General features: G+C 39.8%; 2 protein-coding genes and 1 pseudogene across 2 annotated transcripts; all 3 read right to left on the bottom strand.

Annotated features, from left to right (window-relative positions):
* Positions 1-11,288: 11,288 nt before the first annotated feature.
* Positions 11,289-12,233, bottom strand: LOC119538674 (olfactory receptor 10W1). Its single transcript, XM_037841815.1, has one exon. It carries the CDS (start codon positions 12,231-12,233, stop codon positions 11,289-11,291), a length of 945 nt encoding a protein of 314 aa, XP_037697743.1.
* An 18,188-nt stretch (positions 12,234-30,421) lies between these two features.
* Positions 30,422-38,404, bottom strand: LOC119536647 (annotated as a pseudogene).
* A 146-nt stretch (positions 38,405-38,550) lies between these two features.
* LOC119536646 (olfactory receptor 476-like) lies at positions 38,551-60,232 on the bottom strand. The gene is made up of 3 exons (XM_037839484.1): positions 59,665-60,232; positions 59,324-59,592; positions 38,551-38,574 (listed from the first exon to the last, which is right to left on the bottom strand). The coding sequence occupies exons 1-3, from the start codon at positions 60,230-60,232 to the stop codon at positions 38,551-38,553; spliced, it is 861 nt and encodes a 286-aa protein (XP_037695412.1).
* Positions 60,233-72,089: the final 11,857 nt, after the last annotated feature.

The raw sequence follows: 72,089 nt of genomic DNA, 5'->3' as shown, positions 1-72,089 counted from the left end.
TAAAAGAATGTACAAAAGACTAGAACTAATAAGTGAATTTATCAAAGTCCTGGGACAATATGAATATACTCATAGTATTTCTGTGTACTAATAGGAAACAGAAAATAAAATGAGAAGAAACATTTACAATAGCATAAAACTGCAGCAATGCAGGTATGAATTTAGTTAGAACTATGAAATAAATCTACAGAGAAAATGAAAAAGCATTAATGAGAAAAATTAAGGAGACCAGTAAATAAATACCAAGTTTATGATTAGAAGGCTCAATATTGTTAAGATATCAATTATACCCAAGTTGATATCTATAGAGTCAATGCAATCCAAAATAAAATGTCAGCACTTCTTTTTAGAAATTTTTGAAAGAAATGCAAATAACGTACAATAGCTAAGATAATCTAATGAATGAAGAACTATTTTGCTCTCATATTTTGAGACATACTAAAAAGCTACAGGAAGCATAACTCTTGGTGCTACCATAAAAATAGACAAATTTATCAGTGGACAAGGACAGAGGGTTCAGAATTAAACTCACAGAAATATACATTTCATTGGTTTTTCACAAAGGCACCAGAGCAATTCAATAAGAAAACAAAAAAAATCTTTTCAATAAATGTCACTGAAACAACTATATATACAATTAGAAAAAATTAGCATTGACCCTTACCTTATAAAATACATTAAAAAATTAATTTGAGACATATCATACACCTAAACATGTAAACTAAAACTATAAAACTCTATTTATGTCTTTGTAAACTTGAGGTAGGCAAGAATTTCTTAAACAGGATCCAAAAGCCACCATCATAAGGAAAAAGGTGAGAAACTAGACTTGATAAAAATTTAAAAATAAACAACTTCTGCCCATCAAATTACATCAGAGTGTTAAAGGTAAATCACACATGGGAAGAAAATTTTAGCAATAAATATATCTGACAAAGGAATTTTGTCCATAATACATAGTAAACTCATCAAAAGATAAATAGCACAATTAAAATTTGGCAAAATCTTAAACAGATACTTCACAAAAGAAGTTATTCAAATGGCCAGTATGTCTATGGAAAGGTGCCCATTATCATTTTATAGGGGAATGCAAATAAACCTATATCCATTGCAATGGCTAAAAAACAAAACAAAACAAACAAATAGAAAACAAAACAAAAAACCACCCCTGACAATATTAGGTAATAACAAGAATGTGAAGCAACTTGAATTCTTATACATTGCTGGTAGTTGTGCAAACTGGTTTATTCTCTTTTGAAAACTGTTTGACAGTTATTAATAAAGTTAAATAGACATTTATCCTATGGCCCAGTAATTCCACTTCTAGGTATTTATCCAGAGAAATTGGAGCATATATCTACAAAGATATTTCTTTAGAAAAATCTTTAATTTTTGTGAAGTTTAATTTATGATTTGGCTGTTTTACGTTTAGTACGTTTGAGTTCTGTCCTGTTTAAGCTTTGTTCCTTAATAGTCACAATTTGGGCCATCAACAGGAGAATGCATATATAAACTTTTATACATTTGTACAATGAAACACTAGCCAGCAATGAAACAGAATGAACTATTGATCCATGTAATATGTATGAATTTCTAAAACTTTATGTTGAACAAAACAAACCAGACACAGAGAAAGAAGATGGCAGCATAGAGAGGAGTGGAAGTTAGTTAGTCCTCCTGGAACAACTAATAAACAACAAGGAACAACTAGTAAATAATCTGGAATAACTGCTGTGGGACAAACGTGACTGTCCACACATCATACACCAACCTGGATTGGGAGGAATGCTTGAGACTGCAGCATAAAATCTGTAAGAAAGGACTGCAGACCTGCACCAAGAGCCCCTCCCTCATGTCAGCCCAAACTGCAAAACTTCACTGTGATAGAGAGCAACACTTTCTGAACAAACAAATATACCTCAGTCCATCTCCAACTGGGGTTTTGATTAACAAACATGGACTGCTCAATACAAGCTACATATCCCCCAAAAGGAGACAGAGTCTTTTAGTGAAGACTGATCTTAAAGAGCCAGCAGACTTCTCTGTGCCAGGAGGGGGAGCCCAGAGGACCAGGTGCTATCTCTGGCTGACAGATGAAGCTGGGGGGACTATGGACTGGCCTTGAAGGGGGATTTCTGCCCTTTTTTCTCTCTCTCAACCTAAGCAGCTCAGTGGAGAAAGCCACAGCCATTTTCAGTTCACAGCTTTCTAACCCAGACAAGGGTGGAGATAGCAGAGTCAGAGAGACAAAGAGCCTATTTAAATGCAAATGAAAACTCCCTATAGGGTGTATCTTCCCTAAGAGGAAGGAGGTGATGCCCAGCCCTACTGCCAGCCTCCCACTCAGAACCAGACCCCAGAGCCTGGGGGAAAACAGCCAAAACAGAAACTAAGGACTAAGGGGGCCATATGTCCTTACACCAATCGTGAGCTACAGGCTTACAGGTGCCACCTGCTGGGCAGGTTAGGCTTGAGGCCTCACAGGGTGTGCCAATCTTCTAAAACACACCCTCAGGGAGACCTGATACTGAATACTGCCTCCTTCTGAGATCTGAGCCTGTTCTGGTCTGGGAATACCTGCTTGGGGTAACAAAGGAAACCAGATGCCTAGACATCAGAAAACTACAACCTACACTAAGAAAAACAAAGTTATAGCCCAGCCAAAGGAACAAACTTACACTTCAACTGAGATACAGGAATTGAAATAATAAATGCTAAATCAATTAAAAAAGTTTAGGGATGATATGGCAAAATAGATGAAGTGTATAATGAAAACACTGGGTGAATATAAGGTAGAAATTGAAAGTTTGAAAAAACAACTGGAAGAATCTATGAAAATGAAAGGCACAACACAAGAGATGAAAGACACAGTGGAGACACACAAAAGCAGATCTCAAGAGGCAAAAGAAAACACTCAGGAACTGGAGAACAAGACACCTGAAATCATACACACAAAAGAACAGATAGGGAAAAGAATGGAAAAATATGAGCAACATCTCAGGGAATTGAATGACAACATGAAATGCATGAATGTACATGTCATGGGTGTCCCAGAAGAAGAAGAGAAGGGAAAAGGGTCAGAAGCATTAATAGAGGAAATAATCAATGAAAATTTCACATCTCTTGTGAAAGACATAAAATTACAGATCCAAGAAATGCAGTGTACCCCAAACAGAATAGATCTGAATAGACCTTCTCCAAGATGCTTAATAATCTGATTATCAAATGTAAAAGACAAAAAGAGAATTCTGAAAACAGCAAGAGGAAAGTGATCCATCACATACAAAGGAAGCTTAATAAGACTATTTTCGGATTTCTCAGAAGAAACCATTGAGACAAAAAGGAAGTGGGGTGATATATTTAAGATACTGAAAGAGAAAAACTGCCAACCAAGAATCCTATATGCAGCAAAACTGTCCTTCAAATATGAGGGTGAATTTCAAATATTTTCTGACAAACAGGCAATGACAGAGTTTGTGAACAAGATACCTGCTCTACAGGAAATACTAAAGGGAGCATTACAGACAGACAGAAAGGTAGAAGTGAGAGGTTTGGAACACAGTCTTGGGTGATGGTAGCACAGCAATGTAAGTACACTGAACAAAGGTGCCTGTGAGTGTGGTTGAAAGAGGAAGGTTAGGAGCATGTGGGACACCAGAAGGAAAGAGGAAAGATAGAGACTGGGACTGTATAACTCAGTGAAACCTAGAATACTCAACAATTGTGATAAAATGTACAAATATTTTTTTACATGAGGTAGAAAAAATGAATGTAAACACTGCAAGATGTTAAAAATACGGTGGGACTGGGGGAAAAATACACTTCAACTGAGATACAGGAATTGGAATAATAAATGCTAAATCAATTAAAAAATTTAGGGAAGATATGGCAAAATAGATGAAGTGTATAATGAAAACACTGGGTGAATATAAGGTAGAAATCGAAAGTTTGAAAAAACAACTGGCAGAATCTATGGAAATGAAAGGCACAACACAAGAGATGAAAGACACAGTAGAGACACATAAAAGCAGATCTCAAGAGGCAGAAGAAAACACTAAGGAACTGGAGAACAAGAAACCTGAGACTATAATTCACAGAAACATTGTATTATGCTTCCTTCAATGTAACAAAGGCAATATACCAAAGCTAAATGCATTTAAGAGGGGAATATAAGGCAGGGGTATGGTACTCGTGGCATTGGTGATGTCATCTGACTCTCCTACTTTAGTTTAATGCTATCTTTACTTTTGTTGCTTCCTAGCTGTCATGTTTTTTTTTTTCTTTTTTCTTTTTCTTTTGTTTCTCTACCTTTTTTGACTCTTCCTCCTTTTTTTTGTGGAAGAATTGGAGATGTCCTTATATAGATAGTGGTGAGGGTTTTGAATACATAAATACATGGCTATACAGGGAACCATCGATTGTTTACTTAGGATGGAATGTATGGGGTATGAACAAAACTGTCAAAAAACTGGGTTGATGAAGAAACCTTGAGGACTCTATATTGAGTGAAATAAGTCAGACACATAAGGACAAATATTGCAGGGTCTTACTGATATGAACTGATTATAATATGTGAACTAATTATAATATATAAACTCATAGACATGAAACGTAAGTTACCAGGATATAGAACGAGGCTAAAGAATGCCGAATTGTTGCTTATTATGAGCAGAATGCTCAACTAGGTTGAACTTCAGTGTTTGAAAATGGACAGAGGTGACAGTAGCACTTTGTGAGAATAACTGAAAGTGCTGAATGGTGTGTGAATGTGGAGGAAAGGGGAAACTCAGAGTCACATATATCACCAGAAGGAAAGTTAGAGGTTAAAAGATGGGAATGTATGCAACAGTGAATCCTGTGGTGGGCAATGTCCGTGATTAACTATACAAATATTAGAAATCTCTTTCATGAACCAGAACAAATGTATGACACTATAACTAGAAGTTAATTATAGAGGGGCATATAGGGAGAAAAGTATACCTATTGTAAACTATATACTACAGTCAGTAGTATCTTAACATTCTTTCATCAACAGCAACAAATGTACTATACCAAAAATATGAATCAATAATGTGGTTGGGGTATGGGAGGATTTAAGTTTCCTTTTTTTTTTTTTTTTGTCTTTATTTCTTTTCTGGAGTAATGAAAATGTTCTAAAAATTACAAAAAAGTTCTAAAAATTAAAAAAATATGTAGAGCTATATTATGGTACTGTGGGCAATTGATTGTACACTTTGGATCTTTGGGTAATTGTATGGAATGTGAACAATCTCAATAAAAACAAACAAACAAACAAACAGACACAGAAAATTATGTACCACGTGTATCAGTCAAGATTTGGTCTAGAGATAGAAACCATCACAGTTATTTGAACAGGGAAAATTTAATATAAAGAATTATTAATCTAGTAACAGGAAGTTAATTAATAAAAAGCATATAGAGAACTCTAAATACAGGAATAGAGGACATAGGGAGCACCTATTTCCTCTAGGGCTGAGGCTGACGACTTAAGGAAGAAACAAACTTGGAAAAGCAGCCCCATATCCCCAAGGCTGAGATTCAGACCTCAGTGGAGAGACTGTGGCTATACCCCACTAGAAATATCCAGAAATTTGCTGAGGTCACAGAGGCATGTCTGGTATCTGGGTGCAGTTGAAACTCTGAGAAGCTGCCTGCTGGGATGCTGGTGAGACTTTCTGGGAATCTGGCAGGGGGGCTGGGAAAGCTCACTGGGAAGCTGCCTGCTGGCATGACAGTGAACCTCGCCGGGAAGACGACTTCTGAGTTGCTGGCAAGAGGTGCTGGAAGGTGTCTCTTTGGGTCTCCCGCATACCACTGGAAATTGCACCTTTAGGAATAAGAAGGAAATAGCCCACTACAGTCAGAAAGGACAATTTCTTCCTCTTAAAGAGTGAAATGAAACCTAGAGGGTAGAAGTTTAGTATTTTGGCAGTTTGCAAAGCAAAACTTTCTGGCTCCAGTGTCAAGAAGCAAGCCAAAAAAGAATGGATTTGTAACTGAGAGATGAGAAATTGATAACCATCACACTGTATCATCCAATTCATATTTAAAAGCTCTAGAATTGGCAAAGCTAATCTAAAATGAGAATACTCTAAATAGCGGTCACCTGTGGAGGGAGAGATAGACTGGAAAGGGGCACGAGGGAGTGTTCCGCATTGTGGAAACGGTCTTTATGTTGGTCTGAGTCAAGTTTACACAGTTGTGTATACTTGTCACCATTCATTAAGCTGTGCAGTTTTGGATTTGTGCATTTTATGGTATGTATGTTATATTTCAATGAAGTACTATTCACACTAAATAATAGAAGTGCAAGTTCAAGACTTCTATGTGGAAAAATATATTACTTTACTGAAAGACATTAGTTAAAATCTAAATAAATGGAAAATATACCATAGTCATGGATTGTAGACACAATACTTTACACTTCTCTTCAAACTGATTTACAGATTCATTACAATCTCAATCAAAATTTTAACAGGTATGGTGTGTGTGTGTATGTGTATCACTTGAGGAGGTGATTTTAAAATCTTAAGACTTTTCAAAGGGCCAAGTTAGCTAAGATATTCTTGAAGAAAAAACATGAGGAGATGAATCATTCTACCTTGTGTCAAAAGTTATTATGAGTCCATAGTGATAAAGATAGTGTTGTATTGCTTCAAGGATAGATGAGGAGTTATATCAAAGACCTAGGCTATACTTCTTGCTTGTAAGGTAGGACTTGGGTGATAAAACTGCTGGGATTCTGGGAATTGAAGCTAGACACAGGAGAGGAGAGAGGGTCTGAACCACAGATTTTATGATGAAGAGCCCAGAAGAATCACAAAAAGAGAGAATCAAGGCATCTATCTTTAACAATTTTATGAAGGCTGTTGAGAGTGTGGTCTGTGTTCCCTGGGGAAGACTATTTCATGTAAAAGCATGCTGCATATCCTTTCTTCCCAGTACTTATGTTTCTGCCCATCAGAGTGGGATTGAAGTGGTAATAGGTAAGTAGCAAAGTTCACATGTTGGAGCTAGAGGATAAAGAGAGGACCAGGGAGTAATCACCGCCACATTCAAAGCTTCTACTGAACTTTGATGACCCTGAAAATTTTGCAGTGTGATTGTGTCTCACTGCATGAGAAAAAAAGAAGAAAAGTTTTTCAGAATCCTCATAAAAATGTGATAAGCATTATTGATTATTTGAAAAGTAATATGTCAAATATCTACTTTATAATCCTGATTGCTCCAGAATGGTTTATTCCATAATTCCTCTCACCGAATCACATCCACCAGCTGCCTCTCCAATTAAATCAAACAGACAAGCACAAATACAGACTCCTTACTGCTGTAACAGCCCCACCGCTTAAACCTTGTGTAAATTGTGGTGGACATCCAGGCAGCCTCAACCTGCAGGTGATGTCTTTGTCATGAATGCTATGGGAAAATGGGTGATTTTATTTTAGGGATGTGGGGCAGGAAACTTTGTTGGTGAAGCACTTAAGGACTAAACTTTGTTCAGGAAAAAGGAAGCTGTGGCAAAAATCTGATTTATTTCACTTTCAGGGTATGCCAGTTTGGATATATTATCCCCTGCCCCCCAAAGCCATATTCTTCAATGCAGTCTTGTGGGAGCAGAGTTATAATTTTTTGATTAGGGTGTGACCTCTTGACTGAATGTTTCCATGGAGATTTGACTCCACACATTCAAGGTAGGTCTTGATTAGTTTACTGGAGTCCTTTAAAGGGAGCTCACACAGAGAGCAGAGGATGGAAAAATGCCCCAGATGCTGGCAGATGCTTTGAGATGCTAGCCCAGAATTTGCTCCGGAGAAGCTAAGAGAGGACAAAATGCCCCAAGAACAGCTGAGAGAGACTTTTGGAGAGATGCTTGGGAGCTGACAGAGATGCTTGGAGTTGCGGACAGAAGGACGTTTGGAGATGCTAAGCTAAGGATGCACAGGAGCTGAGAGGGGAGCCGAAACACAACCCAGGACCAGCAGACACCAGTCACGTGCCTTCCTAGCTGACAGGAGTGTTCTGGACACCATCGGCGGTTCTTCAGTGAAGGCATCCTCTTGTTGATGCTTTAGTTTGGACAGTTTATGTCCTTAGGACTGTAAATTTGTAACCAAATAAACCCCCTTTATAAAAGCCAATCCATCTCTGGTATTTTGCATAATGGCAGCATTAGGGAACCAGAAAACAGGGATTAATGCTTATTCACAGCCAGCACCTTCCTCTGATGCTTAAACAGGGCACTGTAGATGTGATCAGATGCAGTTTGCAATATTGCCAGAGAAAGTAGACCCACCTGTGCTATGGAATGGGAGTGAAATAGGAGGTGCCTAGGAGGAGAAAGCTGAAATTCATTTCTCTTACCTAAAGGTAGATAAAATTATAGAAAACATGAGATACTGAAAAAAGAAGAAATCATTCCACAATCTCTCCCACCCATCAGTTACTATTCTCAGTTTAGTATATTTACTTCCAGTATTTTTCTCTTTAATCTTACTTTTTCGAACAATTGTAATAAAACTTCACATAGATTTTCATATCCTACTATTGTCTCTTAATCCTCACAATTATTTTCCAATTATTTTTCTAGTCTTCATAAAGATAATTTTTCATAGTTGTGTTATTGATTAGCTGTAATTCACTTTGCACAGTTCCAATGTTGTTAGATATTTAGGTTGTTCCCACGTTTCTGTGATGATAACACTGCATTGCACATCTTTTTAACTAAGTACAGTTCTTTTTATATTTAGATTAGGATACATTGCTTTAGGATAGATTGTCAGATGAAAGAATAGTATGCTAAAAACAAACATTTTCATGACTTTTGATTTGAGTTACCAAGTAACTTTTAAAAAATAGCTTAAAGAATTTACATTGCTTCCAGCAATGGATGACGGTGCCAAATCTCTACACTCTCACCAACATCCAAGATTATTAATTCATAATAATGTTTTATTGTCATTAACATTGAATTTATGTGTAATGAGTGAATTAATCTGAATGGTTTACTGGTTATATTTCCGATTTTGTGAATTTTTATTCAAGCCTCTGAGGAATTAATTTTTAATCTCAACAACACAAATGAAGGCGACGTGTATAAATTCCTATCAAAATGTTTTTTTCCAGTTTCTCATTGAAGTTGTACAGAAATTTTGTACTTTTCATGGCTAATGATTCTATAGAAAGACTCTTATTAAACTGCTAGACCTGTATGCATGTGGAGAATTTTTTCATTAGGAAGTGAAGCTCATCCTTTATAGTTGAGAGGTCTAAATGAAAGAGTTCTGGGTGAATAGTAATTTGGAATCAGTCCTTCAGTTATTTCTCTCCAGTAGCCATATAATTCAACCTTTTCTTTCTTGTGTTTTCTTTCCTTTTTGAATTTTAAGTAAATCTGAAGTATGATTCCTGACACAAATGCAGAAAGAAAGATAGCATTAAAATTCAGATGAAAATCTTTGCCTCCCATCCTCCCTCCTCTCCTTCCTCCCTATCTTTCTTCTTTCCCTTTTTTCCTCCTTCTACTCTTCTTTCTTTCTGCATTCCCCTTTCTGCATGTGCAACTGATGCATGTCTTGAGATTCTTCCTGGCATATTGAAAAGCAACCCTCTAACCAAAGAATTCCCTCCTCCTCTCCATCACTTAGTTTGAGGCAGAGGTATTCTCCTTTCATGTTATAACCATAGCTATTTCCAGGGAGGAAGGAATAGGATAAGAATGAGTCAACTTTGTAGTTCTTCTCACAATTACTATGTAAAAATTAAGTTAAAATGATAAATTATTTCATCCCATTAGAAAAAATCCTTGCTAGGAAGAAGGGAGATTTATGGGCTAAATAAACACATTAGGCTGAAACCTGATATTGCTGCTTTGTAGATCCAAAGTGGTCAAATAGCAGTAATTTCATATTCCTCAAGCCAATACATGAGCATAAGATCTGCTATGGAAATATTTTTGAAAATTATTTCTCTGAGTTTAAAAATATTACCTTTGTATTATAGAAAATGTGGGAAAAGCTAAAAATGGAAAGTGAAGAAAAAGAAAGATTATTAATTATCCCTCTAATCATAGCTGACCATAAACTATATTTTAGTGCATTTTCACCCATCCTCTTTCCTACATATGTGTACATATGTATATTCTTCAAATATTTGAATCATGTTGTAAATGCAGTTTTATATCTTGCTTTTGTGACTCATCATTATAAATATTAACAATGTCTCTGGAGCCAGAATCTCTAGGTTCAAATCCTCACTCCAGCACTATTAGCTGTGTGACCATACAGTTCCATCATTGGAAAATAGGGATAATAAGAACAGTCTTCCCTCAGGATTTTTTGAAGACTAAATGAATATCCATGTGTGCTATGTTCTAGCACAGTTCCTAGAACATAGTGAGAACTTAGTGTTAGCTATTACTTACAACTGTTGTTCGAGAAAACATAAATCTAAGACTGCATAATATTCCTTCATACAATAATTGTTTGATCAATACTTTATTAAGGGAAAATTGGATTGTTAATATATTTTCATTTTTACATATAATACTACAACAATATTTGTTTGTGTTCTACTATGTTGCCCTGAATATTCAAAATCCATTCTCTGCCCTTCTCTACTATACACTGTGCCCCAAAAGGCTGACTTTTATGGATTGAATCCCCAGTGTCTCCTTCCCTCTTGCTTCCAGTTGGGTTTGGCCAGTAGAAGACAGGGCAAGGGATGGGAGCATGGGAGTAGAGAGAGGTAAGGATATTTACCTCCCTGCTGTCTCTTTGCCTGGCCATAGTTAGGTCCAAAGATACTTTTTCTCTAAAGCAACAGTTTCTATCAAGTGGCCTCTCTCCATAGCTCTGACTCTCCCTGGTCTCTAATAACATCATACCTTCCTTTTGCTCTTTAGGTCTAGGAATGAGAATGGCTTCCTGCTGATTCTAGCATTTTAGTGTCTGTCCACTCTTGTTGGTTCCCTTACTTTTCTCAGTTAAAAATCTTTTGAAAGGACCATCTGTTTACAGCTGACACCTGGATACAGACTTATACTTTCATCTTTATATTGTTTTATGCTGATTTGCTTATACATTTCTTGACTAAAAGAAAAATGACTGAGTCAAATAGTAGAAACATTTTGCTTAGGTCCCCAATACACATAGCTAAACAGTTTTCAGGTTATATATACACATTTTTTAGATCAGTTTTAACATCAGCTGAGAGAAATCCTAGTTCCATGGACTGGCACCAAACCCTGGCCAGATATGTTATATACTACCCTAGCTTTTGTGGGAGAGGTAATTCCTGGTAAGCACTCTCCCCAGGGCCCCCTTCACCTCACTGTTCCTCAGGGTGTAGATGAGTGGGTTGAGAAGTGGGGTTCCCAGTGTGTACACCAGTGAGAGGAGCTGGCCTTGCTTGGCAGAGTAGCTGGAGTTGGGGCACAGGTACGTGAAGGCACAACAGCCGTACTGCAATAGGACAACAGTGAGGTGGGAGGAGCAGGTGGAGAAGGCCCGGCAGCGGCCAACTGCTGACTGTATCCTGAGCACAGCAGCCACTATGAAGGCATAAGAGGTGGTGATGAGGAAGAAGGGCACAGCAATGGCCAGGGTGGCTGCCACCAGCACGGACTGTTCATGGGTGTGGCTATTGGCACACATGAGCCGCATCACTGGTGGCACGTCACAAAAGAAGTGCTCAATACCTCGAGCATGGCAGAATGGCAGAGAGAAGATGAAGGCCACCAGTTGTAAAGACAGGAAGAATCCAATGACCACAGAGGCCATGGCCAAGCAGACACAAAGAGTCAATGTCATGATGAGAGGGTACTGTAAGGGACGACAAACGGCAACATACCGGTCATAGGCCATGGCGGCCAAGATGAAGCAATCAATGCTGCCAAGTCCAATGAAGAACGCCATCTGAGTGGCACAGCCCAGAAGCGTGATGGTCTTCTGTGTCTGTAGGGTGTTGGCCAGGATATGGGGCACAACCACAGCAGTGTAACATATTTCTACCCCAGAGAGGCTGCCCAGGAAATAGTACATCGGTGTGTGTAGGTGGGCTTCTGAACGGATGGCTACCATAATGAGGACGTTCCCAGTGATGATTAATGCATAGACCAGGGTAACGCCAAGAAATGACAGGGCACGCAACTCTGGGCAGGAAGGATAGGCCAAGAATGTGAATTCCATCATTACTGAGTGATTTTCCCATTTCATTGAGCCAACAGATTTTCCTGGGGATGGTTACAGGCATAGAAGGAAGAGTCAGACCGACAATACATTAGTTTATACTTGGAGCCATGAATCTAATACAATTAGGAGTTGAATTAGAAACTAGAAGGATTAGGACTAGTGTTCTTTTTTACTCCCTTTTCCAAGTTCTCTCCACATAAATGTCTACAGCTTAATTTCTAGCTGCTGAGATTGGGGCCAAGTTATACAGGAGGTTTTTGAGGAAAAGAGGCAGATGATGTGGGTGGAATTCAGGAGACATTTTTAAGAGTGAAGTGAAAATTGAATTCTTTCACTAAATTCTTCAGAAAATGCCAAGGAAATGTTTGGAGGCAGGGTCATGAATGTGAGAACAGGAAGACTTTCATTCATTTATTCATGTTCAGTACCTCCTGTGGTATTGAGTAGGGGATATATGGTTGTAACACACAAAATTTCATGATATGGTGGAAAAGATATGTAACATGATTATAAAAGAAGTCAGATGTAGTCAGGGTAAAGGTATAAATAAGACAACTGAATTTCAAAGAAGGAATGTATTGTGGGTTGAATTGTATATGCCTCCCCCCACCACCAGAAAAGACATATTCAAGTCCCCACCCCAGTCACTGAATGAAGGCTGATTTGGAAATAGGGTCTTTGAAGACATTATTAGTTAAGACGAGGTCAAACTGGATTAAAGAGGGCCATAATCTTTATGAGAAGAGGGAAATCTGTACACAAAGACAGACAATGGGGAGAAGGCCATGTGAAGATATTGGAATAATACATCTAGAAGTCAAGGAATGGCAAGAACTGCCAGAAAATACCAGAAGCTAAAAGAGGGAAGGATGGTTTCCATCCTACAGGTTCCAGATGGAACATGGCCCTGCCAACAACTTGATTTTGGACTTCTAACCTCCAGAAATGTTAGACACTAAATTTTTGTTGTTTTAAGCCTCCTAATTGGTGGTACATTTTTACAACAACTCTAAGAAACTAAAACAGTGCTTGGTACTTGCTATAACTAAAACCTAAAAATGAGGAAATGGCTCTGGAATTGGGTAATGGGGAAAGGCTGGGAGAATTTTGAGGTGCTTAGTAGAAGCCTAGATTGCCTTGTAGAGAATGCCACTAGAAATATCAATGATACAGGTGCTTCTGGTGAGACTTCAGATGGAAATGAGGAGCATGTTTTCAGACACTGGAGGAAAGATGATCTTTACTATAAAGTGGGAGATATCTTGTTTCACCTGTGTTTTGTTGGGTGGAAGGCATAACTTTTAAACAATGAATTTGGATATTTAGCAGAGGAGATTTCCAAGCGAATGTGGAAGGCATGGCCTGATTTCTCCTTGCTGCTATGGTAAAATGCAAGAGGAAAGAAATAAATTAAGGGATTAACTGCTAAGCAGAAAGTTACCAGTACTTGACGATTTGGGAAATTCTCAGCCTATCCAGATAGCAGGCTCTGAAGACAGGACCAAGGGTGTGACTGGAAAACCATTTGCTAAGATTAGGTGTGTGACTCATGGATCCAATCAATCATTACAGCAGAAACCAGGAATAGAGATGTGGTTATTCAGGGAATATCTATGGAGAAGCCTCTTGTGTGATGGTTGCATTGGATACTAACAAAGTTTTTGAGGATTTCATATCAGCAGAAACATTGCCAGCTTGGCCTGAAAGGGACAGAGATGGGTTGAAATGAAGGAAGACTTGCTCTGAAGGGAGAGCCATGGATGCGGAGGTCTGGGCTGTCAAGACCTTCTTGGGCAGAGAGGGCAGGGCTACTCACCCCAAGGACAGGGCATTGAGCCACAGAGGATTATTCTCAGACTTTGAAATCTAAAGGAATTTGCCCTGCTGTCTTCCAGACTTGCTCAGGTCCAATGAGCCTCTTTTTCCTTCTAATATTTCCTTTTGAGCATGGGAATGTCTATTCTATGCTGGTCCCACCCTTGTATTTGGAAGCAGACATCCAGTTTTCTGGTTTCACAGGTCCACAGATGGAGAGGAATTTTTCTACAGGCTGCAACCATACCCTGTCTCAACATAACTAAAGTAGATGACATTTTCAACTTATGGTTGATGTTAGAATTTTTAAGAATCTGGGGGATGTTGGGATGGAATGAATGTATTTTGTAAATGGGAGGAACAGGCCAGAGGGTGGGCCATTATGAGTTTGATTGTGTCCTCTAAAAAGATATGTTCAAATCCTAACTCACGATCTAGTGAATGCAACCTTATTTGGAAATAGGGTCTTTGATGATATCTTTAGTTAAGATGAAGCCAAACTGGATTAAAGTGGGCCATATTAAAGTGGTGTCCTCATAAGAAGAGGAAAATTTGGATGAATAGACACAGGGGAGAAGATCATGTGAAGATGAAAGAGGCTGCGGTTGGAATAATACATGTAGAAGTCAAGGAATGCCAAGGATTGCTGGCAAACAGCAGAAGCTAGAAGAAGTAAGGAAGGATTCTCTTCTACAGGTTTCAGGTGGATAATGACCCAGACATCACCTTGATTTTGGACTTCTAAGTTCCAGAATGGTGAGACAATAAATTTCTGTTGTTTTAAGCCACCAAGTTTGTGGTATATTGTTATGGCAGCCCTGGGAGTTTAAATTACGATGCATTTAGAAGTTTGAGAATCAAGCAATACTTTATGGAAGAGAAAGCATGGGGTAATAAATACATTTAAGCAAAAGGAAACTTGTTAGAAAACATGATCAAAAGGTGAGAAGCATGAGAATTTTGGGGTCACGATAAATAGTGATTTGATCTTGTTGGAATGTGAGGTGCTGAAAAAGAGCAAAGGGAATATCCCTCAATTGGATCATAGAGGGTTGAACACTAGAATAAGGGCAGTCTTCACTCTTTAGGTGAGGGTAGCAGTGGCAGCACAACCATCAAAGTTGTGCTTGTGATAGATCGGTAGCAGTATAAGGGAGACAAAAATGTTAAGATCTATTAGGATCAGAAAATGAGGAAATAAAAAAAAGGAGGACCCAGGGGGCAAAGGGCATGCATAGGTCTGAGCTTGACAGTGGCAAGGTTAAGCATCAGAAACTAAAGCCCTCCCTACCCCTGGTTTCGCTAGCAATATCCAGTGAGGACTTCAAGAATCAGGGCGTTTTCTCATGGCAACTCCTGGCTTGTGAAGGTAGAGGAAAATATGTGATCATAAGCTATTAGAGATCTGAGAACCCTTCCTGTAAGTTTAGGTGAATATCAGAGACCAAGTCAGACCCATTTCCACATTTTCCTTCCCTTCTAAGGAGCCAAACCCAGTTGAAGCCATGTTGCTTCCATCCAAACCTTCAAATGACCAGACATAACTTGCAAATACAGAGTCCTCTCTGAGAAGGGAAACTTTCCATTCATAAAAGCTCATGTTTTTGAAACTTACTGGGATCAGGAGATGGGAGAATATTGTTCTCAAGGCAAAGAACCCAGACTGTCTTCCTTCTTCCACTCTTCCCAACTGCATCCATTCAAATTTTTCCCCAAACCAATTCATATTCAAGAGTGAGGAAAAAGTAATGTGTGACTTTTTTGAAACTTGCCCAATAATAATACTTGCCGTTATTCAATGTGCACTGTGCTGGTTTGAATATATTGTGTCCCCCAAATGCCATTATCTTTGTGGTCTTGTGGGACAGACGTTTTGGTGCTGGTTAGATTTGCTTGGAATGTGCCCCACCCAGCTGTGGGTGGTGACTTTGGTGGGATACTCCTATAGAGGTGTGACCCCACCCATTCAGGGTGGGCCTTGATCAGTGGAGCCATATAAAACATGCTGACTCAAAGAGACTGAACGGAGTGCAGCTGTGAGTGATGTTTTGAAGAAGAGCAAGCTTGCTAGAGAGGAATGTCCTGGGAGAAAGCCATTTTGAAACCAGAACTTTGGAGCAGACGCCAGCCATGTGCCTTCCCAGCTGAGAGGTTTTCCGGACGCCATTGGCCATCTCCAGTGAAGGTACCCGATTACTGATGTGTTACCTTGGACATTTTGTGGCCTTAAGACTGTAACTGTGTAGTGAAATAAACCCCCATTTTATAAAAGCCTATCCATCTCTGGTGTTTTGCATTCTGCAGCATTAGCAAACTAGAACATGCACTATTAAGAGAAATCTCAATCTGGAAACACCACTTCCAGTAAAAATCTTTCACATCCAAACACTTCATTGTCAACAAGCATGGGGAGAAATGTGCTCAGGAACTGTCACAAGCATTAAGAGCATCTAGTGCATGAATGGCTCTTTGTTGCTTTTCCAAGAGTTCACAATATGGTATCCATTCATCCATTCTCTTTTCCTCTTCTGAATGTCAATAATGCTTTGAATTCTTTCTAATGCCACTTACCATACTCCACATTTTACTAAAACATGGGGTGAGGAGGGGAGGAGCAGTATGTCAGTGTAAAATTAGCACAGACTTTGAAATTAAATAATATGATTTGAGTCCCATCTCCCAATTTCAAGACATTAGGCAATGGCTCTGGCATCATAGGATTGACAATGACTTTTTGACCAAAAGGGCGAAAAGAGATGAAATAATAAAGTTTTGGTGTCTAAGAGATTTCAGATAGAGTCGCGAGGTCATTCTGGAGGTTACTTATGCAAGATTCAGCCAGATTTTGCAAATTGTCACAGTATGCCAAGCCCCAAACAACCGTATTCCTGAAAACCCTAAGAATACCCTAGGCTCTATTTCAGATTCTACGAAAGTTTTATTTATTAAGTTTATTTTTTCAGAAACTTAAAGTCTTCAGATGGCTCCTATGCCAGGTAACCCCTGAAACCCAGAAGTACCAGTCTCTCCAAGAACATCAATCAGTTTCATTCTTCTACCCCATAATGTCAACACCCTTTTTCAGCATGAAGAAGTTAGAATGGTCATTGCCCAGATATCCCTGAAGATTGAGAGAAGGATCAAATGAGAGAGAAGAGTGTAACTGAGAAGTTCAGATTTAGCAAATGATTATGACTACTGTATCATTATATAGATATTTCTTTTTAGTTTCTAGTGTATTAGAATAGCCAGAAGCCTTGATCTGTTGTTGAACTGTAACCCAGTAGCCTTGATCTTTGATAATGATTGTATAACAATATAGCTTTTATCTTATGACCACGTGATTGTAAAAACCTCATAACTGACACCTCCTTTATCCAGTTATGCTTAGACGAGTAATAAAATAAAGATATGCATGGAAAAAAAAGCTGTTAGGCAATAAACAATTTTGAAAAATGGGGATAATAACCCTTAGCTCATAGGGTTGTTGTGAGGTTTGAATGAATTAATAATGTAAAGTATCTATTCCCTATGCCTAGTTCATAATAATAGCAGTCTAATAACAGCTAATCATTGTTATTAACATAGTTTGTAAATTCAAGGCAGTCATACTATCATATTTATATTTTTATGTCCTGACATAACCAAGCATAATGTTGTTCAAATTGTACATACTCAATAAATATATGGTGAAAAACTAAGTCATTCACATTTTTTATTACATTTTTCTCTTTTCACTTTTAGGATTATTTCATAAGAAAGTTATGTGTTAAGGACACCTTCTGTAAAACAACTTGGCATCCAACATTTGGGCTGTACTTTGGACATAGACATGTCACTCAAGGATATAGTGATACAGAATGCTACAAGGAACAGATGTCTAAAGCTAGTGTGTCCCATATAGTATGATGGAAGGCTCTGAAATCGGTGTTATTAATGATGACTTCTGAAACTTTTATTATAATCAGTCACATTCAGATTTTGTTAATAGTGCTTTCCAAGATCTATAATAAAATATCCACATCAAAGCTATCATAGCTCATGAATTCTTAGAGTTGGAAGGAGCCTCAGAAATTGCCTATTTCAGTACCCCATTGGTGCTTGAATTTCCCATATAGAATCTGGTGACTCAACCTCTGGCCACCTTCAGTGCCCAAGAAATCTCACTACCTCCTGACCCACTTGCTCCATTGTTGGACAACTCAGTTCTCTAAAAGTGTTTTCTTATAATCAGCTGAAACTTGCCTGCCTCCATGCAACTTCTTCATTTTCCTACCTCATGGAGCCATTTCAACATGAAATATTTCAGATACAAAGAGCCATTGTCATGCCGCCCTAAATTTTCTCCCTGATTTCCTTTATTCCTCACATTACATGGTCTTGATACTTTTCACTATTTGGGCTCTGGAAATATTTATATTCTAAATATCTCTTTTAAAAGTGTGCAGCATGGGCAGATCACAGTAATGATCAGCATTAAAAATAACTGAGCATTACTGGCTTGGTCATTGGAAGTCTGTTCCTTCAGACTAAAGAAATCAGATTAATTCACTGGTTTATGTTTGACTGTTTTAATGATTTCCTCACACTTTGAACGATATTTAGTTCTCTGGATGCTAAAACTACTGATCATTTTTCTCAAGAAGCAGAACATCCTCCATCATTCCTTTAACATTAGTCCATTGCTCCAGGCTGTTAAGACTGAGATTTTTAAATCTGTAGCCTGCCACTCCATGCCTTGACTATTGTTCCCAAAGTCACTCACATTTATTATTTTTTATTTATTAAGTGCCAAGCAAGCAAAACAGGCACAGTCTGTGCCCAAGTGGAGATTATATCCTAAAAAGAGAGGCAGGCAGTGTTAATAAAAGAATCTGGCAAAAATATATATTAGAAAAAACTATGATTAATGCTGTGAAGGAAAGTACAATGTGCAATAAAACCATGCAACATGGGGCCTGGCCTTGTTGAGGGGTGTGAGCAGTAGGAGATTCTGAAAAGGCTTCCTGGAAGAAGTAATATTTGAGTTTATATCTGAGCAGTGGAAATTAACTAGGAAAAGAGGGGTAGGCAGAAGGGATGGGGTATATGATCCAGATAGACAAAATAATGTTTCATGGTTCCAAGAGAGTGCAATTTATTGTATTAAGATATCATCAACAGGCTATTTCAAGCTATTATGAAATATGTTGCAAAGGACTGGAGGAGGATAAGAGGACTTCAGCATCATCTCTAGAAATCTCTCTCAGGCTGGTGCCGGTTGATGAATGCACACCCTCTGAGTACATCCAGATCATATTCCACATCATGCTCTTATCCCATTTCTCTCCTCTCCAGCCATCCCAGCCCCAGTTTGCAAGGGTGTCACGAGAAATAGTCTCCCATTCATTCTGGAAATCCAGATAGACTATGCTAGAACAGCTCCTAAATTGTCTAGTTAGCATTATGTACAAAAACGGGGTTATTGGATTTGGCATGAAACAGACCCGAGATATAATCTCAGTCTACTATTAATAGCATTATCCCCTGTACAGATCATCTCACATCGATTTCCGCTTCCTCACCTTTAAAAGGTGTAAATAACAACACTTACCTAATGGATCTCGGATGAGATCAGGTGAGATAAAAATTTTTAGAACACTTGGTTTGATGTATGAAAACAATTTGCACAATAAATGTTAATTCCTTCTTCCTTTCTTCAAATCTTTGAATGAGATATTAATAATATCTGCCTCATAGTGGAGGATTAAATGAGGTACCATCCGAGAAAATCATTTTTATTAACTCTTAAGCTTTATCCAAATTTATATTTTTCATTCCCTCAACATTTCTTTGACTGAGATCAGTTATTACCATTTTGTTCAGAAGAATTCAGCTTTCACGTGGAACCAGAGAAAACACTGTAAATTGTGGGCTGATCTAGGTCTGAAATCCTGAAGTCTGGTTTGTAAAGCTTTTACTCACTTTTCTAGTTCCAGTGGCAGCAGGTGCCTGGGATGTTTTAAATCCAGAGGAGGTAGAAAAAGATTTCTCTTTCTTCCAGCCTGAGAAGAGATAGGGGAATACTGAGCCAGCCTCCTCAGTTTTATGTATAAAAGCCAGTATCCAGCAGCTGATGCCCAACTGTTTGGGTGATAGAGAAGGGAGAGTGATGAGCCTGGAGAGATTCCCCCGTGAGACAGGGCTTTATGTAAGGTTCCCAGACAAAAGACTTGGAGGGAGTAAATTGCTTTGTCATTTAGGGTCTTGCCTCATCCATTTCCCAGAAGATGGTAGCTTAGTGATGCTGGTCTCCTCCCCTGTTACTAGATAATCAGTTTAAACTAAATGTCACTATACTTTGGATGCTCTGTCCCAAGGAAAGTCTGGAGTATGCTTGTCAAAGTGAAGGCCAGTATCAAACCCTTTAGCAACTGTGATCAATGCTTGAAATAATTTCCTGAGAAATATGAAGTTCCCTAATCCAGGTCGTTTAAGCCTCCTGTTTCAGAGTTTACTCCCACCAGATTTATCATAATGGGGTTCAACCTGATCCCGAATTATTGCCCTGGACAACTGAGATCAAATTATGTATTCTCTAACTTCCACAGGGCCTTGAATAGTCTTACATACTTAACAGAGCCTCAATGGATACTTATTAAATGTTTCACCTTTCCTTTGACATCTCTGTTTAACTCTTCTGGAGCAGAGACAATCCCTTAGATTTTAGCAAATCAGCTTAATTCCTCTGAAAAAAATGTTGATTGATCGTATGTATGAGAACGTTTGTATGTCTGTATGCTAATTTATGCTCTTTGTTGCCCATTTACTCATAGGCAAGTCCCCCACATAGTCCTTGAATAATTAACATAATCTTTGGCGTGTGTGTGTGTGTGTGTGTGTGTGTGTGTGTGTGTGTGTATGTGTGTGTGTGTGTGTGCAGGGGGTGTATCTGCAGGCAGGACAGTGAGGTCCCAAAAGCCACGCAGGACTGAGCTACCTGAGACATTCTGGTACTTGTGGGGTGTCGTCAGTGCTCGTAAATGGAGGAGCAGAGGAGATGGGGAGGGGTTGGAAGCAAAATGTATTCTGTCTACTCTGTGATAAACATTATAATAATTATAATAGCTGAATTGTGTATTGAACTAACTATATTCCACACACTTTACATATATTAACTCATTTAATCCTTGTAACAACCCCAAGCTTAGTATCTCATTTTACACCATATATCAATTAATCCTTATAAAATCTCTGCAAAGGGGGTTAGCCCTATTTTAAAGGTAAAGTTAAAGGGCAAAAGATTTAGAGAATTTGAGTAATTTGTCCAAGAATAGATGGAGCAAGTAGCTGAGATGAGGTTTGCCTGATTCCACAGCATGTTGTTTTTCCTCTACATCAAGCAGTCACATTTCCCTTAATTACTTCTCAGGGAAAGTAAAATCTGGCTCTTATGACAAAGATGAATCATTACATGGCTTACAAGGCCATATAAGTTCTGACCCCTACTAACTTCTAGCCTCCTCTGTACTCTCTTTGTTTCAGGGACCCCATCTTTCTGGCAATCCCTTCTCCCTACAATGCTTTGTCCCACAGCCAGAGCTTTGCACATGCCATTCACTCTGCTTGGAATGCTTTTCCTTTTTTCATTACTGAAGTAGTTCCTACTTATCCTGCAGATCCTGGTTCCAACACTATTTCCCCCTGACCTTAACCATGCCATGGGCTAATGCACCTTTTGGAAAATTCCTTCTGGAGTCTCATTGCAAATATACCAGCTGAATTTTATAGGTATTTGTGTTCTATTTGACTAATTTATATTTCCTCTAGTAGTTTATAAGTGTAGTGAGGGCAAGGACCAGTTTCTTCACCTTGTATGTATATTGTGTGTGTAGCAAAAGGCTACACAGCATTTCCTAACCCTTGTGTCTCTGACATTTTGTACTGGATAATTCTTTGCTATGGGGGGCTGTCTTGCACATTGTAGGATGTTTAATAGCATCCTTATTGTCTACCCATTAGATACCAGTTGGCATTCTTCCGGTGTGGCAACCAGAAATGCCTCCAGACATTGCCAAATGTCTCCTGGGAAGCAAAATTGCCCCCAGTTAGGCTAGAGTTAAGGTGCTCAAAACAATTTGTTGAATGATTGAATAAATAGCTCAAGAATCAGGTATGAATTTTTATAGGAATGAGTCTTTCAACTTAAGAAACAGATCAGGAGATTACTAGGTAAACGTAGAATTATGGCTGACTGGGCTGAATGTTTTTAAGTCTTCTTTCCATCCCTATATGGTGGCTGATGAACTTTTCACTCTTTTATAGAGATATTTCAGTTCAATTATTAGGACTGAGTATTTAGAATCAGAGCGTCCTATTTTCTCTGATCCATTCTGAAAAAAAAAAAAAACACACCAATTCTTCCTCATCAACTTCCATTTGGAATAATAGATTCATTCCTGTTTGCATAAAAATTTCCTTCAGAGGTAAGTTGGGTGTGTGTCCATGTTTGAGAAACGAGGTACCAAGTGAATCCTGCAACTCATGTTAAGAAACCAAGACACATTGGAAGGAGGTAGGAAGCTGGGGGGAGGGGGGCACAGAAGACTTAAGGCTATGAGGATATAAAAGGTTCCTTCCTTCCAGTCTCTTGAACAATTTCTATTGATGGTCAGGTACATCTAGGAGGAAAGCAGGGCAATGTAAAGAGGTCATGAGGTTAAAATCTTGGCCTGCTGCATCCTGACCTGAAGGAAAGTTTTACAGAATTTATCACAGACCAGGAAGTTGCATAGCATGATTATGAAAGTCACTCAACAAAGAGAGATAATGATGTTACTACAGACGTAGTATACAGGATGACATATATAATGACTCTACATACTATGTGGTGACAATGTTTTTCCTCTCCAAACCACATTAGTGAGAGAGTGCTGATGCAAATTTTTGTTTGGTAGGTATGTTTGTATTAAAATAGGATAAAGTATGCCATAATAGGAAAGTGTCTTCTTCACCTTCTTTCCATCGAGGCATCCATCTAGAAGTTTTTTATCTTCCATGCTACATCCTCTCACATACACACAATTACACACACTCACATGTGCGTGTAAAATACCAGATCACAGCAAAATAGAAAGTGCCTGCAGCTTTGGAGTGCTCCAGTCCTGGGTTTGGATCCTGTTCAACCACTCACCACTAGCGTGAGCATAGGCACACTGTTAGACCCATTTGCCCCTCTCTCATCTATATCCTTACTCCAACCCATTATTCCTCAGGAGAAAAACACTTAGAGAAGTATATGAAAGAAACTCAGCTATCCTGTAAAACAAGAACATATTTCTCATGTCCCACATTTTATAAAGTAACTATTGGAAATTACTGTAGTGATGGACCAAGCACTTCACAGAATGAGTAATTTTCATTCTGTGCAATAATTTTACTTTTTCTGCCTGATTTACAGGGAATGGATTTTAATTAATCCCAAAGGGAATTTAGGTAAAGGAAGTCGAGTCTGCTGGCATACTTTGCTTAAAGAAAACTGATACTTTTAAAGACCAAACTTAAAAGTAAAAAATTGAGGAATGTGAGTGGTTTTAAAATTATCAACACAGAAAACTTCTCTGGAGTTTCTATAAATACCATCTCCTCCAGAATTTTCATGTCCTAGGACAGAGAAGCACAAAACAAAAACAAGGACTTCACAAAAGAGAGGCTTCAAAGGGGTCAGTGGGGATGTGACCTCAGCAGCTGAGCACTAAGGATTATCAACAACAATCCAGAGAGGATTGGTAAAAATGAAGATAAACAAACTTTGATATCTTAATGCAGGTCAATGTAAAAGAAGATTTGATTTGCAAATGTTTGAGTTACAAACTTTGGCTTACACAGAATCACTTGATGCTTGTTTCAAATGGAGCTTTATAAACTCTTCCCAGAGGTTTTAATTGGGCGGTATTGGTTTGGGGGCTTAGGAAGAGCCATGCATTTGTTTCTTAGGGCTGCCATAACAAATTATCACAAACTTGGTGGCTTAAAACAACAGAAATTTGCTGTCTCACACTCTTGGAGGTTAGAAGCCTGAAGGTGTTGGCAACGCCATGCTCTCTCTGATGGCTTTAGCAAAGAATCTTTCCTTGCCTCTTCCAGCTTTGTTGGTGTTCCTTGACTTCCAGTTTCTGCCCCAATCGTCACAAGGCTTCCTCTCTTTGTGTCTCTTCTCTTCTTGTAAGGACCCACATCACACTGGATTAAGGCCCTATCCTATACCAGTATGACTTCATCTTAGTTTAACTGATTACATTTGCAACATCCCTGTTTCCACATAAGGTCACATTCTGAGGTACTGGGAATCAGAACTTCAACATACGTTTTTGGGAGATATAATTCAACCCCCAACAGCACAGTTTTCTAAATGCTCCCAGTGATTCGGATGCCCTCAGAGATACACTGACAGTCCTCAGAGATAAACTGCTTTGTAAGAACTTGGATTTGCATTAAGAACCTCGGTTTGTTCTTTCCATTGTTTTGTATCAGGCTTTGAAAAGCTTTCTGATAGTCCAAATCCCTGTCTTCTAGGAATTCACTGTCCAAGACAGACAATATAGTGGGTACTTTACTGGACAAGCCTGGGCATGTCCCCATGCTTACATGGCATACAGGAAAATTAATATAAAGAGTCACATATATTAAGAAAAATAGTTACATGATTGCAAGTGAACACTGTGGTACACAAGACATAAATTATATTTATTAAGTCAGCATTCCATTAGATTTTCTGTTCATATTGTTGGGCCATGTATAACCCCCAAATTCTTAGTTGTTTCTCTTATTCACTGCTTTCTCTCTCACTGTGTGTTTGTGTGTGTGTGTGGTTGGAGAGGTTCTTTATCAAATAATTTTATGATAAAAAAGGTCTAATCAGAAAATATTGAATTTATACCCTGATGAAGACTCTACACATGTTACTGGAGTTATCTTATGCCTAATTAAAATATGGAAAACATAATATGACATACTACAAGGTTTTATATGAGATTCTAGTTCCTTGTTACTAAGTGCATTAGTTTGGATACTATAGGAAGCAGATGCCAAGACAGGATTAGATGAGTAAGAGATATATTGGTGTAAAGGTCAAGAAGGGAAAATGGGGAGGGATACAGAGGAGACAAAGAGGGCTATTGAACTGTGGCTCCCATGGAGGGTGTGGGGAGAAGGAGGGCTGAATGGGGAGACTATTTTTCTAAGAGAGTTTCATCCAGATTGATGGAATCCTCAGCCAAATTCTCCAGTCAGAGGAGTCCAGCATTTTGCAGGAATGTGTATGACTTAGTATCTCTAAAATATGCAAGCACTGGCAGAGAGAAGCTTATGGACAGCGTAGACTTGGCATGGACACAGTGGTGATTCAGCAGAGCAGTTGGTGTCATTTGTCGGGTATATTTCCTGCAGCAGGAGACGTGAGTGGCACATTTTCATGGCTGTCTCGTTAAGGAATTGGTAGTAAGGAGAAAGCTACTATTCTGATCAACAGGATTACTCTTCTCCTTGCTTTGTGAAAGTTCTATACTCTACACCCATTATTGTTCTGTAGGAAATTGGTTACTTCCCATTTGCAGAAAGTTTAGAATGTGAACTTTGTCTCTGAAGGTACAGTAATATTAAGGTTTTATTGCAGTATCCCTAAAGAAAGTCCTTTCCTCTAATAAGCTCTGAAATAGGTTAACATATTCTTATCAATCTGGGAAAGATGTTGTTCTTGGTAGTGATAATGATGGTAATATGTCTGAGTTTCAGTATCTATATTTACTTCCATTATGGGTAATGGGAAGATGCACTATTAAGAACTTTAAGAGGAAAGGATCACATTTTGATTAATGCAGAAACATGGCCCCTACTCAGACAGAAACTGTGACACTCCCTGGTGACATGACAGAGTTAGGGTATCACTTCTTAACTCTGTGCCTGGCAATGGTAGGAGTTCAGGAATTTTTCTCTTTAACAAATTTCATTTCAAATACTGTGTAGACTACAGAAACAAAGACAGATAGTTTCTGGGGGGAGACTTGTGGGAATAGCACATCTTGGTAAATCATCCATTCTCTTCTACTCAGTCACGGAAAGTTAGATTTGGTGAGGGAATGAGTCGTAAGGAATCAAATCTGGAGATAGGAAGACCCATTAGAGGTACTTGCAGTAATTCAGAGGAGGGCTGATAGTAGACTGGACTTGGGTGGTGGAATTAGAGTTGGTGTAACCATTCTCTTGCATTTGTAATTAATCATGGGTTTTGGTCCTAGCCAATCAGCTCTTTACTGACAAACAGTGACTGTGAGATTTAGGGACCTGATCTTGACTACCTTTTTCAGAGGTCAGGAGACTGGCAAGTGCTAGGCAGGTGTTAGAGCCCCATTGGGTGGATTACTATAAAGGAAAGGGTCCTATTTTCAGTGAAGAATTGATGACTAGGGAAGGAAATTGAGACAGAAGCCAAATATACAGAGTCTGACCTAATAGAAGTTTAACAGGTGAAAGGAAAATAGCATTATGGTGATCAGGACAGATACAGGAATCCAGGTGGGCAGGCAGCTGGGATCAAGATGCCTATCAGCAAGTTGGTGCCAAGTCAAGACTCCAAATGCAGAAAGACTGGTGAGCAGGTGCCAGAGAGACTTGGAAAGTCATTAGCAAATAGGATTGCCTTTGAACCAGTGCAAAAGGGACCCTACTCTGGCCTTCCTCTGGAGAGCTTTTTCCCACAGGGGAAATATCTCACAGGGCTAAGGGAACATGCCCACTCCCAGCTTGCAATGCTCCCACCTTCTGCTTCAAGACTCTGTTCCTGGGTCCTAGAACCCCAAGCTTTCATGACTGGCATGGGCCTCTTCCGCAAGTCAGTATACCCCAGGTCTGCACACTAGCCCAGGAGTAGCGAAGGGACATACACACAGTGACAAATTATCTATGTTTGCCATCTAAAAGGGGTGAGGTAGTGGCAATACTGGAACCAGGGAAATGATAAATCTGAAAAAGGGGGCTCTGGTAACCTTTTGTGCATAAAAGAACAATTCAAGGGTAAAAAAATTGACAGGAATTTAATCCCTTCCTGTCACTTTTAAAATAATTCTCTTTTTTTGTGGTCTTTCAGAATTTGAAGAAAATTTACATATTCACTCAATATACCATACTGATTCTATAGGTTTCAATCATGTCCCAGCTCAGATTTTATCTTCTCATCTGTACTGGTTTGTATATATTATGTCCCCCAGAAAAAGCCATGTTCTTTGATGCAATCTTGTGGGGGCAGACATATTAGTATTGATTAAGTTGGAACATTTGGATTAGGTTGTTTCCATGGAGATGTGCCCCACCCAAATGTGGGTGATAACTCTGATTGGATAATTTCCATGGAGGTGTGGCCCCACCCATTCAGCATGGGCCTTGATTGGTTTGCTGGAGCACTACGTAAGCTCAGACAGAAGGAGCAAGCTTGCTACAGCCAAGAGAGACACTTTGAAGAACACACAGGAGCTGAGAGAGGAGTTTCAGCTTACAGAGACATTTTGGAGATGGCCTTTGAAAGCAGACTTTAGCTCTGGAGAAGCTAAGACAGGACAAACACCCCTAGAGCAACTAAGAGTGACATTTTTGAGGAGCTGAAGCCTAGTGAGGAACGTCCTGGGAGAAAGCCATTTTGAAACCAGAACTCTGGAGCAGACGCCAGCCATGTGCCTTCCCAGCTAACAGAAGTTTTCTGGACACCATTGGCCATCCTTCAGTGAAGGTACCCCTTTACCTTGCACACATTATGGCTTAAGACTGTAATTTTATAACAAATAACCCCCCTTTATAAAAGCCAATCCATTTCTGGTATTTTGCATTCTGGCAGCATTAGCAAACTAGAACCTCATCTTAAAGATTTCCAATTAAAAAAGACTTTACCCTTATTGCATTTATCTTTCCCTCATTTCCTTTGGTTTATTAGATTTTTCACATTGGACCAAACTTTTGCTATGTTCTCATCAAGATGTGATAATTACACTAGGTGTTAATTAGGGTTCACCCATTTGGAGTTTGGCTCATCATTGATTGATTAAACACAATATTGTAACACAATGTGCACAACAGTAGTCTATGTTCTAGGGATATAAAGAAGAATAAAACAGGCAAGATCCATACTCTCATGGAGCTTACATTGTATTTGATGAAACAGCAATAAGCATAGGAAAAAATTAGATATCAGATTGTGATAAATTCTGTGAAGAAAGATGGATTAATGGAATAGAGAGTGACTAGAGGAAGAAGGTCATCAAAACATCTTATTTGAGAAGATGACATTTGAGCAGAAACCTGAATGGTGAGAAACCAATCATCAAATCTGAGGAAATTGCCATAAAATCTGGGGAAAGAGGAATTCAAACAGAGGGAAAGCTGATAGAATCAGTAAAAGACTCAGAGTTGGAAAAAAATTATCAGGGTGCCTAAATCTTAGAATTCAAACATATCCAAGCACAGGTGCTCCTTGGAAATACTACTTTCAGAGACTTTCATGAAGACACTGAGATTCAGAGAAGTTACCTGACTTGTGTCAAAGGGTCCAGCAAGTCAGTGGCAAAAACGGGACTAACCCAGGTGTCTTAGTCTGTCAGGGCTCCTACAGTACGTACCACAGACTGGTGGGCTTAAACAACAAGAATTTTTTGTCTCACAGTTTTGGAGGCTGGAAGTCCAAAATCAAGGTATCAGCAGGCCATATTTTCTCTGGAGTCTGTAGCATTCTTGCTTGCCAGCAATCTTCTGTCACAAGGAGATCTGTTTCCTCATTCTTCCTCCTACTGTGGCCAGTTTACTTTGTGTATAAGGTCTCCAGTCATATTGGATTAAGACCCACCCGATTCAGTTTGGCCTCATCTTAATAGGGTCTTTGAAGATCTTACTTACAAATGAGTTCATATCCATAGGACTGGGGGTTAGGACTTGAAAATGTCTTTGTGGGGGACATGATTCAATTCACAGCACCAGGTCTCCTCATTTCACCCAGTACTGCCCTTTGACTATCCATCAATAAAGCCCAATGACTCTTGAGGACCTCAAAGTAAGTGAGTGGAGAACGTGTCTATTATTTTAAAGAATGTCACACTGCTTTTAATAGATAATTAGACTGAGATCTTAATATGTTTCTAAACATTAAATTTAATAATTGTGAGAAGTTTTTGAAGCAAAATATATTTCTAAGACCTTAGTGATGATTGCATATTTTGAAAGACTACCTCATGCTACGAGTTTCTAGTAAAATAAAACAGTGTTAAAAGCCTTTCGGTATATTTTGCTATGATAGAAACACAATCCCATTGAGATTTAACCTTTCATCAGGATGCAGATCCTGTGCTATTTCTTGGGCTGAGAGGCAAATCACCAGGACTGAGGTCCCAAATAGGCTCGTAAATGCAAGGAACTGCCTGTTATTAATTATTCAAGTCTGATACGAGAACACAGACAGGAGTTGTAAACTTAGGTAGTTTCAGGGTCCAAGCAGTTAAAGTAAATGAGTGAACTAGGTAAACTAGAAGGTGATTTTAAGTAGATGGTGAGGATAGTGGAAAACCTGAATGTGTATGGGTTTTCCAAGAGCATTTAAATTCTAATACCAAGCCAAAACAACAACAAAAACAACAAAACACTGTGCCGGCCAAATAAAACATAGCAAGCCAGATTCAGTCCATGTATACTGAAATCTTTTGAATATCCAAAAATCTCTGTGTTTAACTCTGTAATAAGATTTTATTCATATATAGAATGTGAGCAACCATATACAAATTTGATATTTTGGTGATTCCCCAAATCATATAAATGAAAAATCATTTGTACTGGGGATGTATCATTTATTAGTAACTATAAGCTATAATATGTTCTGCTTCCCCATTTTACTACTCTACTAAAATATCTCTGTGATACAGGGTATAGGCAGCATCATCACTCAGATTAAAACAAAAGGCAAAGAGAATGGATGGGTAATTCAATTGCCAAGGAAAAGAAAATTCTCCATTTAGAGGTTATCCACAAAAATAGAGTTTGACTATTGGATTGGAAGTAGAAGATTGTTAAGACTTCTCCAATCAGAATTCATTGTTAGTAAATTCTGTCTTTCCAGAATAAGAACACGACAATTACACCAAAACCTTCACTTTCAATGTTTTTGTATCTTGGGTTTTGTCTGTAACCAACCCACCCCCTACTCCCCCAAATAAAAACTTTGTCTTGTTTATCTCTGCATCCCCAATACCCAAAAGAGTACCAGGCACACAGCGGGTACTAAGTAACATTGGTCAAATGACTTAATTTCTTGGAGAATGACAAAATTTATGGATTTAAACAGAAGGTTTGGCTAGAAATCTTATCAATAGTATTCTTCTCAATATTGCTTATAGCTTCCATTTGGAGAAGGCATTTCTTATAACCTTCCTTAAAGATCTCTTTGCCATGCTGTTCTTCAAGGTGTAAATGAGTGAGTTGAGCAGTGGGCTGCTTGGAGAATATAATAATGTGGTAGGTTTTGCTCATGTGAGCAGCCCATTGGAGCAACCACATAAATGCAACCACACTGGATCAAGACCATGGTGTGGTGGGAGAAGCAGGTGGAGAAGGTCTAGTAGTGGTCAGAAGCTGAGCTCATCTTCACCACAACATTGGCTATGGAGGCACAGGAAGAAGCAATGAGGGGGAAGAAAACAGCCATGACCTGTGTGCCACCAGCACTGACAGCTTGTAGATGTGACTTTGGTATAAACCAGACATGTTTGTGATGGCACTCCACAGAAGTACTCGATGCCTTTGGCAGACAGAAGATGAAGGTAATCTACTATATGATAGGAAGAAGCCAGTGATCACATAAGCTACCATCAGGTGGACAGAGCTTCTGAGTCATAGTGAGGATGTACTGCAAGGTGGTAAATGACGTCATATGAATTATAAGCCATGGCAACCAAAAAAATATGTAATAAAACCTAAATCAGCACTGCCAAGCCCAGTGCAGAGCAACGTGTGGTCAGCACAGCCCAGAGATGATCTTCCATTCTTGTTTTGCTGTAAGGTGGGATGTCGCCACTGCAGTGAAGTGGAGCTCTTCCATGGAGAGGCCGTGCAAAAGCTGACACATGAGTGTGAGCCCATGGACTCCTGCCTGATAACCATAACAATGAGAGTACTGATGACTCAGCCAGGATCATGGCATAGATCAGTGTGATTCCCAGGAAGGCCAGAATCTGTCACTTGACCCTGATAGGATAGGCCAAGAACTAGAAGTGACTGAATTTCCCAGGCCATGTTGCTGACAGCTTGACCCCTCTATAGAAAGAAAAGACAGTAAAGTAAGAATCAGGCTGACAATGCATCTCACCAAGCCAGGAACTGGGACTGAAATGCATGAAGAGGATTGGTGCTTTTTCTCCTTTTCAAAACGAAGTTGCCCCCCTGCCCCATCGTCTTTCCAACACTTGACTATGGTGAGAAAGAGATGGAGAGGGTAAAAAAAGAAAGCAGTATATTTTTGGTAATGGTTGGGGTGATGGTAGCACAACATTGTGAATGCAATTAACAGCACTAAAATATATATCTGAATATAATTAAAAGGAGGAAATGTTAGATTGTATATACAGTAACAGAATGAAATTTTTTTTTTAAAAGTCCATGGAACTACACTACACAGGGTACCCTAGGTTAAACCATAGATTTTAATTAATTTATACAATTATAAAAATGTGCTATCATCAATTTTAAGAAATGTTCCAAACCAGTGCAAGGTGTTAGTGGCAGGGTGGTATATGGGAATCCTGTATTTTTATGCATGAAAGTTCTGTAAACCTGCAACTTCTCTAATAAAGACATAAAACCTAAAAAAACCTAAAAGAAAAAAAAAAGAAAGCAGATAGGGAAAGACAGAAGGCATTAGAAAGGGAGGTTGCAGGGCAGTGCTTCTCCAGCCTTAGTATGCATACATATCACCTAGGCCTGTTTCTGGTTCACAGACCACATATCCAGTAACAACGCTTGAGAGCAGTGGTCCTCAGACTGTGGTCTGCAGGCCTGTGGGGTCCCTGGGACTCTTTCTGAGGGTTTATGAGGTTCTCCCTCTCCAGACTATATCACTGAGTGGGGACGGGTTGGCCAGATACACTTTAACAGTATGTGTTATATATATATATACACACACAAATACATCAAGTTAAGTGCAGAAATAGATAAGAGAATCTAGCCATCTTTTTAAAGTCAGGCTGTGCCAATCTGAATGTGCCATTATCTTTGATGTAATCTTGTGTGGGCAGACCTATCAGTGTTAATTAGATTGTAATTCTTTGAATGTTTCCATGGAGATGCGCCCCATCCAACTGTGAGTGATGACTCTGATTGGATAATTTCCATGGAGGCGTTGGTCCACCCATTCAGGGTGGGTCTGAACTAAATTACTGGTGCACTATATAAGATCAGACAGAAGGAGCAAGCTGCTACAGCCAAGAGGGACACTGTGAAGAAAGCACAGGAGCTGCAGATGAGAAACATTTTGAAAGCAGCCGTTGAAAGCAGACTCTTGCTCCAGAGAAGCTAAGAGAGGACAAATACCCCAAGTGCAATTAAGAGTGATTTTTGAGGAACTGCAGCCTATAGAGGAATGTCCTGGGAGAAAGCCATTTTGAAACCAGAACTTTGGAGCAGATGCCAGCCATGTGCCTTCCCAGCCAACAGAGGTTTTCCGGAAACCATTGGCCATCCTCCAGTGAAGGTACCCGATTGCTGATGTGTTACCTTGGACACTTTATGGCCTTAAGACTGTAACTGTATAACTAAATAAACCCCCTTTTATAAAAGCCAATCCATCTCTGGTGTTTTGCATTCTGGCAGCATTAGCAAACTAGAACACAGACCTTAAAGAGATTTGCAAAAATGTAAAAGTGCACTTTCTGCACTATTTTTTTGTTTTGTTTTTAAAAATACGTTTTTAAATAAAATACATTCTTTTTGTTAACGTAATGGATTTTGGTTCTTTCGAAATGAATTAACAAACTAAATATTTTCAACATGTCTCAGATATTAATTTCAGATACGGTAAATACAGATAGATGTAACTCTCATAAATGAAAGATTTTGGGGATCCTTAATAATTTTTAAGATTGCAAAAGGACCTGAGACCAAAATCCTGGTTTACCTATTTTATATGACCACTTTCCCATCACAATGACAGAGCCGAGTAGTTATGATAGAGACTTCATGGCTCACAAAGCCTAAAATATTTACTATCTGGTCCTTTACAGAAAATGTTTGCCAATGCTTACTCTAGAGAGAGAAGGTCAAGTCCCAATTGGGTTTGAGTCCCAGTATCCTACAATATCATTGAGAAAACAGATGGCTTCTGTTGCCTCCTATATTAATTAGGGAGTTTGAATAAAAGTTCTATGATATGTGATGTGTGGATATCAGCGGGTGAGATCTCTTCTCACTCTTCTGCCATTGGGTATAAGGCTCAAGATGCTTTTCATAGAATGCCGTAACTTCTCTTATGAAGATGACTTCAAAGACTATCAGTTGGGCTTCAGGAGGTATGTTACAGCTCATTTTTTCAGGGCTCTGTGTAAGCCTTGGAAGGTGGCTGCAATATCTTATTTTTTCTAAGTTTTCCAAGTGCCTGATATGCTGCACCAAGACAGATATAAATCTTCAGAAAAACCTAAGTCTGGATGCTTCCAAGCACTTTCCCTTTCTCAGGTCACCCTTCTTTAACAGCCAAGTAAAACGGCTTGTGATCGCATCTCACATCCTGTGGAAGTCTTTAACATTTATAATACTTCCTGAGGGCATTTTCATTCTGTGGGTCAACTCTCAGCTGTCATTTATCATTCTTCTGTTTGGCTGATCTCAGGCAACATTGGCCTTTTTATCCCACTTGCATTTGTCTTGGACATTGTCTCCTTTTAAAATTTTCTCTAAAATATAAACATTAGCCTTTTTGGGGATGGTTTGGACAATGGAAGTGAAGCATGGAGAAGACAACCACTTCATCCTGAATGTCAAACCTCACTGAGCTAATGTTCCTGGGTCACCCTGCACAGAGGATGTCTCTCTGGTTACCACCTCTTGCAGAGTCCATCTTCTATTGTCTCTCTCCAGGGCAACTGGGATGAGATGCATCCTTTAGATGCACTGAGAGGCCGGGGACAGCTAGTGAGGAGAAACATGCCCTTTCCCAGTCATCTGGCACTGGAGCCTAGAGATTGGGACATTGGGCTGCTGATTGAACAAGACAGAGAAAATAGGCTATTGTTTTAAAATTTGAACCCCAAATCAAATTAGTTTACTTTAAAAATCTAATCTAGGTTCAGTATCTTACATCTATTGCTGTTTGGAGCCAAAAACAGACGTATGAAGTTGCAGTATAAACTAGCTAAAGCAGGTACCTGTCATATAGGGGCCATTCACTGTGCATCCAGAGTCACTGCAGTGTTTATTAGTAGTGAAATATCTGGAATGCAGCCACTGAGAAAGAACAATATCAGCAGTGCCTAAAACAGGCATCTGAGTGGGATTGGTAGATGACGGTGAGGGTACCTCCGCTGTACCACTCTCCCCAACACATGCTCTGCTCCAGCCAAACTGGTGGGCTCCCTTTTATGCCTCAACATGGCAAACACACAGCCTCCTTAGGGCCTTTTTCTGGCTGTTCCCTCTGCCTAGAATATTCTCCAGAAATGCGCTTGATTTACTCCATTGCCTCCTTCAAGTCTTTGCTCAGATGTCACCTTCTCAGTGTAGCCCATCCCAATTGTCCTATTTAACACTTCAATCTGCTCCCCACCTCCTGACTTTCTGATCCTACTCATCCTCTTTCTCCCCATTACCTCCAATATCTTCTAACACACCTGTTTATTACTAATATTGACTGCTCAGTGAATTTCTTGTTTTTATTTTTTTTTCTAAAGTTTTCTATAGTGTGTATGTATTAGTCTATAAAATTTGGGGTAAGTACATTATTTCAAAATGTCTTGGACATACCCAGTTCATTTTTATGGGTCCAGTTCAATTACCTTTTTGTAGTTTAGATTATATACTTCTTTCTTCCATTGTCATTTTATATTTTATAAGCTGGTTTCCAAAAATACAATAAGGAAAAAAATAAACAGAATCTACCTTACCCTCCACCACTTCAGTGGGACCAAGCTTTTGACTAATAAACATACCTTGCAGGAGGTTGCTGGAGTGTCTGAGGACCAGCTGCAGGTAGGTGTGTGTGAACCAAACTGCCTCTTGTTGCCATTTTCCTTGCATGTCCCACTCTGAGGACCTCCAGTGCATTTTGGAAATGTTTTCAAAGAGATTTAATTAAAAACCATCGTTTTTGAGAGACAAGCTTCAGTTTTCTGGAAAGGGCATGCTTGAAATATCTGGGAAAAATTACTTACGTGGTCATTCTGATACTATCTGATTTTTTATTCCATTTAATATTCAGTCAACATTTTTCAAGTCCAAATTCCGTTCAAGTAATGGGTGCTGAGGTGACTGGGGCATGCTCCTGCCCCAGCAGATCACCTCATGGTGATAAATAATGTGCTCAAGGAGTTCTAAGAACAAGCAAATCAATCCTGACTCCAAGGTGGCATTTGAAAGCTGGGGCTTGAGGAATGTCCTGCTTTCAGTACTTTTACAGAGGAGACAATTCATTCCTGATTTTCAGGTACATTAGGTTTGTCTTGCTTCATAATAATTTAAATTGATAAAGAGTAGGAGTTGTGTTCATTGTAGAGCCTCTAAAGTCTGGAGGACTGAAATTTGTTATTTTGGAAACTATATGGTAGAATACATTCATCCTTCCTGACATGGTTAATCCTGTAAATAAGTTGGCAAATCCTCAGAATTTTAAAATTATGCACAGACTAATTCCAGCTCCAAACTGGCTTCACACCTGCATGCAGGTATATGTTGCCTTCCATATACCCACCCAGTGGTACTAATCCACCCACTGGCTTTTAAAATGGAATTACTTTATTTAATTAATTTAATTACTTGATTTAATATTGTTGCTTGATTAAGTTCTTCTTTGTAGACCTGAAGACTGATGCTTACCATACATTCCTACATCTTTTTTAACTTTTTCAAGAAAAATGTGAAAATAAATTGTTGTTTTCTTATTTTGCTTAAGAATATATCACATCAAATCTGCATGCACTCTCATCAGAATATTAATTGTAGCCAATGCAATGCCTACCAATATTCCATGAGAAATCTGGACAGGGAGCAGCTTATTAAAAATGCTCCAAATGAAACAATGGAAATATGACTACTTGCCAACTATATCTGGCCCCCTCCTTAAAGAAACACCCACCTATTGGCAAAATCTTTTGTGTTTGCTTCCCCCCAAAATAGATCTACAGATCCACTTGGATGTATGAAAAATAATTATCTCACAGTTAGAAGGCAGCAATCAATGAGGCCCTACCAGAAAACTATAAAATACTGCTCAAGTGGAGAAAAAGGAGATAAAAAACCCACCTTTTTATCTGGTCTCCAAGTCCATTGAAGTTTGGAAGTTTATGATTCACTGCATAGTTTTAAAGAATCCAAAACAAACCTAGCTTGGTGAGGGAGTCACCTCTAATTTAGGCAAGCCCTTATTAATTCACTAACTAAAATAAAAATTCAGATCTATACAACTTCTCTTGAGAAATCAATTGATCTGGCAATGATGAACAGCCGAGCTTTGTATTCAGAAGGTATGAATGGGATGCCTAGGACGCTTCTCAAACCAGGGTCATCCTCTCCTTCCCCATGTGGCCCCTTAAAATGTCAAACCATGAAGACAAAATTCTCATCTGCTTCTGATCTATCTGGTAGCAGCTAGAAAATCCATGACATTGTGAAATGTCTGTTCACTCTGCATGTCTCCTTGCTGTTCTAACAGTCCTCACACTGAAATGGGCCAGAAGCCAGAGGCAAAGTATTCCAGAACACAGCGCGTTAATTAAATAATTATTTCCACAAATATTGATTGATCTACTCTGTGAGCCATGCTCTGGCAGCACCCAAGGGATGGTCACCTTGGGACTTTGGTCTTGCCTCCAAATGGGGCATCCAGACCCTCTCTCCTGTGAGGTGACCTCTAGAGAGTTTGAGCGTGACCTCTGATGCCCCACTCTTGTTCAACACAGCTTAGGAGCCTTAGTGTTGGGAAGCTGTCTGTTACTCTCAATGCTTATCAGTTACAAGAGCAAATAGACTCACAGATCACTCTCTAGTCCACCTTTCCTGACTGCCTCACACTCCTGGGTAGAATGTGGGGCACCGGTCAGACTAATACACGGGGACTCCAATTACATAGGAGATGCGTTTAATGATGGAGCGCGTATATTGACTAGGAAGTTACTTGTCACACTTTGATGGCAAAGAAAGCATTTCAGGTTAAGCAAAATATCCTTATATATGTTCTTCACCAGAGCACTGTTCCAAGAATCAGTGATTACCATAGCTCCTCAGAAGGAAACTTCAATGACAGTGAAGTTGTTTCAGAGGAAAAGTGAACTTTTTAATATGGAGTTAAGTGCAGGTTAGCAGCCTACAGGACTCTGTTCTCTTCAGAGTTCAAAGTTTCAGGGAACATTAAAAACAACGAGAGTGAATTCTAGCAACTAAGTTTATTAGGAACAGAGGATTAATGAAACTTTGAATTGTGGGGAAAGCGTGAATCTGGCGTTTGTAAGAGTTTTGCTGTCATCACACCCTCAGGTCAGCACCAGGATGCGCACAGCATAGAGGACGGCCTGGTGCACGTGGATGTCGGCACAGCCCAGGCGCAGGACGGGAGGCACATCACAGAGGAAGTGGCTGATTTCCCGGCGGCGCCCGCGGAAGGGCAGGGTGAAGATTAAGGCCGTGAGCTGCAGCGAGAGGAAGAGCGCCAGGCCCAGGGCGCCGACCGCCATCCGGATGCACAGCCTCCGGGTCATGAGGAGGGCGTAGCGCAGCGGGTGGCAGATGGCCACGTAGCGATCATACGCCATCGCTGCCAAGAGAAAGCAGTCGGTGCTGCCCAGGGTGACAAAGAAGAACATTTGGGCCCCACAGCCAGCCAAAGGAATGGGCTTCTGGGCACCCAAAATGTTGGAGAGCATCAAGGGCACCACGACGGAGGTGTAGCAGATCTCCAGGAAAGACAGATTGCACAGGAAGAAATACATTGGGGTGTGCAGGGAGCTGTGTGTGCTCACCACCCAGATGATGGCGGTGTTGCCGCAGAGGATCATCAAGTAGAGGAGGAGGAAGAGAAGGAAGAGGAGAGGCTGGAGTTCCCGGACGGCAGTGAACATGCGGAATACAAACTCAGTGGGGTCGGAATGGTTGAGAAGGACAGTGTTTCAAGCAAGCATTTCTCCTGCCAAAGTAAGTGCTGAACCTGCATTTGCTGAGCTATTTAACTGCCTGAGTAAAATATTGTGAGTTTTGATTCTGATGTGGGAATTACCTAATTGTCATTGGCATTCTAGTTGTAATAAAGGATATGGAGTAATTTTCCTCAGGAATCTTCATTTCTATTTTCCTGAAGAAAAAGAAACAGAATTCTAAAGTGTCTTTAAACACCAACATTTAAAATATAATTTCATGTGGGCTAATTATTTGTTTCAGCTAAAGATTTATAGTTGTATAGTTGATGTCAGTTTTTGAACAGGTAAAACTTTAGATTATGGAATTGTTCTTATTAATGTGGATGTTTTGAACTCATAGAAGACTGGGAAGATACCTGGTATTCCAATCATTTATTGAAATATGCTGTTTATTTCCCCTCACTTGAGTATTTTTTTTTAACCCTTCACTGTCAACTCAAACTTTAGAGTCAAAGTGAGTGACATAGAAAAGCAATCAGATGCATGTTAGGCAGAAATGAGCATGGAGCTGCTTCAAATAAGGAAAGATGAAGAGATTAAAAATTCCATAGCAGGAAAAAAAAGTTACTTAAAAAGTAACCACTCTTATGCATGTCTTATAGCCTCTTTTTTTGTGACAAAAAATCCAGAAGATGAATCACTTTCCAAAACGTTTTAAGGAAAACAAATTGTGACCAAGGAACCCTATGCCCAATCAAGTTATCATTGATGTGTAATAGCATCAAAAAGAATTTATCAGATTTGTAAAGGCTCCAGAATGATATCATCACAGCCTATGCTGAAAACAATAATGAAAAAATAATCTAGTTTGTTGAGAGATTAATTTAAATGAAGAATTTGATACTGGAAATTCTATGATATAAAAGAAAAGTGGTGAGAATTGAAACAGTAAAATGCAGGTATGTCTAAATGGTTATTTCAAATATTGTTTTCTTGAAAATACATTATATGGAAAAATTTTAAATAATAATCTCAGTCTAAAATCTCAAATTATGTAAAAAATTTAAGAAATAAGGGAAATATGAGAGAGCTAAAATTGTGCTGATTTCCTTAAACTGTATAAGGAATGATTCAATAGAGACTGAATTATGATTTTGATGTGGATAATTGAAGAAAAGTTGTCTTTTTGTATTCTTTTTACTTTTTGTATTCTTTCATATATTCTTTAACAGTTAATGTTAATCACTTGTATAAGTACAAATAGAATAGCTTTTCTAAATAAATAAAGTGAAAACATAAAAGAAGGAAGTCATAGTTCAAAAGAAAAAGCAGCAATAGATAAGGAAGCATATGAAACAAAAGTCTTTTTAAAAATTGTTGTCAGAAGCATGATGGAACACATCAATTAGGACAATAAAAGTAGATGGCTGTAAATCCTCTATTAAAATATAAAGACTTCAGATTGATTTAAGAGGCAAAAAAAATGGCGTTATAGAAAATTTATTTCCCTTTTATTCACTATTTTTCTGAAAGTTCTAAAATATGCTACCAAAAGGATGTTGGATATCTGAATGTCTCTATGAAAACCACAAGGGAGCCAGCTGTGAAGTTGTTAGAAGTAATAAGGAAATTTCTATAGATGGTCTGTTCTGGTTTGCTAATGCAGTCTTTTTGAAAAACACCAGAAATGGATCAGCTTTTATAAAGGGGGTTTATTTGGTTACATAGTTACAGTCTTAAGGCAATAAAGTGTCCAAGGTAAGGCATCAACAATTGGGTACCTTCACTGGAGGATGGCCACTGGCATCCGGAAAACCTCTGTTAGCTGAGAAGGCACGTGGCTGGTGTCTGCTCCAAAGTTCTGGTTTCAAAATGGCTTTCTCCCAGGACATTCCTCTCTAGGCAGAATCTCCTCTTCAAAACGACTCTCTCAATTGCTCTTGGGGCATTTGTCCTCTCTTAGCTTCTCAGGCGCAAAAGACTGCTTTCAAAGGCATGTCCAAAATGTCTCTGTAAGCTGTAGCTCCTCTCTCAGCTCCTGTGCTTTCTTCCAAGTGTCCCTCTTGGCTGTAGCAAGCTCACTCCTTCTGTCTGAGCTTATATAGTGCTCCAGTAAACTAATCAAGGCCCACGCTGAATGGGTGGGGCCATACCTCCATGGAAATTATCCAATCAGAGTTATCACCTACAGTTGGGCAGGTCATATCTCCATGCAAACACTCAAAGAATTACCATCTAATCAACACTAATACATCTGCCCACACAAGATTGCATCAAAGATAATGGCATTTTGGGGGACACGATACATTCAAACTGGCACAGTCAATATTTAAACAATTCTTGCTTAGCCGCCTTGGAACATTAAACAATGTCCTCCTGACCCTCTATAAAACATACTGCCGGGTGTCCATAGCACACTTAACTCTAGTCTAGTAGATGTTACTCCAGTATATCTGAGCATTTTGACCCCCACCAGTTTGTGTCTGCTTCCAACTCTAATAACCCAAGTATTAAATTGTGAAATTTAATAAAATAATGCCCAGCATATTGCACAAAATGTTGTACTGTGAATGTGATAGGAAATTCAATGGAAATCAATTCAAATATTTGGAAATATTTGTAAAAATGAGTTGCAAAAAAATAATTTACTGATAAATTAGTTAAGATGGGTAGAACTACTATATATGTTTGAAGGAAAAATCATAAAAATCTTGGATACATTTAATTTCACAGGTGTCTTTACATTTTCGTTCCATGTTAAAGACACTGATACTTCAAATTATAGACAATAATTTGTGAGTGTGGTTCATGTAAAGAAGACTTTGTTAGCACTAATCATCTGTCCAAATGTCAAATAAAAGGCCTTAGTGCTCCATCAGAAGGTTGGGAATATGAATGTGAATTTATATGTTTTAAGTAAAAATAATATTGTAAAGAACATATACATTTTAAAAATATTTCTCCATGTTAAGGAATTTTCAATTAACTAATGAAAAATCATCCCTAGTTGCTTTGGATAAGAGGGCTTTTACTTTACATAAAACCCAAAACTTTTTCTCTATACCAGCAATAACCAGATAGAAAATTTTATTCCTAATAGCAACATTAATATAAAACATAAAAAATGTAACATGTAGTACATAAGACAAATCAACCACTATAATGTTTTTTCTAGCTGGGAAAACATAATTTTTAAAAGTAAAGTGTCTTCAAAATAATGTGTACACTTGATGCAAATCTGACAAAAATCCCAAGAGGATTTGTACATGTATGTGTGTGTGTGCATGTAATTTTTTATGCAATTTTATTGAGATATATTCACATATCATACAATCATCCAAAGTATATAATAAGTTGTATCATCATATAGCTGTGCATTCATCACCACAATAAATTTTTGAATGTTTTCATTATTCAAAAAAAAAAGAATAAAAATAAACGTAGAAAAGAACACCCAAAACGTCCCATACCCCCCATCCCCTCCTTTTATTCATTTACTTTTTGTCCCCATGTTTCTACTCATTTGTCCATACACTGGATAAAGGGAGTGTGATCCACAAGGTTTTCACACCATTTATAAGCTATATAGTTATACAGTTGTCTTCAAGAATCAAGGCTACTGGATTGCAGTTCAGTGGTTTCAGGTATTTCCTTCTAGCTATTCTAATACACTAAAAACTATAAAGGGATATCTACGTAATGCGTCAGAATAATCTACAGAATGACCTCTCGATTCCATTTGAAATCTCTCAGCCACTGAACTTTATGTTGTTTAATTTCTCTTCCCCTGTTTGGTCAAGGAGGCTTTCTCAATTCCATGATGCTGGGCCCACGCTCATCCCCAGAAGTCATGCTCCATGTTGCCAGGGAGATTTACACCCTTGGGAGTCACGTCCCACATAGTGGGAAGAGCAGGGAATCTACTTGCCAAGTTGGCTTAAAGACAGAGGCCATATCTGAGCAACAAAAGAGGTTCTCTGGGGGTTACACTTAGGCAAAATTGTAAGTGGGCTTAGCCTCTCCTTTGCAGTAACAAGCTTCATGAGGGCAAAGCCCCAAGATCGAGGGTTTGGCCTTCTAAATTGTCCCCAATGCCTGCGAGAATATCAGGAATTCCTCAGGTGAGAAGCTTAATATTTCCATATTTTCCCCTAGTCCCTGAAGAGAGCTTTGCAAATATTTTTTTATTCTCTGTCCAAATTACTCTGGGATGTATTGGGGCTCCACACTAACCTGTACAAACCAACCAGATCTCACTCCCTATTCAAGGTTCCATGTAATTATGGTGTTTGAATAAACTGACCACACAAGTTAAATTATATAGTGTACTACAGAAAATATAAATTTTGCACCAAATAAACATCTCTTCCTTTGGTCTCATACAGAAGTTGAAGTTTTAAAACACGGTCAATATCATCCTTTAACCTTTAGTCTGATTTACCTTAGTCCTAATCAAGTCTATTTCATTCATATTTCTGTGCATGTACTTTTAAAGTGATTCTAAAGGTCATTTGGAAGAGCAACCAAGTGAGATTAAAAAGTTCCTCAATAAAGAACAAAGGTGAGGTTTGCACTAAAAATCAAAATATGTAAATATATGTCAAATCTATAATTTATTACAATTATATCATAAATTAAAAAGAAAAATAGAGAGAGTACAATAAAACAGAAACAGACCTAAGAAAATATAAAAGTTTAATATAGAGTGTTTTAGAATATGCTTTCTATTGTCAAACTGCTTGGGTTCAAAGTAATATTGGATAATTTATATGAAATCTCCACACCTCAATTTCTTTATCTATAACATGGCAATAATTATAAATGTACTTAACTGAATGTGTTTCTGTGATGCTGTAGTCAAAATAAATGAAAGAGACTTAAAACAGTGCCCAGCCCTAAGAAAATCCACTAATAACTTTTAATGTTTCTTCAAATCAACACAATGATACTGGGATAATGGAAAATATTTATTTTGACATTAATTTCCTAACTTAATGAACTTTATTTTGGATGGACAAAAAATATTATATTCTTAGAAAATGAAATCATGAAGGAATTAGAAGACTACAGTGTTTAGGGGCAAAACTATAACCAGAAGTCAGCCAGAGGAGTTAATAGAAGGTAGAGTCTACTCTCTACTCTTTGCTTCTTGAGTTTTGCTCTTTTGATCTATATCCATAACTTTACAACTTAGTTAAGACATTGCACAGACCTACACAGTAAAGACAGATCAAGAACTTGAAAGAAACAAATACCCAACTCTGTCTGACTCTATTCTTATAGAATAAGAAGTTAATCTCCCATGAAGAATAATTTAAAAAAACCTCAGAGAATCACTCCTGCTTCCAAATTGTCTCCCCTAGAGGTACTGACCACTATGAAAGAAATTCTTGATTATCATTATGAGAAAACACACAGGTTTTACTGTTCTGCTATCTGTGTTTTAATCCTGGCTCTGACACATGCCAGCTCCTTGGCCTTGGGAAATTACTTAATAAGTAAACTTACAAACTCAGTTTCCTTAGCCAACACCTTGCAGGGTGTCATGAATGTCAGTAAAAATATACCTCAAGTGCCTTTGGCAGTGCCTGGTTTATAATGGCAGCTCATCTCTTCCTACTCTCTCTAACTCCCTCTAATTCCTTGACTACTCTACCCTTCCTGTTATTTTTAAGACATTTTGCTTCATATTCAGGCCACTTCAATTTCACTAGTGATGACAATCAGGAGGAAAAGCAGAGTCACCATTGCCCCTATGGTTAGAGTTTACCTCATCATCACGTAGGTTCACTGGTACAAGAAGGCTCCGATTTTGTGTGAATGTCAGGACTAGAAGTCATCTTACAGAGATTGTCTTTTCCATCTCCCTCCTTCTGCACAGGAAAAAAATTGAGGTTCTGGGACAATAGGTCCTTCTCTGATTTGGGGGAGAGATGCTAAAGTTGGCTATTCAAAGCAACATCACTTCTTTTACAAGCCCTGAATGTTTGAGTCAGTCTTAAATGAATCTCTGCTTGCCCACTGTTGAAAACAGCCTGGACCTGTCTTGGCAGATGAAGTTGCCTCATTGCTTGTTGTGACCCACAGAGAAAACTCCCTGCTGGCATTAAGATGGGGCCCAGGAAGCGGTCAGGGGAGAAGTAACTGACTTAGAGAATTGGGCTGTCTTTGGTGCAAGAGGGATGGGGTCAAGGCAGTGGTGCCAGGGACACTTTTATTTCCTAATTCATTCTGCTTCTATTTTACCTCTTTTTTTTACTTTGCTCCACATTGCCCTTCCAAAGCTCTGGAGAAAGTTCATGGTAGGAGTCAAGGCTCCATGGGATAAATAGATAGCTGGCCTCTGGAGGAAAATATGGGAGAAGTTATTTGGATTTGGGGGAGACAGTAGGAATGTGAAGTTGTTGCATAATTCCTGCAAAATACAAGAGGTTTTAGGTAGAGCATGGGCTTTGAAATCAGATGGACCTGGCTCCAGCAATTATAAAGTGCACATGATTTTAGATGAGTTAATTTCTTAGAACCTCCATTTCCTCATGTATGAAATAGTCATAGCCTACTCAGAACTGATGTTAGAATTAAGTAAAATATTACTTACAACGTACTTCACAGAATGCCTGACACATATGTTCAAAAATGTTAGATTTAGAGCACAGTCCTGTCTGATTCCCTAGCCTCTGTAATTTCTGTTTCTTCTTGTCTTCTTGTGTATCTACCTTCAGTTTTCTGTCCCAGCATTTCTAGTTCATGGTGACAGAGAAATAAAGAATGGAATTTTGGAAGCATGGTTGAGTGGTTTGGGGAATAGTTTAATTACCTGGTATGTCTGGCCTGTATTGAGATGCATGTGATTTGTCCTTGACTGCCAGGCCTGGGGACAGGAAATGAGGGACTAGCATGGCAGGATGAGGGTCTTAAAAAGGCAGATGCCTCACTGCATTCTCCATGCCCAGGAGGCTTCCTTATGGAGAAGTGTGGTTCTTTAGGGGTGGATCCTGCTATCCTTGTTGTCATGAGATTTGGGGCTTCACTAAAACTTCTCCACTAGATAGAAATAATAAGAGAGAAAAACTAATAAAATAATACAGGCTAGAGAAATTATTCAGTATAAAGGTGACTCATAACAATAGCTAATATGTGCTCAGCATTAATTAAATGCCTGACAAAGGTTTAAGTGCTTTACAGACATTAAGTCTCATTTAGTCCTCACAAACCACCTCATGAGGCAATTCATATGGACACAGTTGACAGATAAAGAGACAAAGATACAGCTTTATTTGACAGAGCTGAGCTTCAGTCCTAGGTTTGGCTGCTTCAAATCCCATGCTCTGGACCTCAAAGCTATACTGCCTACCTAAGGAGGGGGGCGAGGGACCAGGAAGGCAATGACCCTGGACGCGGTTGTACAAACACAAAAACCAAGCTTGATGGAGCTACTGTAGAGGACCCCACAAGGATCTGGGACTAAATTTAAAGAAACTCAAGGATGACCCCATTAGGGGTTATTTCAGTTATCTCTTGCTAGATCAGAAACCTCTCCAAAAGTTAATGTCTTAAAACTACAACAATTTATTATTTCTCACAGTTCTGGGGGTCAGAAATTTAGGCAGGCCTTGGGCTGGGTGGTTCTGCTCTGGGTGGCACAGACTGGAGTAACTCACCCGGCTGCAAGCAGATGGCCACTGGGCTGTCCTAAGAGGTCAAGGAGGCTTTCCTCAAGGTCTGGTGCTCAGCGCCTCTCTACCCGGCCTTTCCATTTGAGAGCTGGGGCTTCTTCACAGCATGGTGGTCTCACGGTAGGCTTCCAAGATAAAGGAGGTAGAAGCTTCCAGTCCTCTTGAAGGCTAGGCTTGGAACTGGCACATTGCAACTTCTAATATTTCCGTTGGTTAAAACAGGTCAAAACTAGAGTTGTCAGACAAAATATATGAATACATTTTTTAGTATAAGTATATCCCCCAAATGCATGGGAGATATGTATACTAAAAATTATTCATTGTTTATCTGCAATTCAAATTTTACTGGGTATCCTGTATTTTTATTTGCTAAATTTGGCAACCCCAGTCACAAAACTAGTCCAGACTCAAGGGGAGGGGAAATGAACTCCCTACCTTGATTGGAAGAGTGGTATGTGCATTCAGAGGAGGAAGGGATTAATGGCACCATCCTTGAAGACTCTACCTTAGGGGTCCATGAGATACTTTCTTAAGTTAGTGGAGACAATAAAGTATAGTGGTTTATCCTGGGAGTTCTAGAGGCTGAGATTGAATCCTGGCTCTGCCACTTGTTAATTGTGTAATTAATTTACCCTTCTGTGCTTCATTTCTGTCATCTCAAAAATGGGAATATGGATAGTTTGTGCTTTATGTTTCTACCCTTTGGCACGCCTCAGAGGATCACATCTACATTGGCCATATTCCTAATACTGTCCTTGCATTGGCAGAGGGGTCAGTTATACCTTGTCACTTTTCTCAATCTTGCCTTGGAAAAAAACCAAGACACACTTGTTTCACATGCACACATTTGAAAATAACCACCCAAACAGACTATTGGTTCAGCTTTACTACTTTCCCAAAGCTTTAATCATGTTGGAACCTTGTAATCTTCCATTAATGTAGCTCAGAGGATAAGACCCCAGGAAGAAAAATAAAAGAAAAATGAATACTTTTTCATGAAGCAAACATTGGGTTAAAGAAATCTGAGGCTGAGAAATGGGGGCTTTTGTAAAGATATGTTAGCAAGATCCTTCTAACCTGTGCTTGTTGTAAAATGAAGCTACCCTTCTGGTTCCTGGAATGATAGGAACAACTTGAGCAGTGATCTCTGCTCTGGAGAAAGAATGAGGAAGCAGTGTGACTACATGCCTGAAATGGATTCTTTTGCCTTCTCCACATTTGTGAGCAGCTTTCTGCCCATCACTGGGCCATCCGTGAACTGGTGTCACTGATCTCTGGTAGATGCCATGTGTTTAGCTTATATATGGGTTGGATTTAACCATGGGGTGGGTAGTCACACTGAGTGAAAACCTTTGGTTAACAAAAATAGACTCCAGGAGTTGGAGGGTGGGTTTCTCAAGCAGAACCCATCTGTGGGGACTTCCGTGCTGGGGCTGCAAGGGCCAGGATGCACATTTGGGCTGAACGTCTGAGTGTGACTTGGGAAGTCATAAGAAGAAGGGTCATAAAGGCAGAGTCAGAATGGGAGCGCCCTGAGAAATCTCAAAGGATCCCAGCCCATTGCATAGACTCCAGAGTCCTTCTCTGGTTTTCCTTCCTGTGTTGGTCTTCCTCGGGCACATTTCGGGAGCCCTCCAGTCTTGTTCACAGCATATGTTTGCTGGCATTCTAAGTGTAAGTAGAGTGATTTGAGTCATTTTTATAAAGAATTTCAATTTTGAGCTTAAAAGCCACAACTGAGTAGAACCACATACTATGCTGTTTGATGCAATAATAACACCTGAGAGAAGCCAAACTGAGGTTACGTCTCAGATGTATTGTTCATCTGGCAACACTTCACAGATTTGTGAACATAGAGCTTTCTGGGTAAAAATGACTGAAGGGCTGCCCTTGAAACCTCACCTCTCAGAATGATGGCACCCATCCTACTTCCTAGGCAAGAGTAGGGCTGCAGTCTGAGATTGACTGGCATCCCCGCCATTGAGCAAATCCATCGTCACAGAGCTCATCCACACACTTACTGCCTGTGAGCCATCTAACTCTCTTCCTTGGGTCTCAGGCCCTAGAGAGGGTGGGGATGATAATTGGGTCTGTGAGGAAGATCAGCACCCGGTATCCTGATCTGAGGAGGAGTGGTTACCACTTCCCGGCAGGGTCCAGGAATCTTATGGAGGGTATCTGCCCCTCCCTGTGATGCTGGTTGCCTCTGGCCAGCTACAGATGGGGGTGTTCTCAAATCGTTTCTCCTAGGGAAGGCCCAATTTCGTATATATTTGATTCCTTCCACCCAGTGCTCCTTATTTCACACATGGGCCAATGGGGACTAACATACATCTGGTTACTCCAGGATACAGCTGGGAGGTGATAAGTGGTGGCCCCAATTTGTCCCTGGAAGTGATGCCTGGAGAGGCATCCATGTTACTGAGTGACAACTGTCAGCCACTGGAGAGCCTGGATTTTACACTAAAGATCCCAATGCAAGGGCTGATTCTTCACTTTCCTAAGATATCTTTCCCCAAGGACTTTTAGAGTTAGTTTAATTGCGTTTGAGACCCTTAAGAACTAGATTAACACCCAGGAAATTTAAAGTGATTTACTCTCCCTTCAATTTACAAATGTGAAATTTTAGGGGACGTATCTCTATTCCACATAGGAAATAGACCTGAGACCCAGCAAGATTAACTCATTTTATTCCAAAGACAGAGCAAGTCACTGGCAACAATAATCATTAATTCAAAGTTGAGTGTTTTCCAGAACTGTGGCCTGTTGTAGGCCAGTTCTTTGGCTGCCTGGCCATGACCACCAACTGATATTCCTGTGAGCACCTGCAGCTAGATCTACCCTTTCCACTTCCCTTTGTCCCTACTTCTACCCAATGTAAAGTTCTACATATGTAGGTAGTGGGTGTGCTCTGGGTTGTCTTAAGACATAGTGTAAATGAAAATTTATTTTGAATGCTCTTGAGAGAGAGAGAACACTTTGACTTAATTTCAAGCTGACATGCCAATGATTCCTATTATGTTTGGTGTCAGAATTTTTTAGGTAAAGGGAGAGAGAAAGAGAGGACAGAACTCCATTTGGGAGGGAAAGGGGGCAGGAGCAGTGCGTATGGGGCCAAAGGATTTACGTGTCTTGTCTCTCTGGGCAAAATTAGCCATGTCATCAGCTGCTTCTGCACTCAGTCCTCTGTCTAGTCTCCATTTCTCTTAGGTCCCTCATACATCTATTTCTGGGAAGCCTATTTACTTATCTTAGTCTGTGGAGTGACCTGTGTGCAGAAGTTGGTGAGTTGAGGAAGCAGAGTCTGAGTTTACCAGGGCAATAAAGGAGGGTTTTGGCACCCTTTCTCTGCTCCTTGGCCCACTGTCTCCTTTGGTCCTAAAGGAAATTAGTATTCAAAAGAATATTATTCAACAGGGATCCAAGATAGCAGATTAGGAGGGACAAAGCAAAATTCTCTTCCACGAAAGACACTACTAGATATAGGACAGAAAGCACTCCAGAACAGCAGTTCCGGGGTGCCACTGGCTGGAAAGGGACTTCTACACCCATGGTGAGTGTGTACTTGGAGAAACTGAGATGGGTGACTGTTTGGCCTGGAATGCTGTTGGGGTATGGGTGGCTGGAGACAGTGGATGGTGTGGAGAGCAGTAGCCTTCCATGCCCCATACCTGGCGTGGGTGATAACCCTTCACAGACCTATGGCCAAGAGCACTTGTGTAGGGCCTGGAGGTTGGAGCAGGCAGACCAGCATGGCCTGTGCAGCTGGATGGGAGGCAACCTTTCATAGCCCCGCAGCCAAGAGCTTCCTTGAGGGAATTTGGGATTTGGTGGGCTTGTGATGGCATCAACTCTTTCTCCATGGAAGCCCATGGTGTGCACAGCCTAGAGGCAAGGGTGCCACATGGACATGCCAGGAGCCCTCCCCAAATCCCAGGGACTCATGGGCCCATGGCAGAGAGGGATGGTGAGGCATTTGAGTTGAAAGTGAGATGTGCAGCTCTGCAGCCCCAGAGTGTTCCACCCATAGTCCAGGAACACCAGTACCACTGTGTCCTGGAGTGGATACCCTGCCAAACTGCACAAGGCATGCCCCCCACCCACAGGGCTGGCAGTACCCAGTGCACATGGAAAATTGGTGCACTGATTGACCCGCCGCATGGTTTGGACACCCACTCAGTGAATAGAAGAAGTTGGGGAGAACTGGCTTGAGCATATAGGTGGCTCAGGAGCACCATCTGCTGGTAGGTCAGGGAAAGTTCACTCCACCCAGCTGTAGCTCTGCCAAGTTATAGATAAATGATGAAAATAACCCTGCATATCCTAAAATAACCCTATAAGATAAGCAAATGCCAAGAGGCCAAAAACAACAGAAAATTTTAAGGCATATGAAGAAACCAGAAGATATGGATAACTCAATATCCAAATTAAAAAGCCAGAGGAGACACAGAACTTAGGGCAATTAATCAAGGAAATACACACAAACATCAACATCATGGCTCAGGATATAAAGGACATGAAGAAAACCCTAGAAAAGCATAAAGAATAATTTACAAGAGTAAATAAAAAATAATGGATCTTATGGAAATAAAAGATACTGTTGATCAAATTAAAAATATTCTTGAGACACATAACACCAGATCTGAAGAGGTAGAGGAATGTATTAGTGGACTCGAAGATACAGTGATGGAAAGTGAAAGTACAAAAGAATGAATGGTGAAAAAAATTGAAAAATTTGAAAAGGATCTTAGGGAAATGATGGACAACATGAAGTACACAAATACAAGAATCACTGGTGTTCCAGAAGATGAAGAGTAGAGTAAAGGGCTAGGAAGAGTATTCAAAGACATTGTTGGGGAGAACTCTGCAACCCTTTTAAACAACATCTATTAGGAGTTCATTGGGCAAAGCAAAGATGCCCAATGAACTCCTAATAGAATAAATCCAAATAAAACACTCTGAGACATATTCTGTTCAGATTATCAAATGTTGAAGAGAAGGAGAAAGTTCTGAAAGCAGCAAGAGAGAAGCAATTCATCACATACAAGGGAAAAACACAAGACTAGTACTGACTACTCAGTGGGCACCAGGAGGTGAGAAGGTAGTGGTATGACGTATTTAAAATTCTGAAAGAGAAAAATTGCCAGCTAAGAATTCTTTATCAAGCAAAGCTCCCTTCAAAATTGAGTGAGAACTTAAAATTTTCACAAACAAATGTTGAGAGAATTTGTTAACAAGAGACCTGCCCTACAAGAAATACTAAGGGAAACTCTACCAGCTGAGAAAGAAAGAAAGGAGAGGGAACTCTGGAGAAGGGCACAGAACTGAAGAGGGTTAGTAAAGGTATCTTAAAGGAAACAAAGAAAGAGAGAGAGGGGGAAACATACATCTGAGAAATAAAAACCAAAGGATAAGATGGCTGATTCAAGAAATATCTTCACAGTAATAACATTGAATGTGAATGAATAAACTCCCCAGTTAAAAGATATAGATTGGCAGAATGGATTAAAAAATATGAACCATCAATATGTTGTTTATAAGAGACTCATCTTAGATCCAGTGAAGCAAAGAAATTGAAGGTGAAAGGATGGAAAAAAATATTCCATGCAAGCTGCAGTCAAAAGAAAGCAGGGGTAGCAATAGTAATTTCAGATAAAATAGACTTTAAATGCAAGGATGTCATAAGAGATAAAGAAGGACACTATATACTAATGAAAGGAAAATTCACCAAGAAGAAATAACAATCATAAATGTTTATGCACCCAATAAAGTACTCCAAAGTACATGAGACAACCATTGGCAAAACTGAAGGAAGCAATAGATGTTCCCACAATAATTGTGGGAGACTTCAATACAGCACTCTCTCCTATAGATAGATCAACCAGACAGAGGACCAATAAGGAAATTCAGAACCTAAACAATGTGATAAATGAATTAGACTTAATAGACATATATAAAGTATTACATCCCAAATTACCAGGATATACATTCTTCTCTGGTGTTTATGGAACTTTGTCCAAGATAGATCATATGCTGGGACATAAAACAAACCTCTGTAAACTTAAAAATATTGAAGTTATTCAAAACACAGTCTCTGACCACAGTGGAATGCAACCAGAAGTCAGTAACCATCACAGATCTATAACATTCACTAATACCTGGAGATTAAACAACACAGTCCTAAACAATCAGTGGGTGAAAGAAGAAATTGCAAGAGAAATTGCTAAAAACTTAGAGATGAATGAAAATAAGGACACAACGTATCAAAATTTATGGGATGCAGTGAAGGTGGTATTGAGAGGTAAATTAATAGCTCTAAATGTATACATTAATAAGGAAGAGCTAAAATTAAAGAACTCATGGAACAACTGAAGAAGCTAGAAAATGAACAGCAAACTAATCCTAAACCAAGTAGGAGAAAATAAATAACAAGGATTAAAGCAGAAATAAATGATATGGAGAACATAAAAAAAATAGAATAAATAAAACCAAAAGTTAGTTCTTTGAGAAGTTCACCAAGATTGACAAACCTTTAGCTAGACTGACAAAGTGAAAAATAGAGAAGACCTAAATAAACTAAATAATAAACAAGAGGGGGCACATTACTGCAGATCCTGAAGAAATTTAAAAAAATCATAAGAGGATACTATGAACAACTGTATTCTAACAAACTAGAGAATTCAGAGGAATTAGATAATTTCCTGGAAACACATGAAGAACCTGGACTGACCCAAGAAGAAATAGAAGACCTCAACAAACCAATCACAAGCAAAGAGATCCAATCCATCATCAGAAAGCTTCCTACAAAAAAATGTCCAGGGCTAGACAGCTGCACAGGGGAATTGTATCATGCTTTCCAAAAAGAACTGACACCATTCCTACTTAAACTCTTTCAAAAAATTGAAGAAAATGGAACACTACCCAACTCATTTTATGAAGCTAACATAACTCTAATACCAAAACCAGATAAAGATGCTAAAAGAAATGAAAACTAACAAGCCAATCTCAACTATGAATGTAGATGCAAAAATTCTCAACAAAATACTTGCAAATTGAATCCAAAGACAGATTTTAAAAAATCATACACTATGACCAAGTGGGGTTCATCTCAGGCATGCAAGGGTAGGTCAACATAAGAAAATCAATCAATGAATACAACACTTAACAAATCAGAAGGGAAAAATCAAATGATCGTCTCGATAGAAGCTGAAAAAGCATTTGACAAAATTCAGCTTTTTTTTTTTTTTTTTTAATAAAAACACTTCAAAAGGCAGGAATTGAAGGGAGATGCAAATCAAGACCACAATGAGATATCATCTCACGCCAATAAGAATGGTTGCCATTAAGTGAACAGGAACATTTTTCAAGGGCATATTTGAAAAAACCACAGCTAGCATAGTACTTAATCATGAGAGACTGGAAGTTTTCCCTCTAAGATTAGGAATGAGACAAGGATGCCTGCTATCACCACTATTATTCAACATTGTACTAGAATCTCGAGCCAGAGCATTCTGGAAAGACAAAGAAATAAAAGGAATCCAGAATGGAAAAGAAGAAGTTGAACTGCCATTATTTGCAGATGACAGGATCTTACATTTGGAAAACCCTGAGAAATTGATGATACAGGTACTTGAGCTAATAAATTCAGCAAAGTGTTGGGATACAAGATTAATTCAAATAAGTCAATAATATTCCTATGTACTAGAAATCACCTAACTGAAGAGACACTCAAGAAAAAGATTTCATTCTCAATAGCAACTAAAAAAATCAAGTACCTAGGAATAATCTTAATGAAGAATGTAAAAGACCTCTACACAGAAAATTACATAACTTTACTAAAAGAAATAAAAGGGGACCTAAAGAGATGGAAAGATATTCCATGTTCATGGATAGGCAGGCTAAATGTTGTTAAAATGTCAATCCTACCCAAACTGATCTACAGATTCAATGCAATTCCAATCAAAATTCCAACAACCTACTTTGCAGATTTGGAAAAGCTAGTCATCAAATTTATTTGGAACAGAAATATGCCTTGAATAGCTAAAAACATTCTAAAAAAGAAAAACGTAGTGTGAGGACTTAAAATCCCTGACTTTGAACCTTACTATAGAGCCACAGTTGTCAAAACAGCATGGTATTGGCACAAAGATAGTCATATTGATCAATGGAATCAAATGGAGAATTCATAAATAAGCCCCCAGATTTATGATTTGCTGATTTTTGATAAGGCCCCTGTGCCTGTTTGAATGTATTATGTCCCCCAGAAAAAGCCGTATTCTTTGATGCAATCTTCTGTGGCAGACATATTAGTGGGGATTAAGTTGTAATGTTTGGATTAGGTTGTTTCCATGGAAATGCACCCCACCCAACTGTGGGTGATAACTCTGATGAGATAATTTCCATGGAGGCGTGGCCCCACGCATTCAGCATGGGCCTTGATTACTGCAGCACTGTATAAGCTCAGGCAGAAGGAGTGAGCTTGCTACAGCCAAGAGGGACGCTTTGAAGAAAGCAAGGACCTGCAGATGAGAGACAGTTTGAAGACAGCTGTTGAAAGCAGACTCTTGCTCTGGAGAAGCCAAGAGAGGACAAATGCCCCAAGAGCAATTGAGAGTGACTTTTGAAAAGGAGCTGTGGCCTGGGAGAAAGACACTTTGAAACCAGAACTTGGAGCAGACGCCAGCCACGTGCCTTCCCAGCTAACAGAGGTTTTCTGGACACCATTGGCCATCCTCCAGTGAACGTACCTGATTGTTGATGTATTACCTTGGACACTTTATGGCCTTAAGACTGTAACTGTGTAACCAAATAAGCCCCCTTTATAAAAGCCAATCCATTTCTGGTGTTTTGCATTCCAGCAGCATTAGCAAACTAGAACAGCCCCCAAATCCAGTGAACTGGGATAGAACAGTCTCTTCAACAAATGGGGCTGGGAGAACTGTATATCCATATCTAAAAGAATGAAAGAGGACCCCTGCTTCACACCCTATACAAAAATTAACTCAAAGTTTATCAAAGACCTCAATACAACAGACAGTACCATAAAACTCCTTGAAGATCATATCGGGAAACATCTTTAAGACCTAGTATTAGCAGGTCACTTCTTAGACCTTACACCCAAAGCACAAACAAGAAAGAAAAAATAGATAAACTGGAACTCTTCAAAATCAAAAGCTTCTGTTGAAAAGGTAAAGAGGCAGCCAACTCAATGGGAGAAAACATTTGGAAACCATGTATCTGATAAGAGACTACTACCTTGCAGATAGAAAGAAATCCTGCGACTCAATGACAATAGTACAAACAGACCAATTATAAAATGGGCAAAAGATATGAAAGGACATTTCTCTGAAGATGAACTACAAGTGGCTAAAAAAATACATGAAGAAATGTTCTGCTTCACTAGCTATTAGGGGAATGCAAATCAAGACTACAATCAGGTATCATCTCTCACCAATAAGAATGGCTGCCATTAAACAATCAGGAAACTACATATGCTGGAGAGGATGTAAAGAAATTGGAACTCTTATTCATTGCTAGTGGGAATGTATAATAGTGCAGCCACTCTGGAAGATAGTTTGGTGGTTCCTCAGAAAACTAGAGATCGAGTTACCCTATGATCCAGCAATTTCACTTCTCGGTGTATACCCAGAAGATCTGAAAGCAGTGACATGAACAGATGTTTGCACACCAATGTTCATAGCAGCATTGTTCACAATTTTAGAGATGGAAACAATCCAAATGTCTTTCAACAGATGAGTGGATAAAATAAAATGTGGTATATACACATGATAGAAAACTACACGGCAGTAAGAAGGAACAAGGTTGTGAAATATATGACAACATGGATGAATCTTGAAGATACAATGCTGAGTGAAATAAGCCAGACACAAAAAGAGAGATCTTGTATGTTAGCAACTAAGGTGAACTCCATTACAAATGTAAAATAAATGTCTTATAATGTAGAATATAGGGGACCTAGAGATAGACAGAAGTTAATGGAGGGGGAATGATAATCTAATATATCCAGATATGATAATGAGGTTGATCTTAATAATATGGGAATGGACAGGTGTGACTATGGTTTGTTAATAAGATTATAAGTATCAATGATGTATTGAAGGTGAACATGTTCGTAAATGGTTGTTTAAAGGCATGTAACCACAAAGTAGCACCACAAACCTAAATAAGTGTTAACATGATATATTTTTATGGTATAACACTGGTGCAGAGGGTTAACAAAAGAGTTGTATGGAAAAACTACCAATTACATGTTAAAGACTATATTTAATAGGAATATCTTACCAATTCTACACTAATACTAAGGATGAATAACTAGCAGCTGATAAGAGCTCTGGAATGTATTGTATTATGATAAATATTAGAAGTTGAGAGTGACGATGATTGTACAACTAAGTGAAGATAATGTAAGGAACTGACCATTTGTCTTGCAATAGAATATATATTATGTGAAGTTAGGAATCCACTAATTAATAAATCAAGCCCTTGACTTGAGAATTGCTCTTGTGAAACTTAAGGTTATAAATAGGGGGTTGAGCCCTCCTGTAATTACATCTAAGAGGCACCTCCAGGGAACCTCTTTTGTTGCTCATATGTAGCCCATTCTCTCTCTAGGCCCAACTTGGCAAATAAATTCATTAACTTCCCTTCCTCCACCCCTCATGAGGGACATGACTCTCAAGGGAATGAATCTCCCTGGTGATGTGGGACATGACTCCCAGGAGTGAGCCTAGCCCTGGCAGTGAGGGATTGAAAACACCTACTTGACCTAAAGTGGGAGAAAAGGAAGGTAGCAAGCTGAAGTCACAGTGGCTGAGAGATCCCAAATAGAGTTGAGAGGCTATCCTGGAAGTTTCTCTTCTGCAAGCTCCAGCTAGACATCCCAAAAGTAGTCCCCAAATACTTAGGTCTCTACCTGAGATTCTATAAAAGTTTCACTCAGTAAGTTTTATCTTTCAGAAACTTAAATCCACTGAAGTGTTCTTATACCAGACAAGTCCTAAAACAGAGGCAACAGCCTCTTTAAGATGAACAATTAGATGCAGCCCCCTTCTGCATACTTTTGACACCCCCCTTTAATATGAACAAGTTATGGTGCTCACTACCTAGACACCCTTGAAGATGAAGAGGTTAGGGGAGAGGAAGGGGTAGCAACAAACAAGATAATCTTTAACAAAGGTATATGAATACTGAAACTTTATATACTTTTATATATATATATTTTTGGATACTGGGGTGTTGGAAGGGCTGGAAGGAGGTAAATGATATGGTGGAATTGTAGCCTATAGCATCCTTTGTGATTTGCTGTTTAGCTGCTCATTGAATTGTGCCTTGAAGATCTTCACCTTTCTGTATATACCTTGTATTGCATAATAGGGAAGGGACTGAGATTGTGGAACTGTAACCCATAACAGTTTTTGAAATTACCTAAATATCTGCTTGTTGAGCTGTACATCAAGAGTGACACCTTTCTGTATGTATGTACGTTATATTTTACAATAATGGAAATAGCTGAAGATGTGGAACTGTGACCCATGACGTTCTTTGAAATTTGCTCTCTTGCAGCTCATGAAATCATACTTTGAGATTTATCATGTTATGTATGCATGTTAAAGTTCACAAAAAAGAATATTATTCAAAGGAAAGGGCTCTGTTATGGCTTATTTTCATGAAACGATTTCAGCCCCTGAACTCATGAGTCTGGGTTGGAGTCTTGGGTCGTGTTGGATTAGGAGACTGAGTGGAACTGGATTTATTTAGTATGTTAAGAAAAATTACCTCAAACCTTTAAATAAGGCCAGGACATGACTGTATACAATTTCAGTGTTATCCTGAAGAATTGATTAACAGGTCCAACCAAGGTTGATTTGATTTTCTAAGAAAATGTTTTCTTACTTTGCTATCCATGAGGAATGAAGAGCTCAGACATACGAACTTGGAGGTTTTGTCTGGTAGGGTTGCAGTTGCTTCTTTGTATTATTCATTGGGCTCAAGCCCAGTGGTGAAGACTCAGTCTCCCTTTTTTCCTCCTCACTAGGACCTACAAATGTCAGATTTGGTTTTTCCCTCTTTCCCATTTATTCCATCCACATTCCTAACCACATGCCTTTTACTCTTCCTGGCTGATTCATAAACTGAAGTAATTCTGTGGATTTAGAAGGTCATAGCTAGAGGTAGGTAGGTAAAACACAAGCAATTTACACCCCCACCTCTGCTGCTTCAGATTCCCCAGAGAGACTGGGAGCGATTCAGCGAAATGGAATGGGATTCAAGCCAATTTTATTTGAATCCCAAAAAGATGCGGAACTTCAGTTGACATCTTGGTTTCACAGTAAATTCCTAAATTCCTTCTCCTTTTTCCTTCATAAATTAGTAAGATTGACTTCTTTTACAATAATGTTTTGTCTATAGACAAAAAGGTAAATTGATTTTGATTGAAATAGTTATATGGCCTTTTATGTAAAAATGGCAGCTCATCATTGCTGTACACAACTTTTGGGTCCCTAGCTAATTATAGTACAGATTTCTGTACTGGGGACTCCATTGTCTCCCATGAAGTCAAGTAATTACTGCCTCTTTCTACTACTCAAACACCACGTGGGCTGTTTCTCCAATGTCATGTATTTGGAAGAGCAATATTCCCTATAGAACCTTGTAGGGAAGGCTGCACTGGTTGAAATATGTCATTTTTACTGTTCACCATTAATCATTCTTTTTATTTTGGGGACATTTCAAGAAAAGAAGAAGGTAGAATACAACTCTAACTTCTGAAGTAAAAGGAGGGCCTAATTCCATCTCCCAAGGCTCTGTAAAGCTAGAAGGGTGGATGTAGGGTACCACTGGATATGATACCCATGCTGAATATAAGATATCAGTGGCTAAAGGGTATCTGTGCTGCCAAACAGATGGATGTTCCTGCTTAGGACTTGAACTTCAGAGAGTGATGAAAATGTATAGGATTGATTGGTTAGAGATCAACAGATGCAATTGATTGTGGTGTGTTGGCTAGTATAGGGGTGGCTTTGTCCAGCAGCAGAGCAGAGGTGAATGTTCAGAGGCAGTGGTGCTAGCTGTAGCAATGGAGAATGTCCAAAGGTGATGCCCCCAGTGGTAGCAGACTGCATAGACCATTCTAGTAGCAGGGTTTTAGCTATGCCTTGCCTCTCTTGATTCCTGTCCCAGCTGGGTTCTCTAGGCTTCTCTTCTATTTTATAAGCTATCAGATAGTTTTTGAACAAATTCCTTTTCTGTTTAGGTTAAGAGCCCTAACTTGTACAGCAGCCTTGACATCTTTATTCCTTAGGCTATAGACCAGGGGATTCAGCATGGGGATCACAATGGTGTAGAACACAGAGAGGATCTTGTTATAGGCTGAGGCACTTTCAGGGTTGGGTTGGACATACACAAGGAACACAGATCCATAGAAGAGGAAGAGGACAGTGAGGTGGGAGGCACAGGTGGAGAAAGCCTTGCGCTGGGCTTCTAGGGACTTCATCCTACAGATTGTGACCAGGATGTAGGCGTAAGAGACCAAGATGACTGAGACAGTGGAGACAGTGACCAAGGCAGAAAAGAAGAGCAGGATGACATTGGCCATGGTGGTGTCCGAGCAGGCCAGTTGGAGCACAGGGGGGATGTCACAGAAGTAGTGATCGATGGTGTTGGGGCCACAGAAGGGCAAACTGAAGGCATTCCCTGTCTGTACGGCTGAAATGAACACACTCCCAGCATAGGTGACCACCACCAGTTGTACACACAAGCTCTTGGACATGATGGTGTGGTAGAGGAGAGGATGGCAGATGGCCACATATCGGTCATAGGCCATGATGGCTAGGAGTAGACACTCTCCTGTGCCGTGGATACACATGAGAGCCATCTGGACCACGCAGCCTGCAAAGGAGATGGACTGGTCAGTGGAGAGAAAGCTGATCAGTAGCTGGGAGGTGAACACGGAGGAATTGCAGATGTCAAGGAAGGAGAGTGCACTCAGGAGGAAGTACATGGGGGTGTGGAGGGCGGAGCTGGTGCGGATCAGATCTATCATGCCTAGGTTTCCCACCAGAGTCATGGAGTAGATCAGCAGGAAGATAGCGAAGAGGAGTTGTTTTTGGTCTGCCTGGTCTGTGAGGCCCAGCAGGATGAACCTTGTCACTGTGGTGTGGTTCTGCCCCAATGCCATCCCACTGGAGTGTTTTCCACATGACAATGAAGAGAGGAGAAACAGGAATGTTAAACTCTAGCCAAAGAGGCAGCCTTTAATGTACTCTACAACTCAAGAGCCACGACTCTCTCTGAGTGGCAAACTGCACCCCAAATCCCACATCAATTTCATCATGTCATGCCCATGCTTAAAACACTGTAAGGGTTCCCTTTCTCCCTTAGGATAACATCTAAATTCTTTAGCGTCCCAAATGTCCTCTACGGCACACCTCTATGCAATTCTGCTCCCAGTTTACTCTCTAGCAATTCTGAATAACTTACAGTCCTATGAAGGCACTATGTGCCAATGTCTATGCCTTTCTGTATTCTATATTTTCTGCTTGGAATGTCCTTTGGTCTCTCTGAGCTCAACTTGGAACACTGTCTCTTAATTCTTTCGTCTTTGAATTAATGACTCTATATTTTAATAGTTAAAAAATGCCTACTCACTCATCTTTCCTATTAGATTTTCTTATACCTAATAGGAGGAGAGTTACTTAACATTGCAATAATTTGTGCCCTAGTTCTAGCATAGTGCCTGGTGTCAATCAATGAATAATAGTTACCAATTAGATAAGAAAGGCTTCCTCACTTAGATGATGGCAACCCAATCCTTTTAGTTGTTTAGGCAAAAAAAATGTTTTATCCATTTTGGACTCTTTTTTCTCCCACTCCTTATCCAATCTGTCAGCAAAACATGTTGGCTATCCCTTCAAAACATATACTGACTTCCCACACTGTCCAAGACACCATCATATATTGCTTGAATTATTGCCATTCTCTTAACTGGTGTCCTGTTTCTATTGTCAGCAGAGCAGACAGAGTGATTTTCTCAACACAGAAAGGAAAACCAAAATCTTCCCAATGGCCCACAAAGCCCTATTCTACTAGAAGTAGCCTTGTTATTTTCTTTTCCCTTTCTGTCCTCTTTTCTACTCTTCTCACCCTTGCTTACTCTGCTCTAGCCACACTTTCTTCCTTGCTCTTCTTTGGACATGCCAGGCATGATTCTGGACCTTTGCACTAACTGTTCCCTCTACTTGGAACACTCTTGCTCCATTTAGCTACATGGCTCTTCCCTCATCTCCTTCAAGTCTCAGCTCAGATATCTTTTGTTACTGAAGCCCTCCTAACCAGAGCCTCTCAACTCTGAACACACAGCATTTGAAGTTCCCCCAACAAAGACACAGAGACAATGTTACTCTGATCCCAGTTCCAAGAATTAACTCTTCTGGGGTCTTATCAAGAGGGTACTTAAAAAATGTTTGTTCATTGAATCAATTGCATTTAATGTTTGGGTGGCTGAGGCTCAGAAAGAGGAATAAGGAGATTATCTTTTGCTCTTTTTGAATGGGAGATATATTTGTATGGATCAAAATTCAGAAGTGGATGCAGAGAAAAGTAAGTCTGTCTACTTCCCATCCTGATTCCCCAGCCTTCTAGCTCTTTTCCTCAGAAGTTACCAGTTTTTTATGTATCTTTCCATAGCTAGTCTTTGCTTTTATAAACAGTGTGCGTATATAGAGTCTCCTCTTCCCTTTAAAAGATGCAAACGGTAACAAGCCATGAAGGTTGTTCTGCACCTTGCTATCTTTTATTTAACAATATATCTTGGGGATCATTCCATGCCAATAATTAAGTGTTGTCCCCCTCCTTTTTTTTAAGGCTGCACAATTTTCCATTTTATCAATGTCCCCATTTGAGCAGTCCCTTGATGAGGGCCATACAGTTGCTCCCGGTTTTGTGGGTTGCTACCAACAAAACAGCACCTGTCTTAAAACAACTTTGCATTGAAGCAATTTGGAGTCTAGAACTGGGGAGAGCCTCGGTGAAAAATTATTAGCATGCAGCCTCTGCCTGTTCTTTCTTGCAAAGAGCAACTAGGCTGGATGGACTTTTCAACATTTCCCCTTTTGGGGGAAGAAAAAGAGGCGGTTGGCAGAGGGGCCCTCCTTAGCTTTTTCTTGCTCCTTTCCTTTTCCCTTCCAGCCAGATGTGACAGATGCTCATCAGCTGTGGTCAATGATCTTTAGCACCTTGTTCCAAGGCATGACCTGCAGGCCAGCAGCATCCACAATGCTGAATGTGGGTTACAAATGCAGAATATGTTTCTACTGAGTCAAAGCTGCAGTTTAACAATATCTGCAGCTGATTCCCATTCATGTTAGAGTTTGAGAGGAGCTGACTAGCAGCCTTAACAGATTTAGCTCATGAGCCAGTTGGCTGCCTGTGTAGAGAGACAGAAACTAGGAGGTGAATGGTCCCTGTGCACAAAACTCCCTAAGAGTAAAGGGAAATGCTGGAGCTCTACATCAGGGGCCTCTCTGTTGAAGCTGATCCTGAAAGTGTCCACATATTGAATCTGGACATCTGAAAATGACTTGGGGGGTGGTGGCTAATGACGAAGGCAGTAGAGCTGCTGAAAGGAAAAGCCCCTGAGTATTAGAAATCCCTTCTCCTAGACTGGCCATATGGATATCAGAGAGGGCCATGGTATGGGAGGGTCTTCTCCTCTCTTCAGACTGCTCTAGTCCCCCCTTGCATAGGAGGAAACTTACTGTCCTTTCTATAGGATTTCCTAGATTATACGTTTGTCCAAAGAAGAGTGATTAGCAGTTGATCTAATTAGCTTTTTTATAAAGACATTTTTCTATAAGTGAAGGAAAGTACTAAACTTAATAATTTCTGATTATAAAGCTGACATAATGTTAATTTGAAATAATATTAGCTGCTCCCATCGCTTAAGCTGCCCCAGAAAGTTTAATACTTCTTTTCACTTATAGAAAAATGTCTTTATAAAAAAGCTAATTTGGTCATGGGATTGGATCAGCTTAACTGATGGGATCTTAGGGGGACACTTAGTGGTCCAGAGACCCAGAGCCTGGGAGGACATGTAGTCTCTGAGTGCTTGGCACCAAAAACCTAGCAACAGGGAGTAGTGGTGAACATCAGAATGGGCTAGACCAGCTGGGGGAACAGAAGGGCTCTATACCCCTCTTCCTGCAGCCGCCAACCACTACACATGGACCACGAAATCCTTTTCTTTCCATTTTAGAAGGGTTGCTTCAATCTGCCACTTCTTGGAATGGTGGCTTTTTTCTGGGAGGCATTATTGTCTAGCAGTTAAGAGTATGGGCCTTGGTATTGGCCAGATATGTATTTGAATTCCAGTTCCAGCCCTTACTAGTGTTGTGACCCTTGGCGAGTTATTTAACCTCTTTCATTCCTGTCATCTGCAAAGGGAGAAAAATTGTACCTACTCTCAGAGCTGCTATAAAGATTAAAGGAGATGCTGCATTTAAGGCACTTGTCAGTGTATTTGGCACAGAGTAAATGTTCAATACTTGTTAGTTGCTGCTATTTTTAAATGGTGGTTAGAGGGTCTGGGGAAGGAAGGGGAGCCAAAGGCGAAGGAGACATCATGGAGACAGGGTTCATCTGTGAGCGCACTGACCTGTGGAGAAGCAGGGACCATCTCCTGCTGAGTCCAGCCCCTGGAGACCTTTGGGAGTGACTTTCCCTCTCTGTGGTGTCAGCTGCCTTGGGCCAGCTCCAGGGGTGGGTGCTCTCAAATGATCCTGACTCACCTTTGGACCTCTCCTTCCTGGGAAGGCTTCTGTCTGAGCTCTTTTCTGGTGTTTCCACCTGGGCCTGTGAGAATTGGCTCCTTCTGGATTGTCTCAGGGGCACAGCAGGAAGCCAGTGACTGGGGGTCCAGGACACACAGGGGGTGATGCCTCGGGGTGCACATCATCCTGGGTGCATGAGGACCCTCTGGGCTCCTGGTACAGGGCTGACCCTCCCCCGGGAGCCTCTAACTTTAGCTTAATAGAGTGTGAGACTCCAGAGGGAAAGAAAATTACACAGAAACCCATCACAGAGCACTCACACAATAATTGACACAATAATTTTTTTTCTCGTTAACAATGAAGAGATTGCTAGTGATATTTTTTTCTCTTTCCCTTAAGAGAAAACTGAGGCTCAATAAGGCTCACTTAATTTTCTTTGGATCACCCAACAAATCATTGGTAATAATAATAATTGCAAGTAACATTTGTATAGTTTAACAATAGCTTGCATGTATGTTATATCATCTTATCTTCAGACAAACCTCCTGAGTTCTGCTCAGCAAACATTATTATCTCCATGTAATAGAGGAGGAAATTGAGGTTCAAGGAAGTGATGTGATTAATCCAAGGTCACGTCTGGCAAGTGACACAGTCAGGTCCAAAGCCAGGTTCTTCTGGCCTTTGATCTTGGCTTCCTCCCACAGCTCCCAGCCTCTGGGGGTTCAGTCATCTTGGAGTTATTTGATGTAACTGGTCTAGTCTGGAGGACCAATCCAAAGTTTTTCAGGAGAGGCACACAACGGCTTCAACGCCATACTCTGTACTATAGCACCACCATCCTTGATGATATTCCTGCTCTACCCTTTATTAGCAGTTTCTGATAACAAGATTCCTTTCTCTTTTCCTCCAGGCCTTTGTCCTTATTTTGGTGACCTGTCTGTGGTACTGTTTGTCATAGGACATGGGGCCTGCAGCTGAATTCCACATGGGTGGCTGTGGCCTGGTTTCCTGATGGCACTTTTCTCCCCATGTTATCTCTGCCTGGACTCCTCTTCATTTTTCCATATCATGACTCCAAGGGTTCTCAGTCCCACTACATTCCTTATGGTTGTCACCTCCTGGAGTACCCCACTGATGACGACAGCTTGTCTCACCTTAGACTTGTCATTATCACAGTCTTTCCTGTGCTTTCTTGTGGGACCAGCTTTTTTACCTCTCAGCTGCTGCTTCTGAATCTGTCTCGTGCCCATGGGATTTCCAACCTCTTTTTCCATGAATCATGGTGGCTTCACTTTCTACCTCTATTTGGCTGCAGGCATCTGAGTCATGCCTGAGTGGTCCTGAGATGTGGCAGCTCTTTACTTTCTCTATCTTGAGAACCTGTTGAGAATCCTTCTGACAGAAGGATCTGCAATGCCTGTTTGCTATATGATTTAAGAATAATTCTACTATAGAAATGAAGAAAAACTAAGTAGAGAACCTAGGAACTTGTGAGAAAGGAAGTAGAGAGTATGTGTGATGAACATGTAGAGGAGGCATGAAAGGACCAGGAGGCACCACATGCTCATGAAGCACATGAGACACCTAATATTCATGAAGCACCCAACACTCATGAAGTCTTAAGTTGGCACCCTTGGATGATGTCCAGTTTTGGTCCCACTTGTTCCCTGTCCAAGGCATACAGATAAAAAGCTTGGCTGCTTAGCAAACCACTGGTGAGCTGCAGCTATTGGTCAGGCATGCTTTCTCCTGTGTCTCTTGGATAGATCACATGTTGGCTCCAGGCATCTTCTGTCCACTGAACCCCATTGTGCATCCCCAACTCTGGTCCTAATGACTATATGTCAGTAGGGAACCTGATGAGACAGAGAAAGAGAATGAGAGAATAAAAGATCGAGAAGGGAGACACACACACACACACACACACACACACACACACATTGTATAACACAAGATTCGGGTTGTGTTTTCCTTCCCTGCTCACACTCTCTCCTAAATGTGTTTGTTTCCCCTTGTTTCTCCTTGTATTTTAAAATTTGATGTAATAAACCATGTGATTTGAGCACCTTAATTTGGTTCATGAGATTTTCTGCTCTATGACTTCTAGGATAGCACCAAGGTAATTTCCCACATGGCCAGTGCCCTGTAGCTTCGTGTCATGAGCAGTATCTGGCTCTGTCCCATCAGTGGTTTCACGTGAGGGCATGGAGATGAGGCATCCTGGCACATGAAGCACAGGAAGGATACCGTAGGAAGGTGACAGAGGGGTCAGAAGTGATTCCTGGGCTCTCTACACCAAGTTTGTTTGTGTGGCAGTTTTGCCACAGCTGGCCAGGTACCAACCAGGGTGCCCCTGTGCACAGAACCTCAGCTTCTTCTCATTCTCTGCTCTGAGTCTGAGAAGTCTGTTTCTTTTTCTGTATCTTGGCTCCCTGAGGCAGAGTGTGAGGACTGGAAGATTTGACAAGAAGGGACCCTGACGAAACTGCTTCTCCAAAGTGAAGATGTAAGGGATTGACTCTTCTCCTTTGTAATTTGTGACCCTGAATCTCCTGCCCCACTGGAATATTATTATGCAAAGCAAAGGGCTTTGTTAGGCAGATGATTTGTTTGTGGGAAGGAAATCCAGTGTCTCCACTCCAGAGATTTGTGGAGAGCTTGGAGAAGGCAATGGATGGACTCTGGAAAGACCCACAAATTCCCTCTGCAGGGTTAGAAGTCTGATGTCTATTATGGATCTTGACTATCCTACCTACTATCAGAAATCACACTCATATTCCTCAAATATCCCATTCATCATCATATTCTGCACAAGAGCATGTAATGGCTCCCTGAAATTTTATGAAACAACTTGAACAGGCTGAGAATCATGAGTTTCATTTTTCTTCTAATCACTGCCTTCAACCTACTCAGTCAGAGTTTTCTTCCAAACCCTTGATGACTTCTTGGGCATGAATAACCACTTTCAAATATAAAAGCAATTACTCTATTATAGATTAATTATTGGCTCCAGTTCTTCTTTCTCTATATTCATGTCCTTTCTCCATTTTATTCTCAGTTCTTGTCACAAAAGTCTGAGTGTACTTCCTATTCCTTTAATTTGGGCTTGGCCATGGGACTTCAGTGTGTTTATATTCATGAGGCAGGTGGGGGACTGAATATAATTGTGCATATGGTTTGCACTCTTGCATATTTGCCTTTGTCACAATAAGAACACGCCTGGGCTAGTTTGGGGCTCCTAGAGGATGAGTACAGCCAAGCCATCCCACTTGAGCATTCCAACTGACCAGCCCCCAATGAAGATCAGCCTACATCAGCAGACCCAAGTTGAAATGCAGATATGTGAGCAATAAAGCATTATTGCTTTTTAAGACCATTGAATTTTTGGGTGGTTTGTTACACAGCAGTCACTAATTGATTCAATCTTATTCTTATAAGAGAGCTTTCCTTTCAGACATTATTTTAGTTATCCATTGCTACATATCAAACCACCCCAAGATTTAATGGCTTAAAACAACAACACTTTGTTATTTTCATGATTCTATAACCTGGTCTTGGCTAAGTTGGGTTCTTCTCTACCTGGTGTCTGCTGAGCTGGAACATTCAAGATGGCTTCTTCACTCACCTACATCTGGTACCTCAGAAGGGATGGCAAGAGCTGGGGGTGATGATATCTTTCTTTCTTCTTTTGACCTCTCCATGTGGGTTGGGTTTCCTCATAGCATGATGGTTTCAGGATGGTCAGAGTTCTTATGCCACAGCTGGCTTCCAAGAGGAAGGAAACATTGTTTCCCATCCTCTTAAAGGTTAGTACTGGGAGTGTACTTCTACTCTGTTCTAATGTTAAAAGAAAGTCAGAAGATCAGCCCAGATTCAAAAGGGAAAGAAACAAACTCCACCTAATGACTGATGATATGGAGAATCTTTTCAGATGTTTATTTGTATATCTTATTTGGAAAAATGTCTATTCAAGTCTTTATTAATTTTAAAAAAAATAGATTCACTTGACCTTTTGTTGTTGAGTTGTAGGAATTCTTTATATATTCTAGATATCAAATGCTTATCAGATAGATACCACTAGCATGCACCTGTGTTTACCAAGCTGACCTTCTGTTGCCATTGTTGACTGTTGGGTTTGCTGATAGCAGTAACCAAGTGGCCCTGTGCTCTTGAAATTCTGTGATTATTGGATACATCAGCAGCTACCTAGAGGAGGTTTGGTTATATTGGATTCATTCCATGATGGTGGAAGCAACAATTGATTTCCAAATACTCTGAATTTGGACTGCATTTCATTTCCTGTCTTGGCTCTGCTGGCACCACCATCCATATGCCAGGGGTTCTCAACTGCAAGAGATTTCAGTTACCAGGGGACGTTCAACATTGTCTGGAGACATTTCTGATTGTCACATTTGGGCAGGGTTTGCTACTATCATCTGGTGGGTAAAACTCAGGGATACAGCTAAACATCCCACAATGCACAGGACAGCCCCTGCCACAAAGATTTATCCAAAGAATTATCCAGCCCCAAACATCAAGAGTGCCATGGTTGTGAAACCCTCTTTTGTACCATTAAGATGTCCTCCAGATGCCTTAACTGTAAGAAACTTACCTGTAGTTAAAGAAATAAGATGGGAGTGTATTGGCTAAGGATGGTGCTCAGCTGAAGTAACAGAAAACCTGATTAAACAGACTTTCAATTTTCTCAAGTAAGTTCCTGTTTTTGGTTAAGCTTCTCAGAAATGTCAGGATTGAGATCTTTGATTCTCTTGCTTTTTTTCGTGTTGCAAGATGATCTACTAGAACATACATGTCACAAGAGCAGGGATATTTGTTTTGTTATTGTGTATTCCTAGTGTTTGGAAGAGTGCCTGGCACATAGAAAGAAATCCTTGACTAAATGTTTCCTGAGTGGCTCCTTGTAGCTCCAGCCATCACTTAAGAGCTCCAGGAAGCAGAAAACAGGACAAGACAGGGAAGAAAGGGCAGCCCTTATGTCAAGAAAATGAAACATTCCCAGAAATCTATAGCCAACTTCCACCTGTGTTGTCTTTGCCAGAGCTCAGGGCTACATTTGAGAGACTGGAACATGTCATTTTCAGGTTGTTTCCTCATTGCCACACCCACACAAATATTGTTTCTCTGTAAGTAAGGAAGAAGGGGGAATGGATATTGAGTAGTGTTGAAAGGAAATTTTTGCTGGCCTTGGGCATGTGCATATGAGACTTGCGCTTGTGAGATCCTGAGCCTGGAGGGTGTGAGAGACTGCAAGATAACAAGTATTCCGGCCCACAGAAGAAGGAACCAGAGCAACTGCATCTCAGAAAACTGATCAGAATCAGCAGAGAAACAGCCTGATAGTGAACGTGGGATTTTGCTATCTGTGACTTAGATGTCATATTTGCACCCAACCTATAGGACCCTTTGGATCAACACAGTTCCAAACACCAAAAATGGATCTGGAGGTTCAATAATTGGTTCTGAGCTGAGCTCTGCTACTGGTCAATCCTGAAATGACACGATAATGACTTATTGAAAGCGGCCAATTCCCTTTCCTTTTTTATTTTTCTTTTTTGCATCACGTTTTTAAAAATTCAATTTTATTAAGATACATTCACATACCATATAGTCATCCAAAGTGTACAATCAATTGTTCACAGTACCATCCTATAGTTGTGCATTCATCACCTCAATCTATTTTTTTAACATTTTCCTTGTACCATAAAAAGTGAAAATAAGAATAAAAAATAAAAGTAAAGAAGAACATCCAAATCACCCTCCCACCCTATTTTTCATTAAGTTTTCTGTCCCCATTTTTCTACTCATCCATCCATACACTGAATAAAGGGACTGAGATCCACAAGGCTTTCATATAATCGTCTTCAGGATTCAGGGCTTCTGGGTTGCAGTTTGATAGTTTCAGGTATTTACTTCTAGCTATTCCAATGCATTAAAACCTAAAAAGGGTTACCTATATAGTGTGTAAGAATGCCCACCAGAGTGACCTCTCGACTCCATTTGGAATCTCTCAGCCACTGAAACTTTATTTTATTCATTTCTAATCCCCCTTTTGGTCAAGAAGATGTTCTCAATCCCATGATGTTGGGTCCAGATTCATCCCCGGGATTCATATACCACACTGCCAGGGAGCTTTACACCCCTGGGAGTCAGGTCCCACATAGTGGGGGAGGGCAGTGAGTTCACCTGCCGAGTTGGCTTAGCTAGAGAGAGAGGACCATATCTAAGCAACAAACAGGTACTCAGAGGGAGACTCTTAGGCACAATTATAAGCAGGTTTAGCTTCTCATTTGCAGTAATGAGCTTCATAAGGGCAAGTCCAGTGATAGAGGGTTCAGCATATCAAATCGCCAGTCCTCAGTGTTTGTGAGAACATGAGCAACAATTCAGGTGAGGAAGTCCAACACCTCTGCATTTTCCCTCAGCTCCTCAGGGGGTCCCTGTATATATATTTTTATTCTCTGCCCAAATTACTTTGGGATGTGTCACTATTTCACACTAACCTATGCAAACCTACTGGGTCTCACTTCCTTTTAGAAGTTTCATGTAATTATTGTATTTGAACAAACTGTGTGAGTTAAATTGTTTAGGAAATATAGATCTTGCACCAACGAAACTTCTCTTCCCTTGGTCTCACATGGAATTTGACGTTTTAAATGCAGTCAGTATTGTCCTTTACCCTTTGGCCCAATTTGCCCTAGTCCTAACCACATCTGCTTCATTCTTCTCTCTAGTTGAAGTCTGGATTCTTTTTCAGCTTTTTTAACAGTTGCTATATGTGCTAATACTGATATTCATATCTGCTGAGTTCTAGCTCTCAGTTTCAGGTGTAACACAAATACCCAAATTTCCAGGAATTGATCGGATTATACACAAAGGGATCAGCATCTTGGAATCTGGAGATAGCCATTACAATTCAGGAATAGATGTGACTGCTGTAAGAGTGTACAATCTAGGGACTGTTACAATAAGTGTTCCCCTGATAAGCTGTGCTCTAAGGCTCAATTCTGAGTTTATACATTGTAGCTAGTCAATATTGGTGAGGCATTATAGTGTTTGCCTTTGTTCTGGTGTAGTTCACTCAAAATGCTGTCTACAGACTCCATTCATCTTGTTGCGTGTCTCACAGCTTCACTCCTTCTTGCTCAGTATTTCATTGTATGCACACACAACAGTTCACCATTCTGTTCCTCAGTTGATGTACCCTTAGGCCACCCCCACCCATTGCAAATCATGCATACTCTCTCCGTAAACACCAGTGTGCAAATGCTCATTCATGTCCCCGTTCTCAGATCCTCCAAGTAAATGCCCCGTAATGAGGCTGCAGGACCTTATGACACCCACATACTTAGCTTCATGTGGAACCACCCCACTGTCCTCCAGAAAGGCTATAGCATTCTGCCTCCTAACCAACCGTAAATACTCTCTCTCCACGTTTTCTCCATATCCCTCTCTCCATGTTTTCTCCAGCACTTTTATCTCTGTTTATATTTTTCCATACAATTTTATACAGCTTTATTCACATACCATATAATTATCCGCAGTGTACAATCAGTTGTTCACAGTATCATCATACAGTTGTGCATTTATCACCATAGTCAGCACTTGAACATATTATTAAGAAAAAAAGTTTTTTTTAACAAATAATAAAAAAGATAATAAAAAGAAAAATTAGTTATCATACAATACAATATAATAGTAGGGTCAGACAACAACACCACTACCAAGAATCCCATATTCCTTCCCTTATATCCCCCTCTCATACACATTTAGCTTTCACGTATTTCCTTTGTTCCATTTAATGGGAACATATTACAATGTTACTGTCCACATTTAGCTTTCACGTATTTCCTTTGTTCCATTTAATGGGAACATATTACAATGTTACTGTTGACTATAGACTCCAGTTTGCTTTGATTATGTTTTTTTCCCCAATACCATCCCCTTTCCAACACTCTGCATGGTTGACATCAATTTGTTCTTCCACATGCAAGAACAGTTTTGTATTTGTACATTTAGTAACACTCATTGGCCACTCCAGTTTTTGTTACATTAAGCAGTACCAGTTTTTATCTTCTGTCTTTACTTCAGGTGTCATACATGCTCCTAGCCCACCTCTTTCAACTTTACTTCTGGACATCTTTGTTCAGGGTATTACAATATTGTGCTACCATTAAACAGTATTATGCTATCTATTTCTGGATCTTTACAATCAAGCCTGCTGAACATTCTGTAGTCCTTCAGCATCAA

The sequence above is a fragment of the Choloepus didactylus genome, chromosome 6, assembly GCF_015220235.1.
Source record: "Choloepus didactylus isolate mChoDid1 chromosome 6, mChoDid1.pri, whole genome shotgun sequence".
NCBI classification, from domain to species: Eukaryota; Metazoa; Chordata; class Mammalia; order Pilosa; family Megalonychidae; genus Choloepus; species Choloepus didactylus.
Note: the sequence above shows the minus strand (reverse complement) of the source record. Positions and strands in the feature narration are given on the sequence as shown.

Excerpts from the sequence above, each read along its gene's own strand:
- LOC119538674 (XM_037841815.1), bottom strand. The coding sequence starts at position 12,233 with ATGAAATGGGAAAATCACTCAGTAATGATGGAATTCACATTCTTGGCC.
- LOC119536646 (XM_037839484.1), bottom strand. The coding sequence starts at position 60,232 with ATGGCATTGGGGCAGAACCACACCACAGTGACAAGGTTCATCCTGCTG. Across the intron at positions 59,593-59,664 it reads CCCTGTGCTCCAACTGGCCT|TCATCTTGGTCTCTTACGCC; the intron begins GCTCGGACACCA and ends CCACTGTCTCAG. Across the intron at positions 38,575-59,323 it reads ATGTCAAGGCTGCTGTACAA|GAAAATAGAAATGAAGATTC; the intron begins GTTAGGGCTCTT and ends CTTTTTCTTCAG.